This window comes from Malania oleifera, chromosome 13 (assembly GCF_029873635.1).
Source record: "Malania oleifera isolate guangnan ecotype guangnan chromosome 13, ASM2987363v1, whole genome shotgun sequence".
Lineage (NCBI taxonomy): Eukaryota > Viridiplantae > Streptophyta > Magnoliopsida > Santalales > Ximeniaceae > Malania > Malania oleifera.
Window position 1 is genome coordinate 74,994,712 of NC_080429.1, and position 72,089 is coordinate 75,066,800.

Genomic DNA, 72,089 nt, shown 5'->3' on the forward strand with positions numbered 1-72,089 from the left:
CATTTAATCAGATCAATAGTGATGTGGGGCGAGTTGATGTGAAGTTCAAGGAGGAGGACGAAGCATTGATGTTCCTGAATTCCCTACCTACGTCGCCTACATATGAGAATCTGGTTACAATGCTGACTTGGGGGAAAGAAACCCTAGAGTTGGAGGACATCACGTGTGCGTGTTGGGGTTCCATCAAAAGAAGAAGGCCAGCGATGAGGGTTCACATGGTGAAGGGCTCGTGGTGAAGGGTAATTAGGATTGTGGGAAAGGGAAGTCTTGGAGTGGATCGAGTGGAAATAAAACTCAGTACAAGAGGAGGAAGGATTTTTGCTATTTTAAGTGCGGAAAACTAGGGCACATAAAATCGAAATGTTCGGAGTGGGAGAAGGGGATGGCAAAAGCTCAATAGGGTTTGTCAAAATCTGAGAATATAGTGGAAGAAGGGGACTCAAGTAGCAGTGATTGTGAGATGCTTTCTATTTCATTAGGTTCAGAACGCATCGTAGGTTCTTGGATCCTAGACTTAGGATGTTCTTTTTACATGATGCCTAACAAAGTATGATTCACCACTTACAGATTAGTGAGTCTTGATTTCGTTCTAATGGAAAATGGTGTGGTCTGCAAAGTTGTCGGAATGAGGCATATCAGGATCGATATGTATGATGCTGTGGTAAGGACGTTGTGTGGGGTAAGACATATACTTTATCTACGGAAGAACGTGATATCATTGGGTGCTTTAGATTGTAATGGATATAGTTACAAGTTTGAAGGCGGAATGATTATGATGAGTGATGGCGTATTGACGATGATGAAGGGACAAAGGATAGCAGGGAATCTCTATACACTACAGGGTAACACAGTTGTAGGTGGAGCTGCAGCGAAGAGTTTTGAGTCAGGTAATGTCATTTTGTGTAATACAACCACACACAAAATGGAGGGTATTCTAAACTACATTATTGTGGATGTTTAGGGACTGGTGAGGGCAACATCACAGGTTGGACATGGGTACTTCATGAGGTTATCACGAAAGGTCTAGGGGTATCTCATGCAACATAAGTTGGAGATGTTTGCTTGGTATAATTTGTGGCTGATGTGGAGTACTAGACCGAGAGAGAGAGTTCCTTAGGTCAGAGATTGGTGCTGAGTATGCTGGTGTTCAAGGAGTTTTGTGAGCACAACATGGTGTATGCAAGGCTTGCAAGGGACTTCTTGGTGAAGTCAACGAGTATGGCGTATTTCTCGGTTAATCGATTGCCAAAGGTATCACTAGATGGGAGAGTTGCAAGAGAGGCTTGGACAGGCTATGCAATAGACTTCTGTGGTTTGAGAGAGTTTGGAGGTCCAACCATGCACATTTCTAGTGATGGCTTGGTGTGATGTTCGGACAGTGCATCTTTCTGGTATATAAGAAAAATGGGCTCAAGCTGGGTGATCCAATGGAAAATAGGGTGGCGATTGGTGGAGACATGGTTTTAGGTGTTAAAACCATGGGATAGCGTACTCAAACAAATGAAGAGAAACGTGTGCTAAAAAGCTGCAGTAGTGTGATGACCCTAATGTATTAATTTAATTAATTTCCTTAATAATGTTTAATTAATTTCCTTAATAATGTTTAATTAATTAATTAATAATTAATCTTTTTTTTTCTTTAACATACATTGGGGTCATCACAAGTAGCAAAAATGAGAATTTTGTGTAGGTGGAGTTAGAGACTCAGGGCAGGAGTGCAGGGAGTTCTAACTTAGGAGACTTGTAGTATCACAAGATAAATTAGAGCAGAAAGGAGATTGTGATGCAGGTGGAGTTACAGACTCAGGGCAGAGATGACATTGGTCATAATGCAGGGAGTTTGAGATCGGGATACCAGTAGGATCACAATGGGCTCAAAGGCACTATCAGGCCATAACCCAAGTATGATTTGATGTCTTATGCAACCATTACTATTAGGAAGGATTCTACTACCTTTTTAAGAGGCAGTGCGTGGTCAAGAGAAAGGTAGGTGGATAGGCGCTATGATGGAGGAGATGAAGTTACTGTATAAGAATAAGAATAGGGGGGTTGGTGGAGCTCCTAGAGGGGGAGAGGGAGATAGGATATAAGTGGGCAATTATTCTGTTATTTTATGTGATTGACATGCATATTGCTGGGAAGGTTTCGATTAAGGTAAATCAGTTAGGGACTCTATTGAGAAAGGAAGTTGACATGAAGGTTTTGAGTGCTGCCAAGAGTATTCTTGGGTTGGAGATTCACATGAGTAAAGTTACAAGGAGATTGATATTATCTCAGGGTGACTTTGTAGTCATAACTATGGGGAAATTGGTGTTATCTTAGGTTGGCTGTATGGACAAAACTACATGGAGATTGTGGTTATCTCGAGATGATTTTGGGGATCAAGTGTTGGAGAGTTTTAGCATGGTTAATGTTAAACCAATCACTGGTACACCGTTGACGAATCTAATTAGATAGTCTATCGCTCAATACTCGAGGACAGATGGTGATGTTTGGGTCGTGTCAAAGGCTTCCTACACTAGTGCAGTTGGGTGCTTTAGCGGGCAATAGAGGGATCTGTCAATTATGAGGTTTGTAGATGGAGACTATACAGGGGACTTGGATGACATGAGGCTTGCAACGGGGTATGTTGTGAGAAGGCCTTTGTAACGCTCCGAACCCGAAACTAGGGTTTGGAGTGTTATTTAAAATATATCTCTGATACTGCCTTGTGACGCCCCAAAATCGCCAAGTGGGGCCCGAGTGCCACGTGTTCCGTAACCTGTATTTGATATTCTCACATCAATTACGCAATGGAAATAATAACAATTCCTTAATAATATATCAGAGTTTCTACATATCTATAATCTTAAAAGGTATTCTCCAACATCTAGTATTCACAAACTTATATATACATCTCAGAAAACTTAAATATAATACAACCCCAAAGTTTATACCCCCTCTCTCTCTCTAAAAAACACAACACCAAGCCCTGAGCTCATTGAGCTCGATCACATGGTCCTCCTGAAAATGATAAAATTCCCTAAATTAACACTAGTGTGTGGCTATCATGAGGTTAAGTGTACAAAACATAATCATCATTTATAAATTTACCACAGTTATGAAACCATTCTCTGTCCCTACTCACACACATGTAGCATATTTTAATAATAAGAGTTTCCAAAGATTGGGGTGATTACCCGCTTATGCAAGTAGCACCCCTCTCCTCTAATACCTTATGCAACCTATGGCTACAACTGAAACATATCAGGGCACTTATCTTACTTAATAAGCCCTCAGGAGGATAGTTTATCTCGTACTCACACACACATTCAAACAAAAGTTTATTGGCAGAAGTTCTTGAGAATAGGGAAGATTACTTGCCTATACAAGTAGCTTCCCTTTACTCTAATATGTTATGTAGTTCAGTATGGCTACATATGATATTAATTAGGGTATTCGCCTTTCTCAGCAAGCCCCCGAATGGAGTGTATACTTCGCCCCAAATAAATATAATACTACAATATATAATGCATATTTACTTACTCTGTATCTGTTATCTTTGTATAACTCATCTTTTCATGTTCTTAGTATTTCATATCACATAATTCACTTTCACATTTTGCATTAATTTGATTTCATGCACATGAATCTCACTTCCACATTTTACATCATCCACATTTCACATTCACATTTCGCATTACTCTGGTTTCATGCTACTCTATATTCACATATGCATTCATATATTTTGTTCTCATATTATTCACTAGTTAAATTTAATAATTATGCATTTAGAACTCACTACCAAATGGATAACCACTGTCATGCTTCCCCCATGATGAGTTGTGCAGCCCGAAGGTTGGACTTAACCCTGGTTGGCCCACTAGAGCTAAATTAAAAAATAACCTCTTCAGTCTGTAAGTCAGATTAACTTTGCCACACTGGTCTAGACTCCAGGGGGAATCTCTAGCCTACACATGACAATTGACCATCCCATCTCCACACTCTCTCTAAGACGTGTGGGTGCACTAATCTCTGTCAAAAATCACACGCAACAGTATTGTGTCTCACTACGGTCCACTGGAGTTCTCAAATCATAAATTGCAATTTAACATTCACATCGAGCTCTGATTAACAATACACATGCAATAATCCCAATACATTTCAGTATTTCCAACATGTCTATATATATATATATATATCACAACTCAACTCAATATTTTTCATTTTACTCATGCCACACATTTCAAATAATACGCATAACTATATCTCATTAAAATAGTAAGCCAACCCATACTCATCATCCGTATTACTGAAGATACACATCAAATTATCCTCACAATTTCCAGAAAACTCATTACTTTACTCATTTCATTTTCACAAATAATAACTATAGCGCTAAGCTCAAAAAACCACAGTTCAAACAGTTGACTTTTCTTTTAAAACTCACATGATAATCATATTTATTTATGTACACATATAATTTCCATTTAAACCGATAAATTCATAAAAACTACTAGCTTAATCTATTCCTCTTACTTGATTTCCAAAAACTACACCAGCAGGAACCCCAAAACGATGCCTGCGGTGCTCATTCAAACCCTAATTCAATAACTCTAGTTTAATCAAATCAATCCTAAATAAAGTACTATTTTAACATTTCCTAAGCCCATACATTCCAAATAAATAATTAAACTCCAAAAAATAACTAATTTTCTTAATTCCCTAAATCTTACCCTCGCTTTGGAGTGGTGCCTAGGAACCCCAAATTGAAAATTTGCTTCGGCTAAAATGACAACGATCGAGATTAGAACCCCGTGGTGGTGCCCAATGGTCGATTTAGCTAAAGATTTAAGGAGAAATTGAGAAAAGAGAGGGAGTATACTCTACCCCAAGAATGTTGCCTACGTCGCTCCTACGACAAATCCACTCCGGTAAGAATGTTGGTGGTAGAGATGGAAACCTAGCGGTATTTTCCGTTTTTCGATCGGCCGAATATTTGCTGAGAAAATGAGGAGAAAGAGGAGGAGGGCAGAGGAGAGACGTGAGGAGAGAGAGGGGGTGCCTCTGTTGCTTCTTCCTGAAGGAAATGAAGGAACTTAAGTTATATATATATATATATATATATATATATATATATATATAATTTTATATTATTTAATGAATAATAAAAAATTATTTATTTTAATTTTAATTTAATTTTTTTTTGTTTTTTTTTAAGAATCACCATAGTCTTATTATTGGAAGTCCAGGGTACAATCTCAGGGTGTACTAGTTACAACTGGATCAGAGTTCTTGGTAGAAACTGAGGTTGCCAAGGTGGCTTTGTGGTTTAGAGGATATGATGAGGATCGACATGCGTTACCCCTTCCTTTTGCAAATGTTCTGACATGTGGACGACCTCCAGATGTCTACGTTCTTCACCGACATGGTGATTATGTTCCGTTGACTGACATGGTGACACGTGGACGACCCCCGGATGTCCACAATGCTTGATAACCATTTGAAAATCTTATGAAGATACTTGAAGATCTTATGGAGATACTTGAAGATCTTATGGAAATACTTGAAGATCTTATGGAGATACTTGAAGACCTTTCATAATCAAGAAGCCTCGAGTTATGATTTTACAATTTCGAGACTCAAGACCCTTGTGGGCCCCTCACGGATCTACTAGGTCCCACACGGCTACTCTAGGCCTCCCACAACTTGGGCCTCCCTGTTAACTTTATTTATATTTAATTAATTGCATTATGAGTTGTTAGGTATTTATTTTATGAGAGGATTGAGTGATTAAAAAGTTTTAATTGTGAACATTAAAGTGAGTCATCCCCCATGCCTGTATGGGACGTTTAGGTCTTTATTTTCCCTATATATATTACTATTGTAAACACTAAAAAACAGTTTTTGAGGTATTATTATTGAAAGAAAGGTTCTTCCTTTGAGAAAATTCTGAGCTTTGTTCTGATCCTTGAGATTGAGTGGCGAGAAGCTACGCTGTTCTCCTCGGAGATCAATTGGTGTGAGACCAACAATCTATCCAACACCTATCTACCACAATCCATCCATTACAACTATCCATCTCGTAGCCATCCATATCATCCGCGTTTGAACAACAACAAGCATCAACCTTTACACCGATTCATCGCGATCTTAACGGATTTCTTGGTTTGATTCACTTTCGTGATCATTGGTAAGTTATTTAGAGGATTCACACGGTAAAAATCATCCTAAATCATCCATAACTTTGTTTACCCTCTTTGTTTTAGATTACATAAGTCGTAGTTTCGCAGAAACCCCTAAAAATCCTATTTTTATTTCGAACCTTCGAAGCCCAATCGACTGAACCTCAGAGTCTAGTCACCTAACCACTGTGTTGCTCTTGGTATTTGCTAGAAAATTCAGTCAGTCGACCGATCCTCTTGGCCTAGTCGACTGATGTTTGTTCCTTCTTGGTTTCTCACCTAAAATCTTAGTGAATCGGCTGATCTTCCCACTTTAGTCACCCGAGGATCCCCAAAACTTGAATTTCTCATTAGTTATACACATGTTTGCTTGCTAATGATGGGGAATATGATTAAGGTAGTTAAGAATTATTGTCTTGAATAATTGAAGAGCATTTTCATGGCATGTAACTTGATTCTGTGTGAAAGAACCACGTGGGATTGAATTTGAATCTAATTATATACCTTTTTAAAACCCTTGGACTGCATGATAAAACATGATTTATTTGTTTATGTTTGGTTGATTAAATTCTCATTTCAAAGTGTTTCTCATGTGCGTGTTGATTACGGGTTGAAAACCCGTAGGGCTAGGTCATTCCACCCCGTCCTACATTAGGATCGCTCAAGGAGCTGGGTGTTCAATTAGGCGGAGTTCCTGTTACCACGGTCAAGTTTAAGTGTGACTTGGGCTTGGTTTATGTCTCTAGGTGTTAGACGGGAGGCGGGTCCCAACCAACTAGCTCAGGAAGGGCAGCGGGGATTATGCTTTCGGATTTATCCAGGGTGGTGAATATTCACCAATGTGGAGATTGTTGGGGATGTGACTCATATTCTTAGTGGAATGCATGTATCAGGGAAAGCACCATGAAGCGAGCAACTAAGAGAGAGATGCAGGGTGTAGCCAAGAAGGCAAACTGTCGATGGTTTGGGGTGTAATCGTCGACGGTTTCAGGCAGTGGCTGCAAGGTGTTCTTCTCGACTTCAAACCATTGAGGGTTTGCCTAAACCGTTGACTGTTTCACTTGCATATGTCATAGATTTTTGAATCCAAGATAATTAGATTGGGCTAATCGCAGGGATTTTCTCCGGGGGATTGTTACAAAAGTGTTTTAAATCAACTATAGGTCTTCTGTGTGCATTAGATTGATATATAATCATCTTTATGTAACCTTAGATGGGATTGAGCTTGTAAGTTTCATTGTTCATAGTGAAAACAACCGATATTCCCGTGGACGTAGGCAAATTGCCGAACCACTTAAATTCTTGTGTTTTGATTGTTACTTTCATTGATTCTCATTGTTAAGTGATTGTAAGGTTCGTATATTTCATCATCGAGTGTTTGCTTGCTTGTTCCATTGATTGTTCGTGAGAGTTTGTGTGAGGTCTTCCATTGTGCATATTTGGCGTCGACAATTGGTTTCGAAAGGCTGATTGTTAAAAACAACAATCGATATTAGATCCGAGTGATTGTTGGTGTGGTGAACAACACTACCTTAGTAAAATCAATAGCATGCTAATCAAAAAAGAACCATATATAAAACATTTCATGAAAAAATTATATATAAGAAACTTGGAGAAAAAAAAAAAAGTTTAGGGATGGAGCTCTATGGCTTAAAGGTTGAAATTCAAGGGCCAACTTACAAATGCAAAATGTTAATTGTACATATTATAAACTTAGTAGATGCAACCCACTCTTAGTAAAGTCAAATAATGTGCTAATAAGAAATAAGCAAATAAAAAGAGTTTCAATGAAAACAAAATATAAGAAATGTGAAAAAGAAAATGTTAGGATTGGAGCTCTGTTATGCAATAAAGATAGAAATTCAAGGAGTCAACTTACAAATGAAAGGGTCACTTGTATGTATTTCATAATCTTAACCCAACCTTAGTAAAACAAATGACACGCTCATAACAAAATAAGCATAAAAATTCCTATTAAAATAAAACTTAATAAACTTAAAGAAAAGAAATTCAAGGCTATAGTTTTGTGGCAACTTATAAAGCTAATAATTCTAGGAGGCAACTTATGAACAAACAGTTTTAAAAACAAATAGATCCAACCTCTAAAGATAATAAATGAGTAAATTCATAAGATTGCATTGAGTAAGGTTGTATTGATTGAAGTGGTAGGTCTAGAATTTCCCACTCCATCAAATTCTTATGTACTAAAAATTTAGCATTGAATTAATGCATTAAGAGAAATGTTAGAGTTTGAGATTTTATGTGTGGCTTATAAGAGATTAAGGTTAAGATTGTGTTTAAAAGATGGAAGGAGAGTATGAAAGAGTTGTGGAGTAAGAAGACGACATATAAAGGCAAAAACATAACTTCAATTGAGATAATATGATTGCAATTTTGTTCCTGAAAGTCTCTATGCAAAATAACATTATGTATTAAAACTAACTCGTCATAAAGACAAAAAAATAACTTTTATTGAGATAATAGGATTAGGGTTTTGTTCTTGAAAATCTCCATACAAAATAATATTATATACACACACACACACACACACACACACATATAAATCAATTAAAACTAATTCTTTATGTTGGATGATATATTATTATTTATTAATATCGCTCTGTATTAGGTGAACTTAATTTGGTTTAATGGCTAAAATTAAAAATCATAAAATTTTATCTTTTTTTTTTTAAAAAAAATTCTCATTATTTATAGTTATAAAATAAATATATGACAAATCCAAAACTTTGATTATGTAATTACCTCTTAATTTTACCAATAGTCTTGCCCTAAATGGTTTAATGAATTAAAATTTAAAATATACATATGGAGATATTAAAAAACAAATAAATAAAATAATTAGTTATGGCTAATAACTAAAATCAAGTCTAATCTTCATAAAATAAAATTAGCCATAGTGTATGCTTCATGACTTTTCAATTTTCATTTTTTTTAAATTATAAAAGAATAGCAAATAATTAAATAGTATAAGATCATTTTGAAATAGTTGTAAATAATTATAAGGATATTTTGAAATAATTATGAATAGTTATAGGGATAAAAATGATATAGTGATAAGAATTTTGGAATTGTTGTGAAAGTAAAAAAAGAATTTTGGAATAACTCCTAAAAGAGATAACGTCTATATTGAAGAGACAATTATCTCATTTGCAAACATATATAGGTGAAATTAAATATATGATGCTTGATATTGTAATCATCGTTGATAAGTAAGAAGAATATATGATCTTTCGAGAATGTATAGTTTAGGAAATTTCAATGATTTGTTTAATCGATACAAATAGTGACTCAGACCTCCTGACCATTTCAATTCCGACGAACGATGCTATAACTTCAATCCGATTAATTCTTAAATAGGCATTTTTGGATGATGTTTATATATATATATATATATATATATATATATATATATATTGAAAAAACATAAGAACAGCGGTCTTATCACTTACGTTTTAAAGAATTCCAAATAATTTTTGGGAGTGGCGGTCACAGAGTTGCCGAGTGGATCTTTCCCCGGTTATCGTCTGCCCCCGCACGGAAGCTCTATAGCGCTGCCTCTCTACAGCGGCAGCGGCGGCAGCAGCAGCAGCAGCAGCATGGAGAGCAATGGAGAGATCCTGATGCTGGAAGCTCCTCCTGAAGCTTCTAGGGCCTGGTCGGGTGCTTCAAGCGCTGAGATCATCGACGCCTTGCCCTACATCGACGACGACTATGGCAATGCCAAGGTCAAGGAAGATGTCGACCGCCTGGTCGAAGAGGAGATGCGTAGGAGCTCTAAGAAGCCCTCCGACTTCCTCAAAGACCTCCCTCCTCTGTCCAAGTTCAGCTTCGAGGTGCACTGCTCTTCCGGGATTTCTCATGATTTTTTTGGGGGTGAATTTTAGGGTTTTGCGTGTGGATATAGAGGATAGCGATGGGTTTAGTTTTGAGTGTTAGTGCCCGCTGGAATCAATTTCTTGTATTTTTTCCTGTGATTTTAAATGTCTTGTAGGTCTGACAATTGCAGTAAAAACCTTTAGTGAAACAATCACGAAATGCTGTGTGTTATCTGTAATTAATTAATGGCTTCCTGTAATTTTCTTTTATGGAAAAAATTTCTGCGTGTGATATAGAAAGCTTGAAAATGTAAAAAAAAATTGAAAAAAAGAAAAGAAAAGAAGAAAACTTAAAATCAAGATACAGTGTTTTCGTTGTAAGGTCACAAGTATCATTTTAAGTAATAAAAAGTTGCACAAGTCAAAGTTTGAGATACAATTGTTTTTGAGTTTTTCGAAAATTTTTTAGTAAAATTATAACCTTGTGTTTGGTAGGTGGGAGGAAGGAAAGTTGGAAGAATAAACAGTTTTTTAATCCCACGGCTGAACCAAACAATCCCCTTTCTTGTTTTGGACCATAACCATTGCCTGAAGCAACTTTCAATCCTTCTACTTTACCTTTTAATCAAACAAAACATTAAGTGGCTTTATGATGATTAGTTTTCTTAGATTCAGTTTTGATTATTAGGGCACGTCTTGACAATTTTTTTTGGCACTTTTATTGGAAAATGAGTGCAGATGTGATTATCCCTGAAACATGTCCAATTAGTAAACGTGATTGGTATTTGGGTTGAGATAAAGCATATCAAGCAATGCATGTATGGCGATGTGATGATGCTGCCATGTGTTCTATGAATTTGTGTTCTCTGTTTAGTTATATTTTATTTATCACTTATTTATGGAAAAAAGCATTGTGTCAATGGCATCCAGATGGTTTTTTAGTAAACAAAACAATATTTGATTATGTATTGTGCACCCAGAATCATCCAATGCTTGCCAGAGAGTACGAGCGTGTCAGAGCTGGGAGGCCTCCTGTGCCTCTGGATATGTCTCGATACGGACTTGAACCGCCACCTATGAATAAGCAGAATGATGAAACTGCTTGGAAGCAGGCTCTTCAAAAAGCTCAACGCTTGTTACAACATCAAGTAATTAGGTAATATAACTGGTGATTTTTGAAGTTTTTTTGTTGCTTTAATCATTCCAGCAGGTAACCCTTTTTTCTTTGCAGATGGAAAAAAATTTTGTGGGTTGTGGTTAAATTTCTCTATTGATTTATGCAATTAATTATAGTTTCAAATATCAACTGATTATTATTACCTAGTGTAATTTGTACAAAATGAGAAAATATATGAAACACATGATCAAAAGTTGTATGTAAAGTTTTTTTCTTTACAAGCAAATATAATTTTTTTTTTTTTTTTCATTATATATATTTTTATTTTTTGTTTTATTTTTCTCCTTCGTGCATGGTAGGACTTTTGTCTTGTCTAACCCTGTAATGGTTCTGTTTATCCATTTATAAAGTTTCTTTCTCGATCACTTAAAAGAAGGGAAAATGTGTTAGTAAAGTTTTAAATATCTCATAATGCTGCATGTTTGTATGCGAAAAATGCATATTCATAGTTTATTATTTGATATTGGTATGTGATTTATGCCATTTGCTTAAACCTATGTCTCTAATTCTTGTGCCAGCCAAATAGTTTGAAAATGGCCTAGTGAATTGAATATTATGCGGTGGCGGGGGTGGTGGTGTTATGATATAGGGCACACCTGACACATAGGGCACTCATATACCTTGAAATGTGTCGACATGTGCAGATTCAAGGATCTGACCCTCAACAGGTGGTGAGACAAGTATATGTGGGGGATTAGGGTTTACTCATCTTTTTATGTTTAACGGAGTCGTCACTAACCTTTTATCTAACCTGAGTATGATTAGGTCACCCACATCTAATTAACTATCATTTATGGAATCCTAAGTCAACATTAGGTTACATAACTAGTTGGTTTGGTCTGTAAAACTAGGTTTGGTCTAGGAGTTTGGTTAAATGTGGGAAGGCACTAGCACCCTTATTCATGGTATAATGAAGCATATTAATGCAATCAACAATCACCATTTTTCATTCTACCATTTCATTTATTATTGACTCCCCCCAAGGCCCTTTTAGTAGTCTGGCTAAGCATGGGGATGATCTCACCAAAGCAAACCCTAGCAGAGCACTAGTGCTCATTTAGGAATCTATCATCGGATTCATTTAGATCATTACTCATTAATATAGGAATCAATTCAACAAGGAAAGTATCTGGAAACAAGGCAATCGAAATCATGATAGGCAGTTCGTTCAACTATCTCGTCCTATTTTTCTTTTTGTTGAGATATAGTAGGCAAGCCAATCCAGCCCTTGCACCTTTTGTCTTTTTTACGCAGAGATAATAGGAAATTTTGCCAACCAGTGCATCTTCTTATTCTTTTTGTCCAAAGATAGTAGCAATTCAGTTCGTCCATTGCACAACCTTTCTTTTTTTTTTTTTTTCCCGCTTTTGTGCAGAGATGGTAGGCAATTCCATCTAACCATTGGGCCTTCTTGTTCTTCTTGTGCAAAGGTGGTAGGTAATACCATCTAGCCACTACACCTTTTTCCTTTTGTGCATAGATGATAAGCAACCTGATCCCACCACTATGTATTCTTTTGTTTCAATATGGAGGTGGTAGGTTGACACTACATCCTTACTATCTTTATTTTTCTATTTTTGAGTGTTCGGAGTAAACTTTGAGACAAATATGCTCATCTAGTTTTGTTGCATCTTCTAATTGAAGAGATGAACAAAGGAGGGCTCTTGTGAACATATGTTTTTCTTTAGACTAACTTCGGACTCCAATTACCCTATTTGGAGGGTCTTGCTTATGTACGTTTGTTTCTGAAGGCAAACTCAATCATTTTTTAAAATAGTTTATGAATTGCGACTGGGATTGTGGGTAGGTTTGTTCACTCATTGAGTTGTGTCGAAGTTCATCGTTTCGTGCAGAATCAATTGCTAATTAAGGCTAAAGGAGGAAATTGTGGGAGCAGTTGACAATTGGAGAAACAAATTGAGAAAATTAAGGAATGCGGGAAAGGAAATAGATCTTGGGAATACCACCTATTTAGGGTGGGGGGGGGGGGCTATGGGTAGACTTGGGGATATGTTTTGAGATGGGGTACTCACATTTTGGGAGATTGCATGCACATGCTTACATTTGGAGACTTACAAAGAAATTGGAGAGAAAGCTCATGTGGAGAGAGAGTGAACACTTTGAAAGAGAAAAAAAAAAAAAAAAAAAGGTAGAAGAATTTTATTTTATTTTTTTAAAAAGGAGCTCATTAGGTTGATAACCCATTAGGGCAGCTGAGGCAAAAGTTTGAGCAAATTAGAATAAAGGACCTGTTGAAGCCCCCTATCCCTTTGAGTAGTGGAGCAATCATTCAACATCAATTTTCAAGACAATCGTTCTTGGGCATATTTTGTCCTTTTGCTTCCCCTTTCCTTCTTTCATTCTTGCATTCTTATAAATATTTGTATAACACAACTAGGGCTACAAGGTAATGCAAAGATTTTAAGTAGCAAGAGGAAACAAGTCATAAGAAAAGTTTGAATGGCTAGTAATTGGTTACTTAGTGTGATATGTATATGTGGGAAATTGGTAGGCCAATTGATAGGCCACCTATGTCTTGACCCCAAGACATCATACAATCAAGGTTTGTTCAAAAAGAGAATCTTCAATTGTGTTGAATTGATCCCTTGTATGAATCTTCACCGCCCCTTCCGTTGTAATCTTTTTTTAGTGAAGCCTTGTTCATGAATGAAATGTTAAGACAGCCTACATCCTTACCCTTGAATGGGGATTATCCTTGTCAAGGGCTTGAAAATACCTATATGGAATTCAAGTTTACAGATAGTAGAATGATGGCTGATTTTCATTCCAAAGGTTAACTACTCATTTCGATAAGTCCTTGTCTCATTTGTGCCACAGTGACTTTAACATAAGGAGATATGACTAGGGAATAATGATGTGTAATGGAACATGTAATGATAATGTGGGAGGCTTGAAGTGTGTCCTTCATGCATGATGATTACCATTTTTAGAATCCACAATCAGCGTATCAATGGGCAAAATTTTCTCGAAAGGAAATCTTCATTGATTTGAGAATGAAAGTGAGACACATAAATAGTCATTATTGGCCAAACGTTGTTTTAAATAAAAACAGTGACAACCATTCCAAACTCTAGCTTTGGTTCTTGAGCTGACAACACTTCTAGAATGTTCAGTGCTGCCATATTAAGTTGGATGTTCGCATTTGGATTGAGGCACTTGCAGGGGGATCACTAATGGGCCGTAGTACCTCTGACCGTATGATTTTATTCTGTGAAGCTTAGTATATTGATCGGTGTAAGTCGTGAGGATGAACTCAAAAATAAATCTGTCTTCTTTAGTACTAGCTGATTTGTAACATTGGTTGATGTGCTAGAGGTTGATTTGCAGGAAATGGGGATGGAAAGTTCATAGAGCCATGTTGCACAGGAGTGCAGAAATGAGTGGGTGGTACACCTTGGAGGCTTGACAATAATTTCTGTGAATTGATTGGGCCTCTACTTCCTTTTATCTCCTTTTGAAAATTGTCTTCTTATTTGAGTCACTTGATAACTTTATGCTATTCAACTTATTACGAGATCCAAAAAACTTATTGTTATTGTCCCCACCATTTTATTAGAAAAAGGGGCCCTTCAGGGTGTTGATGAAGGCATGTGCCAATTCTCGATTGGTCCAAGGAGGTTGGATTTGAGATGCTAGTTCATTCCACCGCTATGCATAATCCTTGAAGGTCTCCTTTGTCTTTCTTCTCAGTAAGGACGGCTTCAGCAAGATCATGCCACCCCTAGCCTTGTCTATCTCTAGTTATAAAAACCAACACAAAGTGGTTCATGAAAGGCTGATTTGAGCAATGGATCATCAACTTCTCATTGTTTTTAATATAGGGCGATGCTTTGACAATACATGACTAGACACATCCTTGGATAGCTTTGACTTGCACTTTTCAAAATCAAGAACCTTGAACTTTGCTTTGTATGAACATATTGAGAACCCTACAGAGGTTCTCTTCATCAAGTCATCCAAATCCATGCCTTGGATAGCGCTAATCCTTTGTTCTAGGACTTCCATTTTGTCCATCATCTGATCATGCTTTGCATCATCAAGGTTATGCTCTTTTCCCTCTTCTGAGGATGTCTCTTTAGGTATATTGTTTATGGGGGCGCAACTGTCACAGAGTTTTGTAAATGACATGGGCATGTTGTGACATGCCTTTGGCATGATATTATGAGAAGATATGAGAAGAGGATGTTATATTAGGATCTTGAGCAGCGATTGGGATGGAGATTGGCTCTATCAATTTAGGTCCCTTAGCCTTGGCTATGTTCTTCAAAATATCCAAGATTGAACTGGCATTCTCCTCAAAAGCACCCATCCTTTTCTCAACGGTAGAATTGGCACTAGAGATATCTTGTTCAGCCATTTGAGCATAGTGTAGACTGTAGGGTGCATAAGCGTGTTTGAATCGAGCTCCTTAAGGTAGACTTGATAGTATACTTTTTGCTAAGGATTCTTTTTGTTGAAAAATGTATGAAATGACTAAGAGAAAAAGAATGAGAGGTTCTCAATATTTACAATGCATGCTATGGAAAATGAATGGATGATGCTCACTCTTAATGAAAAAGGAACTACATCCTCAACACCATGGGAAAGATTTTATGCTATTGGCTTTCCAATCTTGATTTTTCCAAAGTAGTTGATGAATGGACTGACTTGGAGCAAATTTAAGGAGGCAGCTTATAGAGCCCTATAGCATGGACTATGTATGATGCAGTAGGGAGTCCCTAGGGTTCTCTGTATGTATGATCATGCATGAATATTAATGCAAATGCTGGCTGTATGAATGCTAATGTAAGATGATGAAAGTTGTTTTTTTTGCTAGGCCGATGTGGGACTAGGTCTAAGGATCATATGTAATATTCCTAATGAAGAAAGTGCTGATGTAATGATGTTGGAATACATAGGGAATGCAATGTCACTGACACTTGCAATTCAACATTCATATAGAAATAGAAGAGGTATTTGTCAGATATTTGTCATTCACCCTTATTAGTAGGATTCTAGAGTTTTTTTTTTTTGAAAGCTCTATCCTAAGGTAGGTGTACAAGCAGTCCTAGTGCAATTTTATTCTAATCATAATTTCACAAGTTTTGAGATTGTCCCTGGTGTGGCCCATAATTGGGTAACAGGGTCCCAACCGTCACCCATTATAGGCTACAAGCAGAGAGAGTTACCTGAATGGGGTTGTTTTGTGAGCCCATGCGAAGACACATGGGTCCTACGAGGGCCAAGATTTATTTACCCCCGAAATATTAAGGAAAAACCTGAGTATGAAGGCTTGGGAGGGTGTGATATCTCAAACTATACATATACAAACACATTAGTGACTGTTAATCAATAATCATTTATGCTTCATTTGGCTTGACTCTCTAGAAGTCATTGGAAAGTCAACATGTGTGGGTCTGCATGACCCTCATCCAGTCTTGGTTCCTAAACTATTAAAAAAAGAAAAAAAGAAAAATCGATCTGGTTTGCTTTCCAAGGAAAAATGTAGGTGGGCCAGTGCCTCTGGATAGGGTAATTGGAATTCAAAGTTAGCTTGGACAAAGATATTTGTTTACAACATGCATCCTCTATATATTTGACCAACTTCTTTAGGGAAGGAGTTTAATTGGCTGTTGTTTTGGGAAAAGCTTTACTATTTTAACTTTGTTGTGGTGTGCTGGGTTTGTGTATCTTAATGGTGTGAGCTTTCTGGAAGTTCAGCGAGATTGGAATAATCTGTTGGTTTGATTTTGGGGATTGTGGTTTTGTTTATTATTTTTCTTTCTTTTGTTCTTAGATTTTCTTTTTCGTTTATTTAAGATCTTATTGGGAGATGTCTTATTCTGCTTTATGTAAGTTCTTAATTTATGAATGAGTTCTCTTCTTTTGCTATGAAAAAAAAAAAAAAATCCCCTGCAGTCGTAGGAAGAGAAGAGTTGCACATCTGGCCTTAGGTGTTTAAATTAGGCCTTTCATGGCCAATTGTTTAAAAAATTTGTCATGGTCAAATATGTGGAGGATGCATTGATTGAGATTTTCTTGAGGATAGTGACCCTATAGGTGAGGGATGTTATTGATCGTCTGACATTTATGCATGAAGTAAGTTGGTGACTGTTGATTAATTTATGATGTGGGAATTGTCCCCTTCCTCTGTGTTTGGGAGTACGGATTTCAGGCCATGGATTTGGGTTTGTGTGGATTTGGACAAAGTGCAATACACACAAATCCAAAATCCAAGGCTGGAAATCCATGCTCCCAAACACTTACCTTTTTCTTTGTTCCTTATTAATCGGAGATTTGCAAGGATGGATAATTGATATCCTTTTACAAAATTGTAGAATGAAGAGTACATGATTAATTTGGATTACTTCAAAAAATTAGATTCATTCTGGCTTGGTTATAAGCTGTGGTCTCATTCCACTTAAGTACACTTTCTGATTCTTTCATCCTTCCATTCTTTTTGGATGGGTCATGGAGCATTAGTGGAAATATATTTGCAAATTCTTGGTAACATTCATGGTTCATTTATTTATTTAGTGATTATTTGATCTTGTAATATGGTAATATTTTCTAAGTGGTCATGATGTTTCAAACTGCATGAGTTATGCTCCCCCTGCCCCCTGCCCCACTTCTTTTCTCTTACCCCTCATTTGTAGTTATTGACTGGTTTTTAGCGGAGACCTGTAAAATATTTGAAATGGTTGATAGTATAATATTATTTTAAAAGATAAATAAAGAATTTTGTCAAGAAGGAAGAAAGAGATGACATATTAAAAATAGGACAAGATCTGAAAAGAACAAAAATGTAAAATAAACAGAGCATATTAGTGGAGCAAAGCTTTTCAATCTCTTTGCATATCTACTAGAGATAGTCCTTGAAAATCACTAAAGCATGAAAAATAATTATAGTTCAAACCAAACAGCATTCTGCTCCGACTAAATATTGCCAAATAATCGCCAACAGAACATCCTCCAAGAAAAGCTTCCTCTCCTTAGGTTAGGCCAACCAAAATCCACAATTTTTTGAAGAAAACACCCCTCCAAAGAAGGGCGCACCCAACTCTCATCAAGAATGTCAAACAATCTATTCCAGATATATCCAAAGAAATAGCAGTGCAAGAAAATGTGAGCATTGTTCTTGCAATTTTGGAAACAAAGGACTGTGACATCTGGAGACGAGGCTTTGTTTGGCCTTCTTATCTGCAATAAATCATTATTATTAATTTGATAAAGAACCGTGTACCAATGCTTTGATTCTCAAAGGCGTCTTAGCTTTCCAAATAAAGGAGCACAAATGAGTAGCACTAGCACCATGGGATAAATGAAAGGAGAAGAGGTTTATGAAAATAATTTTTGGAAGTATCCAAGGCTAAAGCCCCTCTGTTCAGTTCTTGAGAGAGAGAAACTGAATCTAGAATATTCAACAAATGGACAAGATCATTTCATCTCTTACCTCATTCAAATTTCTCCTAAAGAAATTCCAAGAAATCTTGTTAGAGCTAAGAAAGGTTGAAACATGAGCACTATGGCAGGTAGAAAAGCGATCAAAGTGAGGAAAAAATTGGAAGGCGGAGTATCCTTAACCTGTTATCTTCCCAAAATTGAATTCTCTCCATGTTACCAATGTGTAATTTCACATGAGGAATGAAAAGATGATAAAAATGCAAAATGAATTTGAGTAGCATTAGTCTGAGTTAGAAGATCCCAAACATTTGGAAGGACTCCATATTTACTTTGGACCACCTGATGCTGAAGGGACTTAAGATTCCGAAAGAAAGTCATCATCAGTCTTTCCAGTGTACTTGCAACATGCATAGAGATTCTAAACGCAGTGGCCACAAGAAATTTATCATCAGTCTCTCCAGCGTACCTGCAACATGCATAGAGATTCTAAAAAGAGAAAAAAAGCACCACTAAAGAGATTCTAAGGAGCAAAGGACAATGTGGCACCATCAGAGGGGCTTTGTGTTAGATTGCTTAAAAATTTATGGAGGGAGAAATATTCAAAAAGATGAAATGTTGGACAAGTGACAAATTGATAACTTAAAAGCATTTTCTTTAATCAGCAAAGAAAATTTCATTAAAGTGCATCATGGGGATGCCACTCATGTACAAACAATGGCACTCATATGCATTGCAGGATATAAAAAAAAATTGAGAATTAATGTGAGTCAATTAAGGACAGACCACTAGCCATCTAGTGGCAGTAGTTATCCTGGTCTTTAAAAACATGTAAGGGTGTTGCTGTTCCTTCGAAAGTCTTCTTATTTCTTTCGTCCACACAAACCAAATGATGGCAGGGGGAATGAAGAAAAGGCTTTCTTCATCGTTTTATTTTATTTTTTTTATTTTATTATTTATTTTTTTAAAAAATTATAAGCAAAGATTTTATTAGAAAAGAGCAGAATGTACATCAGAAAAAAAGAAAGAGAAAAGAAAAAACAATAAATTACAAAATCCAACTCAATGAAGCAGAGCCAACCAGTGTTGCTGCTGGTCTTCCAAAGAAACATGACTAAAAAATCCATTAGCCGACACCCACAGTGATGCAATATATACCACTCTGCTCCAAAGCAGTTTTTGGCAGTAGTCACCATTTTGAAAATTCTAGCATTCCTCTCCAACCAGATGCATCAAATAATAGCCACAACAGTGCATCGCCACAAGGCTTTCCTATCCTTTACTAAAACCTCGAAAATGTGATCGAATAAAAAGCCTTTAAATTGGGAAAAGGGGCGGGTGGGGACCCAATCTTAACCAAGAATGCCAAAAATTTTATTCCAGACAACTCAAGTACAAGGGCAATGGAGAAACTAATGTGAACAAGTCTCACCACTCAAAAAAAGGACACAAATATCTGGAGACATAGGCCTACTCTTTTGAAGCAAATCATTAGTATTAATTCTTTCAAGAACCAGTGGTGCAAATTAAAGCTTTTATTTTTGAGGGAGCTTTAGTTTTCCAAATCAAAGAATACAAACCCAAAGGATCCACATTAATGTCACTAGTGAAGTAGGAGGAAAAAGATTTACAAAGAGAATTCCCTAAATGGATCTAAACTCCAAACCCTTTTATGACTCCCCAAATGAGTGTGAAAATAATCAAGCAAACTAGTTAAAAGAGCCAACTTATTTATCTCTTTGTCATTTAGATTTCTAATTCTTCCTCTCCTTACTAGCACGGATTCCTTTTTAAGCCCATAGTTAAAAACATTGTAAATGGTTAGAAACATTTCTGGGGGTTTGACACTCATGGTCAACCCCTTTAAGGTTTCTAATCCTTAGTTAGGGGCTTCACCACTGCATCAGTTCTTGGTTAGCATTGCACTGATTGATTTTGATTCTCAAACTTTGTTTTGTTTAGTACTATATTATTCTCCCAAGCGGTCTTTCCCACAATCTTGGGGTCATGCCATGACTATTTAAATCCTCTTTACACTCTCAAAGTGATCATGCAAGTATAGGTTGTGTTCATATTTAAATTATATGGACCTCTATGACACTCTTGAAGTGACTCGATACTAGAAAACCCTTCTGACTTCCAACAAAACACCCTAGCAGGTTTTCAAACACCCCTCCATCAAATCATCCTTGGCTTTCAAAGAGTGATCGACTTACCTTTTTATAACCTTTGGAGAACCCATGTTTGCGATTCTAAGTTTCCAGAGTGTTGGGCAAGTTTTTTTTTTTGGGGCTATATCTCAATTGTGGTTCATTGAGTTTGTTTCAAAGAATGGGGGAGGCCAGCTGCTTGTCAGGTAAGAAGTTTGGGTGCGGAGGTTCATTCCTCAATTCGGGTTGAATGTGAGACCTTTTGTGCCAATCGTCTCAAGCCTTCATTCTTTCAGATTTCAGAGTTTTTAGGAAAGTTTCTGCGCATTCTACTAAAAAAAGAGGAATTTCTTTGGATCGTGAAGTTATTGGGGGGGGGGGGGGGTGATATGCAAAGGAAAACAAGGGGTAGACGAGCTCAGTTGAGGAGGTAACCTAAAAGGCGAAGGAACGTTGGCCTTGATCAAATTGCAATCCAATGATAAGGGGAGATTCTTTCAATTAGAAAAGGGGATTTTAGGAGGAAAATGTAGCGTTCTTTGTGTTCTTGAGAGTAAGAACTTTGAAGGCTAAACGAATCTTTTTGAAGCTCTAATGCAACTTTATTTTGAACACATCAAGGATTTTGCCATTAGATGCTCAGACTGTGGTTTCTTGAACATATTAAGGCACGGGACGTTGATGATGAAGCAGAGTTGGGGCTCAGGATAGTCAGAGAAGCACACCTTCGTAGAAGTCGTTGGCAACATGTTGATGAGGGGGACGAATGATTCAGGAAGGAATGATGAGGAATCTTTTGATTTTAAGGAAGGTTCTCTAACTTCCTTTCCCACTTATATTTTAAAATTGCTTCCAAATATAATATTGGGCTTGAGAGGGGGCATTTTGGGCCTATTTCCGCTGGGCCTCTTATAGTCACTAAATGAGTAATTAAATGAAAAGGGGGTAGTGGTCCCAGCCTTATCCAAATGGGTGTTGGGCCTATATTAGAAGATAAGAAAATAAATGCTTATGCTTAGCCTCTTGCAAAAAACGGTAAAGGTGTTGCGATGTGACGTGGAGGTCACAGGTTTGAGGCGTGCAAATAGCCGCTTGCAAAATTGCAAGGTAAGGTTACATACTATAGAATCATTGTGGTTTGGCCTTCCTTGGATCCCGCATAGGTAGGAGCTTTGTGCACAGGGTTGCTCTTTTACCCAAACTCGAGAGAACATTGAAAAAAACTGTGAGGACGACGCTGAGGGCAAAACTGTGGCAGAAACTACAAAAGTCAGCCTAGAGTGCTCCAGTGAGCATACTTAGATGAATTTAACCTTAAATGATAAGATTGAGCTTCTAAAGACCCAATGACGAAATTAGTGGGGGAGAAGGGTGAACTGGCTGAAGGGGAGATAAATGGAGAGGGATGGTTTAGAGGATCAGGTACAACAATCAATTCAGTAGAAAGAAGGCAATTCTAACTAATCTAAGATGCAACAAAGGGCTGCATTTAGTTTAATATGAATATACTCAAATAGATGAGTTCAGTGAGGACAAGAGATTTTCAAATGTAGATGATGATCTAAGCAATTTTTGCGATTTTGATTCTAGCTTACTAGTCAATCAGTTGAGAAGTGAGATAGCGATGGTAGGAGAAGACAAATGGGAAGAACTTTCTAGAGATTTGTGCTTTAGTGAAAGAGGGGAAGAGATATTATGGAGTAAGAAACGACTTCATACACCTTTGCTTACACAAGAAGAGAGTCCTTTATTGCCCTCTAATATCGGGCAAGGGTTAGAAGGTTCTGTTAAGCACAAGTCTAATCAGAGTAAAACTTTGATTGAGAAGGGGTTTGGCCCCTTGATCTTGAGCCTATTCTTAATAGGGTGGACGTTGATGTTAGTCATTAAGCTGTCGGGAGGGGCAATGATGAGGAGACAGCAGTTCCATTGGGCAATTTGAATTCTTAGGAACTTGAGAAAGGTATTCTTCCTATTCTTGTTCAATCCTTTTTTCCTGCTGGTTCTTTATGCCACAATGAGGGATATAATGGGGGGAATGACTTTAGTGTTGGCCCAGGGGTTAGTCAGAGGGACAATAGAGACCCTTACGAGCTCTTAAATGATATGGAGTTAAAGTTAGCGAGTCTTGTAGGAGTTGAGGTTAAGTTGGGGATGAGTTAAAAAAATAAGGGGATGGAGGCAAAAGAATTACAAAATCTTGTTTCTTTCATTTATTATGGGGGGAAAGAAGGGGATAGGGAAAGGGGGTAAGCTTGTTAGATTATGAAGATTATTAGTTGGAATGTTAGGGGTTTAGGGGATGTTAGGAAGAGGAGTTTGATTAGGGAGGTTTTGTTAAGGAACTCCCCCGATATTGTCTAGGAGGCTAAGCTTGACTTAGTAGATTGGGGGGGGGGGGTTGTTAGAGGGATTTGGGAAGGGTGGTGTAAGGATCGGGCTTTTTTACCCTCTCGGGGTTCGGCAGGTGGCATTATGGTGTTGTGGGACACTTGATTTTTACTAGAGCTGGCGGTTTAGTGAATTTTTTTTTTCTTTTTTTTTGTCTTGCTTGAAATTAGAGATAGGGGTCAATGGTGGATTTCCTTTGTGTATGGTCCTTCTAGGCCTGCTTTTAGGGGATCTTTTTGTGATGAGCTTCAATTTGTTTCTAGATTTTGCTTGCCTAGGTGGATTGTGGGTAGTGGTTTTAATGTGGTTAGGTTCCCTTAGGAAAAGGAGGAGGTTGGCAGGGTTAATGCATCTATGCACAAGTTTGATTTGGTTATTAGGGAGTGTGGGTTGAGGGATCGTCCCTAGGGCAAATTTTACGTGGTTAGTGGATGGGGCTAGGGAGGTGGCTAGTTGAATCGATAGGTTCTCGCTTTCTAAAGATTGGGAGGAGTTTCCTAATCTTTCTCAAGTAGTATTACCTAGACCCACTTCTAATAATTTTCCTATTTGATTGGAATGTAGGAAAAGTTCCTTGGGGCTCACCCCTTTTAGGCTCGAGAATATGTGGTTATATCATGGCTCCTTTCAGATCTTGGTTAGAGTTTCTAAGAGTGAGGATGTGGAAAGGGGTTGGGAAGGTTTAAATTTATGAAGAAGTTGAAGAGGTTGAAAGAAAAACTGAAAGTGTGGAGTAGGGAGGTGTTTGTAGATATTAGGTTTTAAAAGTCTAGTTTAGGAGATTTGGAAGAGTTAGATAGAACGGAAGGTGTGACCCTTTCTAGGGAGGAAGAGGTTAAAAGGGTTTCTTTGAAAAATGAATTGGATCTTTAAGGAAATGAGAAGCTAGAGGCAAAAGACGGAGTTTAAATGGGTTAGAGATGTTGACTATAATTCTAAATTTTTTCACAGGATAGCCAATGGGAAAATGAGAAAGAATTTGATAAGGGAGATGGAGGTGGATAAAGGGGGTTATTATCACGAATTCTAGTAGAATTGCCTTGTGATCATTGATTTTTATTAAAATCTGTACCTTGAGGAGGATGAGAGTAGACCATCGACCGATGGTGGAAGGATTAGAATTGGGTCCTTTGCCTATTGATAAGATAGCCTGGTTAGAGATACCTTTTGAGGAAGAGGAATTAGGGCTAAAATTTTTGGGATGGAGAGGGATAAACCTCCTAGGCTAGATGGTTTTAATTTATCTTTTTGTCAAGATTGTTGGATGGTGGTGAAGAAAGACTTGATGAAGGTTTTTAATGAACTCTATTGGAATGGGGTTTTAAGTAATAGTATTAGTTCTACTTTTATTACTTTGGTGCCAAAGTAAAGTAGGTCTTAAGATTTTTGATTATAGACCAATTGGCCTAGTTTCTAGTGTTTATAAAATAATCACTAAAGTGCTAGCTAGTAGGTCAAGTGTGGTGCTTGATAAGGCTATTTCCAAGGCCTACAGTGCTTTTTTTTTTTTGGGGGGGGGGGGGGGGTTGTGGGGGGATGGATGCAACCCTAGTTGCGAATAAAACCATTGAGGATTTTAGGAGGACGAAGAAAGAGGGGGGGGGGTTATTTTTAAGTTGGATATTGAAAAAAGCTTACGATAAAGTGATCTGTAACTTTATGGGTAAGGTTTTTGTAAGGGGTTTGGAGAAAGATGGTGTAGATGGATGAAAGGTTGCATGTCTAATGTGAATTTTGCAGTGATAGTGAATGATTAGCCTAAATCTTGGTTTAGGGCTACGAGGGGGATTAGATAAGGGGGTCCTCTTTCTCTGTTTTTGTTTGTGTTAATGGCTGAAGTTTTGAGTAGGATGGTTGATAAGGGGGTGGATAAAGGTTTAGTGAAATGTCTAAAAGTGGGTAGAGAGGGATCATGGTGTCATGCCTTTAGTTTGCAGATGATTTCTTGGAGGATCAAAAGCTTTCCTTCCTAAATATATTGGGGCTTCTTCAAATTTTTGAAAGGGTCTTGGGCCTTAAGATTAATATGTGTAAGAGTGGCATTGCAACTATTAACGTGCTTGCAGAGAGTGTTAGGGAATTAGCCTCGGAAGTTAGGTGTGTTGAGTTGGGGTGGCGAGTGTCCTATCTAGGGGTTCCTTTAGGGGTAATCCTAGATAAACTAGTTTTTGGGATTCGATGGTCAAGAGAGTGTCCAAGCATTAAGATGGGGCTTTTTTCTTTCTTTAGGAGGGAGGGTAATCTAATTCAGGCTTTTCTTTCTTGTATTTTATTGTATTTTCTGTCTATTACTCCAATTGGAGCCCCTAGCAAGATTGAGAGAATTATGAGATTTTCTTTGGTTAGGGCTAAGGGTTTTAAGGATCATTTGGTGAGAGGGGAGGTGGTTTGTAGGACTGAGAGGGAGGGTAGTTTGGGTCTTGGAAATTTGGGGTCTAAGAACACGGCTCTTCTAGCTAAATGGCTTTGGCAGTTCCCACTAGAGGTTTCATCCTTGTGACATGAAGTAATCAAAGGTAAATTTGGACCTGATGGGAATTGATGGGAATGGGTGGGATACGAATTTGGGTTCTAGATGTTTTTAGGAAAGCCCGTGGAAAGCTATTTCCCAGATTTACCCTCTCTTTATTCCCCATGCCAAATTTTTTATGGGTAAGGGCTGTAATATCTGTTTTTTGAAAGACCCTTGGTACCAATTCCTCCTTTCCACTCTACAAAGTATTCTGGAAGGTCAAAATGGCCCCTAAAATCAAAGCATTTCTTTGGTTGTTTGAGCTTAATAGGATAAATACTAATGACTTGCTGCAGATGAGTAGACCTTCAAAGGCTCTCTCCCCTAATATATGTATGCTTTGTTTTGATTGTTCAAAATCTATTTCACATTTTTCTTGCATTTCAATTTTGCTTGGAAGGTTTGGAACAAGCTTTCAATTATTTTGGAGAAAGCTGGGTTTTTCCTAAAACAGCAGTGTTCTTGGCAATTTTTTTTTTGGTGGGGTCTGTGAGGAAGAATGAAGGAAATGCATTATGGAATTGAGCTTTGTTTGCAGCGTTTTGGGGCTTGTGAAAGGAATGTAACTTGTTTATTTTTTCAGGGAAGAAGTTACCATATTGGTTGGTGTGGGGAAAAGGTTCTTTTTATGGCTTCTTTATGGTGCATGGGCAACGGAAATTTCAAGGGAATGTGTATTTCAGATGTTCAGCATGATTGGCAGTCTTTTCTTAGGGCGTGCTGATTTTCTTTTTCTGTTTTTATTTTTTGTGTTTTTCTTTTCTTGTTTTTCTGGGGATTTCCAGATTTCATTAAGGAGATGTCTTCTCTCATGGTTGTACATTCTTTCTCTATCTAATGAATTTCTTTTTCTATAAAAAAAAATTGGGTTTATTATTTGACTGTATTACAATTTTTTGAGTTCGAAATTATTAATTTTTATTCGCTTGTTCTGTTTATTGCTTATAGATCAATCTTATTTTATTAATATTTTGATGGATCCTTAGGAGTCGCCATATGTTGGTAATTGCTTACTACATAGTTTGACCCCCCTGAAGTAAAATTAAGCTCCCTTTTCTACTATCTAACCTCCTAGATACATTGTCATCAGCAGGATCTCAAAAAGGGCAGTGCTGTAGGATTATGGTTCAATGGAACTTATAGATAGGTGAAGGGGCCACTGTCAAACCATGCAATTTGCAAACTCATCAAAATGAGATAAAACCTCTTAAATTAATGCTCACTAATCCACATTCTTTTGTAAAGTGATCTTCAGTCAACACCTTATCAAACACTTTCCGAAGTATTAGTACATTTGAAAAAGTGGAAAACTCTGTTTAGTCATTTTCTAAAAAAAGAATGGTATCATCAGCAATTGTAGATGAGAAATATCATCATTACTATAACCAACACCAATACCTATAACGTCCTCCCCCCATGTACATCACAAATAATCATCCTTCTCAAAACACCAACAATTAGAGTGAAAAGACAAGGAGACATGGCTCCTCAAAGCTCTAACCAATACTTCTGTTCATCATTCACAATGACAGCAAAACAAGCTGAAGACAAGAACCCACTAATCCACCTCCACCTACTAACAAGCTGAAGATACACACCCAGTGATCCATCCCCTCCTGCTACTATCAAAACCCTTTTTCTCCATAACTATCACTAAACCTCTAGCAAATTTGATCATATGCCTTCTAACCAAATCTAGCTTAAAAACTGGCCTCTTCTTACGATGACCCCTAATGTCATCCATCATCTCGTTAGTCAATAAAGCCATATCTAATTCTGATGATTCGAGATTAAAGCTCTAGAAGGAGGTGCAATCATATCATTCTAAAGTCAAAACCATAATCTATTGGAAAGCACCTTTGCTGGAGTCTTCTAAACATTAGCTATCAAACTAATTGGCAAAAAACTTCTTGCTTTAATATATTTATCTTTTTCAGGCAGCAGTGTGATAAAATTTGAATTTATACTCTTACCCACTACATTGACAGAAAACTCCCCAAAACCTTTGGAGGTATTTGTTTTCATGCTTTGATTTCTTAATTGTCTGTGTCATGATATAACAGACATTTAAAGGAGCTTTGATTTCTCAAAACAGGCTTGTGAGTGGTTTCAAAGTTTTTTTTGTGCGCGTGTGTGCGTGTGCCGTGTTATGTTATGTTGGGTGTATGGTTTTTGGAATGCAAGGGTTCATTTGTTTTGGCTATGATGATCCACAGTTGGCCCACCATCTATGAGAGATAGGATAAGGGCATGAGTGGATTTATTTATTTATTTTTAAAATTTTTTATACTAAAATAACATTGCTACATGTGTCTTAGCCTTTGCTAGCCAGTGGGTGGGGATTGGCTATCTCTATGCAATATGTATGGTTAAGGACCCCTTAACCTGTGCCATCCTTGACCTTCGCTGCACAAACAACACACCATGGGATTTTCGCCAAGCCTATCCTGCCCTAGACTGTGAAACAGGAAGACCATGATGCAAATATATGATTGACTAAAAGAATAAAATCCATGTATCCCTTTAGTGTTTGGGGAGAAAGAACTGTGATGTGAGCGCTCTGCAATTCTTTCATCAAAGGCAAATTACTTATGGTGTAATTCTCAATCCTTGGATCCTGATGTATTCATGCTTTTGAACAGGGGTAGCAGGTAGTGTAGGTTAATGGTAATGTGTGTGGCATAAAGTGAGAGTACTTGATGCAGCTGGAAAGGGTGCAACAGCTGTGAATTTTTTTACAAGCATGCAAATCCTTGTCTATACTGCTAGAGTTACATGTTTGAAGCCTCTAGCCCTTTTTAATAAGATTTTTAATGTATTTTTGATACTTTGTTTCAATTCACTAACATTGTTTAACATAAGTGAGAAGTTTAGTGTCAGTTTTAGAATGCTTCTCATAAAAAAATTATGTCTTTTTTCTTTTTTCATTACTTCATGGAAATAAATATGGAAAAATCATCAAAGTAATCATATCTGTGATAAATTCTATCTAATATAGCTTTTTAAAAAAAAAAAAAAATCATGTGTGATAAATAAATTACTGAAACAAAATAGATTACCTATAGTGATATATAAAATTAATCTATTGGACACTGAACATAGAATAATTAAACATAATTCTATTAGGTAAGTCTTTAAGATCTAATAAAAAATTTAGACCAACCATTAAAAAAAAAAAAAGTGCAGCCTGGTGCCCAATGCTGTCGCATATGTTGGGTCTAGAGAAGGGGTGGACCATGATGGGTCTATAGTACACAACCTTATCTTACATTTTTGCAAGAGACTATTTCCATACCTTGAACCTTTGACCTACAAGTCACATGGCGACAACTTTACCGTTGCGCCTAGGTTCCCTTTCATTTAGACCAACCATTATATCATATGAATCAATTATTAAAAACTCAAGTAAGGAAAATATTAGAAAAGAAATGTCAAATCACTAATATTTGCAAAATATAATATAATTTCATTTAAAAGAAAATTGTTATTTAATGCATCTCATATATTCTCATGTTAATATTACAAAAAATAAATAATTATGCATTGTCATCCTCATTAGAATCTTGTCCTCCCCTTCCTCTTCACATAGCTAATTGGGATTGATTTTTGAAAAAAACAATGGGAGAAAATGTGAAAAAAAGTAGAAAAACAAAAAAAATAATTTTGCTGCGATGGTCCTGCCGTGATTGAAGCATTCCTATAATGACTTGTAGCAGGCGTTACGTGATGGTAGTGGGACATAGCAGCTGCTATGGCTGCGATTTTTGTTTCCACTTCTATAGTTGTGTGTGATGTTATTAGACACTAAGATCTACTACAAAATGGTAGAAACTGCTATTTTAAGCCATTGTTGAATTATTGTAATAACTAGCCTCTGTACATGCACTTTGCACGTGATTTGGTGGTGCTTTGTCCTCACTTAGTGGAAATTATCTTATAAATGTGGAAGCAAAGGGTACTTTTGGAAAACTAAGATGCAGAAGAGGGACATTTTTAGGGCAAATAGAGGTGGAGGACAATTTTGAAAAGAAATTTGGAGAGTGGTGTTGCTTTTAGTAAAAACATTCCTTCGTTGCGCTTCTCATGATCTTTAAATACGTATTAAATGAGGTACTGATAATAGAGGCTAAGGACGTTTTGGAAATAGAAATTGGTGACCTAGCTGCTGGGTTTTTACTTAAAAAAATTGCATAGATTAGTATAACACAAGGACTACTATTATTAGCATCCTTGTTATGTTGGTTTTAGGACTTCTGAAGTAACAATCCACTGAAGATTCCTTATTCATTATAAGTTCTAATAGGTTAGATTTTCTTTTATTTTCTTCCATTTATACATTGTTCTTGTTGCTCAATGTTTTCTATTACAATTATATCACGCAGAGGTGTGTGGTTGTCAAAGGGGTTAATGCAGTCTTCTAGTGCTGATGTTCTTATATTTATTTTGATTATAATTTTGCAGGTTAGAAAATCTGGACCTCATGTCAAAACATGGTACTGATGTATGGAAACAGCACAACCAACGATTAGAAGCATTTTTATCGAGGTTTGTTTTCAATATCATCTGAAACTAACACATTTTCATGTGAGAGTGAAGAAAAACCATTGTCTTTTTAATGTGCTTTCTGAGAAATTTGGAACATTAGCTATCTGCGTACAAAGTTGAATAGGTTAAACAATTATGTGGTTGGTTTTGATTTTCAGAATATTTGTTCGTTTATTTTTCCATCTTAACTAGATTACAATGTTGGGGAAAAAGGCAAGCCAAGCAAAAAAAACATATTCCTACCGAACTGGAAAAAATTGGATTTCTATTAAAATTGAGCGGCTCTTTCTTTTCTTTTCTTCTCTTTTTCTTTTGGGAGTATAAGAAGCAGCTTTGTGTTGCGTCCAATACAATCAATTCCTAAAGATGAAAAGCGTGTAAGAGTTTGTGTGCGCTTTTAATTGTTGCCATGTATTCTTACATATTTTTCATTTTCACGACTCTTGAGTCATCAGAAGTGGTCTTGGTACTTATCATAGGTCTTTGGGAAAGAAGTTATGTGAGCTATCTTTGGACTTTAGCACTACGAGGCAAGGTGCCTTAAAACAATTACTAATGAATGCATGTGTTAGAAGATGTATGATTTGTGTGATGAAAGACAAAAGCTAGCAACCTCAATGTGCTAGGTTCTTAGCCACATTTCAACTATTAATATTTTCCATTACACTAAAAAAGGTACTCCTTTTTCTTTACCAGTCAGTTGATTGTGTGGTATCCAAAATATGTGGTATATGGGGCCTTAGCATCTGGAGGGAGCCTTTCACCTTTGGGCTTCATGTTCTTTGGTGGGAAAATGGAAATGTTGCAACAGCTCTTGAACTTATAACAAAGAGGCTAAAAAACACAGGGCTGCACTATAGCAAGTGAAAAGAATATATATATATATAAGTACTGCATTTCTTTCTAACCAAACAATAGAAAAATAACTTCGTGTGAAAGAATCTTACAATTCTTCTCTTTTTCAAAGCCCCAAACTTCATGAGAAGCATCTCCTTTATGAAAGTTGTGCAATCAAAACATTCTTAACAACTAGAAAAATTGCAAGATGCCCCCCTTTGCAAAGCTGTGGGCTTTCTTGTTACAACTATGGGGGAAAAGATGTCAAGAGGCGCTAAATTTTTTGGCATAGGAATTTGAGTAAATTATTTTGGGAAAAGAAAGAGTTCTTGTTAAAGGATGAAATATGAAAAGAATCCTAATCTATAAAATTTCAAATGGGTTATTTTAAATTATAAGCAAAATTTTCAAAGAACATATCGGTATCCATTGGAGATAGAATTAAAAAAAATATTTATATGTTTTTGGGAAACTGAACAAATGAGGCCCTCTTGAAAACAATTATATTTTCCATTTTCAGTTTTTCATATTATAAAAAGGTCACCTTGTTTTTCTAGTTTTTCTGAATTTGTATACAAATGTTGGAAACCATATTTTCTAGATTCCCTATAGAAGTCTTGGAAAACTGGAAAAGATGATGGGCATATTTTTGTAATTTGGAAATCTGGAAATGGAAAATAAAAAATGCTTTCCACAAATAAACAGGCCATAAAGTTTTGTGGAAAAAAAGGTCCATTTAAGCCTATGTTATGTATAGTTAAGACAATCTCAAGAACCCAAGCCCTACAAGATTGAAATAAACCCTGCAAGGTTTGATTGGAGAACTTTGGCTATTTTAAATGCCTGCTTTCTGCTTGCACGGGTAAAAATATAGTTGTATTGTTTATATCTTGTTGTGCTGGGAATGAGTGACTCTTTTAACTCTTTGCTTTGCTTCCCATGGATTTTGAAAGTGACTGACAAATACTTTTATTTGTTCGCATATATTAGTTACAGTTATCCTGTATTAGAACCATGGCTATATTTTCTGAATATTTTAATGCCTCCCATACCAGTGTCAATGGATTGCATTCTTGATATTGTGAAGCAGACATTGACATTTGGCCCATCGAGGCATCTATTTATGCCTCTATTATGAAGTGCCTCATCTCACGACCCCAAAGCGGGCACATACTACTAGGGTGATCTTTTCAATACTGTGAGGTCAGATGGGTCAAAGCGGGCAATACCTCACCCAATTTAGGCCGGGGCTGTTACAGTTTGCTCCCCTCCTAATGAAATTCAAAATATTGATTTGAACAAGTGAGATTTGAGCATTCACTTGTAGAAGAAACCATGCAACACAAGGTGTTTAGCGTCCTGACCATGATAGCTTGTTTTGAAAGCAGAAAACATTAGTAATTGTCAAATTTGAATAGCTATGTTGGGATGCACAACTTTGAAAGCCCAAAATGAACGAGTACTTTTGCGGTCAATGTGTGACAGCAAAATTCATGTGAAAAAAAATGTTCCTTCATATATGAAATTGTTTGGTCCATGTGGCTTGCATCCTTCAATATACTGTATACTTTAGGCAACTAGCGTTACTTCTGGTGCAATGGTTATGATAATTCCTTTTTCTATGACATTCACAGTTTATGTTGGCAAATCTGGCATGTTTCGTAATGCAAGCAATCCTATGAAAATCTTGTGGGCAATGTGGCCAAAATAAACTAGTATTTTTGTGGTCAATGTGTGACGGTGGAATCTTGTGAAAAGAAAATGTCACTGTACACAAGAACTTGTGTGAGCCATGTGGCTTGCATTCTTCAAGAAATACAGTATAGTTTAGGCGACTAGCATCACTGCTTGTGCAATGGTTATGATGGTGCCTTTTTCTCTTTCATTCACTGTTTATGTTGGCAAATTCGGCATGTCCTGTAATAATTGATTTGTATCTTTTCCCCAGAATGCAAGCAATAGCCATGGAACAAAATGAACAGATTGAAACAGTGAATCGTGAGAGGAAATATCATCAGGTGAAGCAAAGATGTAGAAAAATGCTTTTGTGAGTTTATTTTTCCCCTTGTGCTTGCAATTAATCCGACAAATATGCTTCCGTTTTTGAATGGCCAGCAAAAAACTGCGTATGAGCTTAATGCTTTATCTGCTCAATGGAAGGAACTGTGCCAGAAAAACATAGAAATCCAAGCTGCTTGTGCTAAAATTGAAAATCAGATTGAAGAATTAAGAAGAGAATCTACACAGAAGTAATTTGTCTTTCTATCTGGTCTCATTTTCTTCTACTTGTATCTTGCTGGCCGAGGGGCTAATTATTTGTTACCTAATTCAGAGACTGGAACTTGGATGCAAATACAGAGAATAACCATTTATTGCCATCTTAACAGTAAGTCATGCTTTTTTGTTATATCATTGATTTTAGTTTGATGCTCGGATGCATAGTACATCACTAAGATGTGAAAAGTGCATATAACACTGAATTTCTTGATATTTTCTCAATTAATTAAGTTAAATTAGGCGGGTTAAAGGCATTTGATGTCTTGTATGAATGGAGGTTTCTAATTTTTCTTGTAATCATTAAACAAGCTAGTACAACCTTAAGAACAGAGCAATTAAAGAAGAGAGTAACATGGTAGCAACAAGAAGGAACAACAGCAGCAATGATACTTATGATCTATCTGGGCATTAACAGAAAATGATAATAAAAAATTTGAACTATGTTATTTGTTGTTGTTATGTTACTGACTTTTAAATAATGAACTTATTTTAAGTGCTATGATGCTAAACAAAATGCTCTCATTTTTTTCATTTTGTGTAAAGCAGAACAACATCATTTCATTTTCAAAACCATCTACTTGTATGAGCCAACTATAAGCTGGCATCTAATGACATCCCATACTAATTTATTGATTTCACGAAAGTCATGGCTGTATGAACTCCATATTGGCCAATACGCTGCCATGGTTGTCTGGAGCATGTGACTAATGGTGCTTCTTGGTTGTTTTTAACATGAATGTTTATTCCATCTTGCCAATAACTCATTCTTGAGGCCCAGGAAAATATTTCTGGCCTACATTAACAAGTTTGTCTGTTTGGATATGAAATTATTAGGCTACATCTTGGATCTAGTCTTGACTGGCTGAAAATTGTTGAAACTATTGTTTAATTAAGCTAGCTGCTATCTGGGGGACTTTCGGAGGCTTTGGGTGATACACTGATGATGGCAAGGAGTGGTTTATTAAGGATAGATTTATTCTTAAAGTGGTGTTGGTTGCTAATGAGGTGGCAGATGATGCTAAGAGGGGAAATAGGGTGGTTGTTTTTATTAGATTGGATTTTGAGGAAAGTTTACAATAGGGTATGTTGGGTTTTCTTGGACATGATGTTGGAGAAGAAGGGCTTTGGCTTTGTTTGGAGGAAATGGATAAAAGACCGTCTTCTGCAAATGTGTCGATCATTGTCAATGGGCAGCCCAGGGGAGTGTTTGCTGCCTCCCATGGGTTGAGGCAGGGAAACCCACTTCTCCTTTTTTGTTTACACTTGTTGTGTAGAATGGTTTTAGAGGCTCAGGATAATACCGTTGTTTAAGGATTTGAGATAGGTTGGATGAAGTAGAAGGGTTACATCTTCAGTTTGTTTATGACACTAATTTTTTTCCTTAAGATGAATTTTCTGAAGTGCTTGCTTTGTTAAAATTTTATGAAAATCTCAGAATTAAAGATCAACATGGCTAGGAGTGGTGTTGGAAGGATTGATACGAGTCAATGCCATATGGTAAACTTTACTTCTTTAGTAGGTTGTGATTCTTGTTTTGCCTGTTGACTTATGTCTTCCTTTAGCTGCCATCTCTTTCTACAATGCTGCATCTCTCAGTGTACTTAAAATAACGCATTTGATACTTAAAAGGTAAGGTTGTTCCTTTGTGACCGGTTGGTCATGGGATCGAGTCCAAGGAAACAGTCTTTCTGCATAAAAGTAGAGGTGAGACTGCATACACTGTGACGACCCTCCCCTATCCTCACAAAGCATGGAGCCTTTGTGGCCCAGGGACGCCCTCCTGTTGTCTTGACGCACCCACATGAAGATCGAGTATGTTGAGTGTGAAAATTTTCAGAGTTGACATTAGCTTTTATCCTAAAATTTTCTGGAGACCTATAATTATTTTTTAGTTTGATGTGTTGACTCCTATTGTTAATGCAAATGCTGTTTTGTTGCTAGGATGATTGATACATGTGCTTGGTGGATGCATGTGGGTGTTGTTCCCTCCATCAGATGACATGATTGTACAATTCCTTTACTTCTGCTTGTTCATGCTGTCATATAATGAGTTAATTTCTGGGATTATCGAAAATGGCACTCTTGCTGCTGTAAATTTGAGTTTTCATTTTGCTTTTTGGAATTTGCCATTGCAATTATACAAATTGAATTGCTAGAAGTTGGTTTGTCCCTCTTGCTGCTCTTTTTTGATTTGAGAGCTAAATGTAGGACGGCACAATTGAATTTTGAGGCTGGATGTGCATGTTTTATGTATTTATGCACTCATATTCTGCTTGTTCTTGATATCAAGTACTTATTTTGGGTTGTGGTTTTTGCAGTTATTTGTGTTAAGCATGATGATTGCTGCCGTGAATGATCTGTTTTGACAATGCCTTGTCTAAGCCTAGAGAAAAGGTGCAGTATATTTACTCTACCCCAAACAAGCTGGAATCTAGTGGATTTGATGTGAAGGTCCCGGCTTCACTGAAAGATGGGAGTAATACAGAAATGGAAAGGAAAAGGAGACCTCTTATCTGGTTCGATTTGGGAATGATTTCGTAGGTCAATATTGTGACAAAAGATGATCGTTGTAACTTCTTTGTGAACTCTTTATTAGATTTGAATTTCTTGGTCTAGTATTCTAAAACCATTTTAATGAATGCATGTACAATATTTACCTTTTTGCTATGTTCTGATGCATGCATGCATGCACAACTCTCTCTCTCTCTCTCTCTCTCTCTCTCTCTCTCTCGCTCACGTCTCTTTCTGCTTTCTCTGTATCTGCCCTAGTTTAATGGTCTTCCAAAATCTCAGTTAAAACAATGCTTAAACTGAATGCTTAACTAATAGTTAAACCATCTCCATCATGACAATATTGGCAAGTCTGACTTGGCGGATCACCTCGAGATTTATGTTAGGGAGTATGTTTAGCTCGAAGCCAAAAGATGTCCAACTTGAGCAATTCAATGTCAAAATTTTCGATTCTAAATTAATTACGGGTGGACCGGACATACGTTTAAACAGGATACACAACTTGCAATTTTATCCAGCCAAAATGAACTCAACATTTTTTCTTTAGGAAAGTTGAATTTGTGTAATTTCAGACGCTTGGTTAACCTTGAGACTCCAAACAAGAGTATGCAGCATTCTTTAACGTTTAAACATATGACATAAAATAAGCAAAACTCAAGTAGTTTCTCGGTGGATGCCCGTTTGTATGTTGGAATTTGCATGTTACTGTTAGATTGGTTCTCTATCATTCAAAACTTGACTTTGTGTAAATCTGTAGCTAGGCAAATGGAAGTGCACCTTCTGCTGCCATGGATACAAGTAGGTATATCTGCTATAAAGATAGGAAAAGGAAAATTATAGCAGGTCAAATTGTGCTGGCAGAAATTTTTGCAATTGTTTGACCTGTAAATATATCTGTTTTTTTTTTTTCATTCTTTTCTAAATGATAGTTGTATCCATTACACAATCTGCAGTGTAATTCCGTCAAATTTCATGTTAAATTAGGGAAATGTGGGAGGTTTAATGGCGTCATTATTAGCTTCAAATTGTTGCCCATCATCAATTGACTTAAATTTGTACATTGTAGATCTTGCAAAAGTTACAAATTGAGGTTCATTGACTTCATTGTTGTCTGTCATATATAAAAGTTTGGATGTTAATACGCAACACTATATATATAAAAGTGTAGGATACTATTATATTTTTCCATATAATGCAGATGTTGCCTCCTTCACAGGTATCTATCTAAAAAGGAAAAAAATTATTTGAGTGATTGTGATTAAAATTGGGATTAATTCTTCTAAGGTACGTATATGGGTAAAAAAAATCATAATAGTAAACTTAATTGATACTTAGCATTGACTTTTTTTTTTAATAGTTTAGAAGCTATAATATACATATTTGTAGAGCAATTTATTTGAGACTTAATTATTATGTTTGATTTACCTAAACGAAGATAGTCATTTTTCATCTTACTATTAATTTTAAAGTTTTAGGTCTCATAAAATTTAAACTTGATACTTTTGACATAAATGTGTTAAGTTCTGTTGTGCAAATTAACGCGCAGTGGAAACAAATCGTTTGGATCGTGTAATGCAACAACCAACGATGAACAATACAGAAACACAATCACACACAGATAATAAGGAAAACAAATAAACAATGACACAAGAAATTAACGTGGTTCGGCAATATTTCTATGTCCACGGGAGCAAGTAGCGACTGACTTTCACTATCATCACAAAACCAGGGTTACAACATATGCTAACCCTACACGTACAATGGGATTAGGAAGTTCCCCAAATACGCTATATCAATCCTCGGAGGTTTTGCCTTCTAATCTACAATCTACTGATCTTCCCAATTTAAAATTCAAAAATAGCGTTGAACAAAATCATCGACAATTTTAGCAAACCATCGACAGTTTCTTATTGAGACTGAAACCATCGACGGTTTCAGACAAAACGTCGACGGTTTCTTCTTGAGGCTAAACCGTCAATGTAATCGCTGACCAAACAGTAAAATGTTTCTTCCTGCAGCTCAACTTCCTAGTTTTTCCTTACACCATGCTTTTCCTGTGCATGTTTTCCACTCAATATGAGCCACATACTCCAACAATCTCCACATTGACGAATATTCATCCCTTAGGAGAAATACGAAAGTATAACCCGCAGCTCCACCTAGGATAGTAGGTTGGGACGCCCCCCCATCTAACAACTAGAGACATTGATTAAGTCTAAGCAATGGTTGAACTTGTCCGTGGTATCAGACTTTGTCAACATATTTGTTGCATTCTTAGAAGTGTGAACTTTCTCAAGCAGTAGTTCACCAAAAGCAACCAATTCCCTAATCATGTAGAACCTCACATCTATATGCTTGGTTCTCGCATGATACACCTAGTTCTTTACCAAATAAACGGCACTTTGACTATCACAATGTAGCTGAGCTCCACCTTGCTAAATAGCCAACTCCTTGACTAATTTTGTAAGCCCGAATGCTTCCGTGGCAGCTTCAACCACTACCATATACTCCGATTCAGCAGTAGATAGTGCAACAAGTGACTGAACTATGGACCTCCAACAAATAGGCCCTCCCACAAGGGTGAATACATACCCAATGGTAGAACTCCTGTCATCCAAGTCCCCTACATAGTTTGCATTCACATAACCTACCACTGAAGGATAACCCTATTGTCTGCTGAATATGATGCTATAGTCTGTAGTCCCCCTCAAGTATTTGAAAATCCATTTGACTGTATCCCAATGCTGTTGACCCGAATTCGAAAGAAACTTGCTCACCACATTAATAGCTTGTTCCAAGTCTAATCTTGTACAAACCATAGCATACATTAAGCACCCCACTGCACTGGCATATGATACCTTTCACATGTCATGAACGTCATCGTCTGTCTTTGGGCATTGGTGGTAGACAACCTAAAATGATTCGCGAACAGTGTACTCACTGGTTTTGCATTATCTATGCTAAACCTCTCCAATAGCTTCTCAACATAGCTCCACTAAGATAACCATAATCTCTTGGCACCTCTGTCCTTGCGAATCTCCATCCCAAGAATCTTCTTGGCCGCACCCAAGTATTTCATATCAAATTCTCTACTCAACAAGGTTTTCAAATTGTTGACTTCAGTCATACCCCTCATTGCAATTAACATGTCATCAACATAAAACAACAGAAAAATGAATGAACCATTGTCAACGCTCTTTACATAAGCACAACAATCATACTCACATATCCTATAGCCAATTCGGATCATGTGAGAGTCAAACCACTTGTACCACTGCCTCGGAGACTGCTTCAACTCGTAAAGTGATTTCCTCAGTTTACAGACCAAATGTTCAAGTCCAGGTTGACTAAACTCTTCTAACTATACCATGTAATCCAAATCACAATGGAGAAACGCTGTATTTACGTCCATTTGCTCCAAATGCATGTCGAAATATGCCACCAATCCCAAGACTACCCTGATGGAAGTGTGTCTGACCACAAGGGAGAAGATCTCATCATAATCAACCATTTTCCTTTATGAGTAACCCTTTGCTACTAACCAAACTTTGAACTTTTCTCCTTATTTTTATGATACTGTTTCTTTCTTCCTATACTCCCATTTGCAACTTATCACTCTCTTCCCCTCCAAAAGCCCCACCAACTCCTATGTCAGGTTCTTATGTAAAGACTCAATCTCTTCCACCATAGCACCCATCCATTTACTTTTCTCTTGTATGTGCACCACCTTTTGAAAAGTAGTAGGATCCCCGCTACTAGTGATGAGTGCATAAGAAATCACATCATCAAACCTATACCTGGGGGGGGGGGGGGGTGGCCTGATAGTGCGTCTGAACCTCTCTATAGCTATACTGTGGTGCTGGTGGTCTCCTGAGCTAGAACTCCTTGCATTCTGAACATTGTCATCTCCACCTTGAGTCTCTAACTCCACCTGCACCATATGCTTATTGTTGCTACAGTTTTCAGGCACCTATTTCTCTTTATTTCTATTTTTCTTTCTGAGAACGCCCGAGCGCACAAGTGCATGTTCATCGCCTTTTTGACATAAAGGTCGGTGTGAATGTAAATATCAAACTTATCCTGCATATGAAATACATATAGAATGTTAGACAGTAAACATTGTAGTATATTAAAAGTAAAAGAACTTGTTGGAAAACTTACTAATATGCGCTCATACAGAACCAAGCTGATGGGGATAAGCATGCCCTACCTATGTCATTTTCAGATGTTGTGACACGTGGACGGCTCCCGATATCCACATTTCCTTTGCTGACATGATGACACGTGAACGACCTCCCGATATCCACATCGATTCATAATTGTTTGTAAATTTTGAATGGATTATTTGATGACTTGTTTTGAAGACTTTTTAGTGTGAGAAAGACTTGCGTAGAAATGCCGAAGTAAGTATGAGTTCAAGACCCATGTGGACCCCACACGGCTCCATTGGGTCCGCATGAATGGGTCTCCTTTTGACTTTTGTTTTGTATTTAATTTGTAAACATGTAAGACAACTTGCTTTCATGTGCTTGTCCTTAGTAAGTTGTGTGTTAGTAAGTTGTGCTTAGTATTTAATATGTCTTGTAAGTTGGAGTGTTGTAAGTTGTGTGAGTATTAATTATGTCTAGTAAGTTGGTGTCTTTATTATTTGTGTCTCTTATGCTTGTATGGGAATTGTTAGTTGTTTAATGTCTTTGTTACCCCATGCTAGCTAAGCTTATTAATGTTTTGTCCCCCCATGCTAGCTATATATACCCCTTTATTGTAAGAACTATGTAGAGAGAAAAGTATTGTTATTGAATTTAAAAGGTTTTTCCTTTGTGAAGCTTGTTAAGCTTTGTCCAATCCTTATGATTGTGTAGTTAGAGGCTATGTCGTTCTCCTCAGAGATCAGGTGATAAGAGACCACTATTCTATCCAGTGACTCCATCCCTATCCCACTTTTATGACTTCCCTCCATCACCCACATGGCCACCACCAAGTTACACCCAAGGCCAATAATCCACCATTCCATTGTAGCCTACATATTACATTTCAAAGTTTGCATGAAGGACTTCAGGAGAATCCTATCTTGTGTAGAATATTGTCAAGTCAACCATCATTTTGATTGGTAAATTCAGCATTCATTTGGATCATTAAATACTTACAGTAGTTTCACTTCCCCTCCATTATATTGTTGCGTTTGTCTCAGTGTTTTAAAGCTTATTCCAAGGACTTTTCTGGCTTGGTCTAAAACTTGTGTTGAACAACGTCAAGTCATCCAAACAATTCTCTTGGTAATTTTAGTACTTGTGTTTGAATCCTTGCTATATATTGTAAACCCTTGCTTATATTGAAGCCTTTGCTGGAAATCTGAAATTCCATATTTGATAACCCCTTTGAATCCATAGATTGCAATATTGATACTTTCTAGTTTAAAATCAATCGTGGGAATATTGCTTGCTAACAATAGAACTTAAATTCTTTAAATTTTGAATAACATATTTGTTGCATATAACTTGATTCCTTTGTGAAAGAACTCTTGAGACTTATTTCTAAACAACATCATACACCATTTAAAAATTCAACAACATGTGAAATGAAGCTTGATTTATTGTGTTTATGTTTAGCTAATTGAGTTCTTAAATCAAAGTATCTTGAGTGTATGTGCTTGTGTGAGGGTTGAAATCGTAGGATTAGGCCACCCTTACCCTTCCTACATCATCTTGGTATCAAAGCCTAGGCTAGAATAGGCTAAACCCTCAAAGTTCCATTTCCTTAGCCCGTAGGATTTTAGTTTCAAACTGAAACAACCGTAGGATTTTTCCTAGAACAGCCCACCTATATTCTGAACTTTGGATATTTGGAACTTAGTTTGGTTAGTTTTACACTTGACCCTACTTTGTGTGACCAAACACCATTCTAAGGGCTTCCCTAGTGTGTCTGAATCCTTCCCCAACCCCTAGGATGTCTACTCATGTCAGGAATCCTTACCAAGGTCATAGGATTAATGATGAAAGAGAACCACCTATGATTTCTAGAGAAAGACCTCCCCTCCTTCCACAAAGGCGAGTGAATCGTCAAATGACTTTGCTAGGAGACCCCTACGTCATAAGCCCTATGACCAACATTGGAATGATGAGGACTATGACGTTGATGACTTTCACGTTAAGAGATCTTACCAAAAAAACCATCGTGATCCTAACAAGGATGTAATGAGGATAGAAGCCCCCACCTACGATGGAAAGATGGATCCTAAAGTCTTCCAAGATTGGTTGACTGAGATGGATTCCTATTTTGATTAATGCAAGATGACTGACCCTCATCGGGTTAAGTTTGCAAAAATGAAGTTAACGGGCCAAGTCAAGCTCCATTGGATGAATGTCGAGAGGCAGGAAGTAAGGTTAGATCATAGACCCATTGAGCATTGGGATCTAATGAAGGATAGGTTAAGGAATAAGTATGTACCCCTTAGTTATAGAGAGCACCTTATAGATGAACTTTACAACTTGCATCAAGGTAGCATGACTGTTACAGAATACATGAGTTAATTCGATGAGTTGTCTATAAGATGTGGTGTCTATGAGATTGTTAGTCAGCAGATCTCCTGATTTCGCCTAGGATTAAAGCATGAAATGAGGAGAAAACTATTTCACCATCACATTGAGTCCCTTGAACAAACCTATAATTTAGCTCATGACTTTGAGAAAATGACTAAAGGGCCCATGGGAAAACGGTTTGATACCTCTTCAAATGAGTCATACTCTCGAGAGATGCAGAGTTATGACATGTTCCAACCAGCGCAATCAAGTCAAGATATCTCCTGAGGGAGCAATTCAGCAGTCCAACAACCTATGAACAAAGGAAAAGCACCCATGACTAGATCCTCTGACCAGAGTTCTGGCAGTGCAGTGTATTTCAAGTGCCATAAACAAGGACACTTTTCCAAACAATGTCCCACTAAGAACTTGGCGCTTGATAGGGAAAATAGTGAGAAAAATAAGAAGGACAAGAAAGAAACTAGTGGAGGATCCTTGACTATCATAAGTGAAAACCAATTTGAATAGGAGAGTCAAGATACTCAGGTAATGAATGAGGTTGTTACTAAGGAGATTGAAACATCCCTTCTTGAGCATGACACAACACTGGAAGTATCACCTATACTTTCCAAGTTTGAGAATGTCATTTTTAAACCACCTAGTAAGTCTCCCGTGAAAAAGATTCTATATGTCACGGATCTTGTTCCTAGTTCATCTTTGCCTCATTTATCACATCATAGAGTGAACCCGGTAGAACATTAGATGTTAATGAAACAAGTGAATGAAACGAGGGAACATGACTCTATTCACGATACTATAAGTCTATGTGCCTGCCCTACTCTCCTAACTTCCAAGAAAATGACACTTGGGGGATGTGCATCAATGATAGAGCAACCAACAAGATTGTCATCGAGAATAGGTTTCTCAAAACCTTTGTTTCCAATGAAGATGTACAACTCATAGATTACTTCTTGAAAGACTTGAGGACCATATTAGGCACCAAATTTAAATATCCTAATGCTTATCACCCGCAAACCAATTGGCAAGTTGAAGTAATGAATAGGACCACATGCCTTAGCCCATTTCAGGTTACCACAAGATATAGTCCTAGGAAGCCTGTAGATCTTATTTCACTACCACTCAAGTCTAGAGTGAGTGAGTCGACTGATGTTTTTGTAAAGCATATACACAATCTACACTCTGAAATAAGAATGAAGGTCAATTTGAATTTTGAATATCATAAATCTTGTGCTAATATACAGTGCATGTTGAAAGAATTTTCAAAGGGTGATATGGTTATAGCCTGTATTCATTCTGAGCAGATTCTTGTAGGAAAGGTGAGGAAGTTACATGCTAAGAAGATGGATCATTTCAAAATTTAAAGAAAACTGGTTCTAATGCTTACATGCTTAATATTCCTGTTGATTTTAGCATAAGCAATGTTTTTAATGTTGAAAATCTAACCCCATTTCTTGTAGCATATTCTTTTGTGGAACCTTCAAATTCTAACTCTGCAGGTGACCCCACTCCTTTTGAACCTGAAAACATGAAATTGCCTTTGCCTCTACCCTTACCCATGCCCAAGAACCTTGATGTAATCTTGGATGACAAGACAGTTCACACAGGCAGGATCATACCAGAAGTACTTGGTCAAGTGGAGAGGTGAGCCACTTCTTTAAAGGAGTTGGAATTTTAAGGAATACCTCCTTCATCTTAACTCGAAATGTTATTCACAGTACTTCACCTCTGATTCTTCGGAGAAGAATTTTTTTGGGCCCAGGAAAGATGATGGGGATCAGCATGCCCAACCTATGTCATTTTTAGATGTCGTGACACATGGACGACCTCCCGATGTCCACATTTTGTTTGCCGATATGATCACACGTGGATGAACTCCCGATGTCCACATCAGTTTATAAATGTTTGTAGATTTTGAATGGATTATTTGAAGACTTGTTTTGAGGACCTTTTAGTATGAGAAAGACCCGAGTAGAGATGCCAAAGCAAGTACGAGTTCAAGACCTATATCGGCCCCACACGGTCTTATGGGCCCCACACTACTCCATTGGGCCCACACAAATTGGGCCTCCCTTTGACTTTTATTTGTATTTAATTTGTAAATATGCAAGACAACTTGTTGGCATGTGCTTGTCCTTAGTAAGTCGTGTGTTAGTAAGTTGTGTTTGATAACGCGCTTAAACTGCGTAATTAGGTGCTTTAATTCATGCATTGAAGCTTATATTTTTAATTAAATATCTAATTATTCTCAATATTTTAGCACGACATCCTATTTATAATACTTGGGTTTTATTGAGTAAATTATGAATTTTTGATTTTTTTTTTATCACAAGGCGATTATTGGAAGCTAAAACCGATGTTACTTCGTAATATGTGCATAATTTTCATGTTCGAGCTCTGATCAAGACAATTCAAAATTTTGTGAAAAGCCAAGAAAATTATCTACAACTTCCGTGTTTTAAGTTTCAAGAAATACGGGTCTTAAGATGGTTAAAATTGTCGTCGTTCACTGGGAAACAAAATAAAGAAGAAAAGGAGAAGAAAAAGAAAAAAAAAGAAAAAAAAATATAATACTTACCTCGATGTAACCCGGCCATGCAGCCGGGTCCGGGTCCGGGTCCGGGTCCTTCGCTGGGCGTAGGGCATCCTCCCCCTTCCCCTTTTAAAATTTCTCTTCTCCTTTCCTCTCCAGCGGCACCCTCTCCCTTCCTCTCTTTCTTCCCTCCCTCTCCTTCCTTGTCTCCCTCAGCTTCCTTTCTCTTATTCTTGTCTCCCTCAGCTTGCCTCTTCTCTTCTCCCTCTTCTTCTCTCTCCCTCTCTGCCTCATTCTCTCGAACTCCCTCTCCCGTGAGCACCCAGCTGCCACTGCCGCCTTGCTGCTCTCTAAACACAGCCACACAACCCCAGCAACCCAAGCCCAGCTCTCTTTCTCTTCTCTACTCCCTCTATCGGCTCTCTTTTCCTCCCAGCTCCCCCTCTCCTTTCTCTTCCTTCTCCTTCTCCCTTCCTCTCTTTCTCCCTTAGTTTCCTTATCTCTCCCTCTTGGCTCTGCTCTTCCTGTACTTGTTGCTGCCATAGCCGCTGCTGTAGGCCCCAACCCGAGGAGCACCTTCCCCTGCTGTCCATGGACAACCACCACCAGCAGCTTCCACAAATTCAATCCGCCCCTAGCTGTAACCTGAGACCTCCGTAGCTGCTGCAACGAAGCCCTCCTTGCTGTGCTGCAACTGGTGCTGCCAACCCGAGCCTGTTCTACCTGCGGCTACTCCTCTTCTTCCATAGCTGCTGCTGTGTTGCAATCTGAAAGACTCGAGAAGGCTGCTCCTAGCTGCCACCATTGCTGCTTCTGAACCCGAGGACCCAAGCTCCCATTGCTGCTGCAATAAGCAACTCCATACAGCCAACCTCCCTTGCTCTCCATCCCTTCTCTCCCTCTTCCTTCTCCCCCTCTCTCTCTTTTTCTTTTTCTTTTAATTAGTTAATTAGATATTGTTAAATTTAAGAATTTATTTAAAGTTTTAAACTTTTTATCGTTTGAAGATTATTAATTATGTCAATTTATTTTGTTGCTTTTCTTATTTGTTATTAGCATTAGATTTAAGTTTTACTTGAGCCGTTTTGTTCTATCAATTAAGGTTCGGTTTGGTTCTTGAAAAAAAGAAAAAGAAAAGGAATAAAATACAAAAAGGAAAAAAATATTTTTTTTATGATTTAAAATTGTTGTCTTTCTTTAGAAATTAAATTTTCTAGGTTCTATTTAAATTAAGTTTGTTTAATTAAAGTCTTAATTTTTATCGTGTTTACGTTTATCATTAATTGTTAAAAGAGTTAAATTTTTGTTCTTATTTGCATTAAAATTTATTTCTTTTTGTGTCGATTGAGGTTGTTAGAATTGCATGTTTAATTACGAGTGCGTGTTTGATTGAGTTTTTATCGTACCTTAAGCTACGTAGGAAAGTTATCATTTTAGGTTTACCTTGTTTGAAGTTCAACGTAGGTTTTGATTTTTGCTTAGCTATTAAACTTAGTATTTTCATTTCTCGTTGTTAAATTCAGTGCGTGTTAGGACTCATAGTTTAAATTGCATGTTCATTTAATTTATCAAAAGAAATCTCAAACAATTTAGAAAATTCAAATCTGAACTGTGTTCAGTGCCATTTTGTTTCTTACTTTCTGATTGGAATTACGTAAAATTTGAGATTAAACTGCATTTCCTGAGGAGATGATTTGACCCTTGGATTAAGTATTACACAACAGAACTCCTATACTTGGGATATCTTTCGAGCTGTTCATTTTTCGAGTGAGTCAAGTTTTTTACGCCGTTATTGGGGAGGGAGGGCCAATTTTAATTTCAAATTTTGTGTGTTTCTAATTATTTTTTATTTTTCATTAAATAAAAAGAAAAATTAAAAAAATTAAAATTTGAAAAATTTGAAAAATCTTTTGATCATGCTTGTTTGTTGCTGTGTTGGTGAATTTCTACAGTTTGCAATGATATTTGATGCCCTAGGTCCGAGATAATTTGAATAGATTGTCCAAAATTTCACTTAACACTAGTAGTGATACACAAAACACATAATCTAACTGTTCTCCTGTTACTTTTATAAGTGATTCTCAAATTGATTTGAGTAATCTATTTGAAAAATTCTTTGAGGAAGTTATGGCTGCACCTACACCACGTACACTTAGGATTTTCTACACCTTCCTATATTGTGTTACCAAAAGATGCACTGAACTTCACAATTATGCATGATATGTTATCTGTGATACCCCAATTTCACGAGATGGATTCTCAGAGTCCATACCAGCATTTGACAGATTTTGGGATGGTTTGCACCACTTTCATTAATAGGGTTAGAATCGATGAGTATATCAAATTTCATTTGTTTCCCTTTTCTTTGAAAGATAAGGCAAAAATATGGTTTAATTCTCTACGACCTAACTCTATTACTAGCTGGGCTGAAATACAGCGTGAGTTCTTACATAAGTTCTTTCCATTTCAAAGAACTCAGTACCTGCAAAAGCAGATTAGTCAGTTCATGCAGAGAGGTGATGAGACGTTCCAAGCCTATTGGGAGAGATTCAAGGACCTGATGAATATATGTGCACACCACGGATTCGAATCTTGGAGGTTAGTGAATTATTTTTATACTACACTTACCCTTGAATGTATACAATTTGTCTAGACTATGTGGAACGGGGAGATCTTCAGTAAGGAACCGGATAAGGCTCTATCATTCTTCGATTATTTACCTGAGAGTGCCCAACAATGAAACACACATCATGAACGGGCACCAATAGCAGCACAACCTCTCAGAGCTATTAATGGTGGAGGTAGATACGAGGTCAAAGAGGAAACTAGTCTATAGGCTCTTGTTGCTACGTTGTCTAAAAAACTAAAGGTTATGGAATGAGAAAAAGTGAAAGCTGAGGATTGCTCTATCTGTGAGACCTCAGACCACAGAATTCAAGATTTTCATTTACTACCAGTTCGGCAGGAGAGTAGATATAATCGGGTACAATCAGCGAATTGGGTCAACAAATCTTAGAATCAGCCATTCTCGAACACTTATAATCCTGGATGGAGGAATTACTCAAACCTCTCATGGAGGAATGATCAGTCGGGTCCATCATCCTCACAGTATCAGCAAGTTCCTCAATCTTATGTACCACCTCCGCAACTGCTATATCACCCAGTTGCAGCTCCTCAACAGCAGTATCAACTGCAACAGATTTCTCAAAGCTATGCACCTCCGGGATTTCAACCAAATTTAGCTCCTATTCTAGAAAATAAATTTCCTGATGATAGCATGATACATATGGCGAACATGTTTCAGTAATTCATGTAGATTCATGTCACGACCAACAATCAGAGTAATCAAGCCTTCAGTGAACTGAGAGATACCATGAATAAGATAAGTACACGACTGAATACCTTGGAAAAAGGGAAATTTCCAGTATAGCCTCAGCCTAATCCCCAGGTATATCAACAGCAATAGCAATCGGTGCACAATGTTTTAGAGGATGCTTTTGAGTCAGATAAGGTAGTTATTACCTTTAGAAACAGAAAGGAAGTTTCTTGTCCAGAAATGCCTACTGATCGACAAATAGTTACTCCAACACTTGAAGTTACAGCTGAGACAGATAAGTGAAAATAAAAATTAGATGAAGCAAGCTCAAGTTCAAAGAAGTCAAATAATAAGGAGAATGAGACGGTTAAGGAGTATCAACCTATGGTACCCTAGCCTTAGCGGTTGACATTTGGTCAGAAAAATAAGTATCACACTGAGATCTAAGAAATGTTCAAACAGGTGAAGATCAACATTCCACTTTTGGATGCCATACAACAAGTCCCTATATATACAAAATTTTTGAAAGACCTATGCACAGTAAAAAGGAAACTGAATGTGAAGAAAAAAGCTTTCTTAAATGAGCAAGTTAGTGCGTTGATATTGATTCAGACTCCGCAGAAACTCAGAGATCCTGGTTCTCCCACTATTTCTATCATGATTGGTGAATCTCGTATCGGGAGAGCTTTACTTGGTTTGGGGAGTAGTGTGAACTTGCTCCCATTTTCAATTTACGAGCAGTTGGGTTTAGGTGAGCTGAAGAAAACACCTATAATGCTACAGTTGGTAGATAGATCACTAAAAGTTCCATGAGGTGTTATTGAAGACGTATTAGTATAGGTTGAAAAATTTTATTATCTAGTAGACTTTGTGGTTTTGGATATGCAACAGCCTGTCTTCACTATATATCAGGCCCCTATTATTCTTGGGCGACCATTCCTTGCTACTTCTAATGCCTTGATTAATTGTTGAAGCAGAGTACTTAAGCTCACATTCAGAAATATGACACTGGAGATGAATGTGTTTAATAAAATGCCAATTGGGTGTGATGATTCAGAGGTACACGCAATAGATGTGGAAGATGACTTGGATATGTCAGAACTGTTGTCAGCATTTGGTTTTGATGTTACATTTGAGAATGAAGATCCCAAGCAACCTGAGGTATTAGATGAAAAAGTTCCCTTGATTAGAGAATTACTTGAAGGGGTAGTCCATAGAGATAGATGTAATACCAATTTGTGATGCGCGATGGAGACCGAACCCCACCATAACGGAGGTGATAAAGAAAGAAGTGCTGAAGATTTTAGACATCATCTCTCCTACTACTGACATGTCATGCGGCCCTTGGTTTGATGATATAGTGAACTACCTTTCCATTGATCGAACGCCAGAACATGGGATAACATAGGATAAGCGTCAGTTCTTCGTAGAGATCAAAATCATACTTGAGAAGACGGGTTGTCCTAATCAAAAAGCCTGGTTCGAGAAATTGGTTAATGCACAAAATTCAGGGATGACTCCCTACAGGTTGATTTACAGTAAGGCATGTTATGTACCTGTTAAGATTTAGCATTATGCATTATGGGTTATAAAACTGATTAACTTTTCACTTGATAATGTCATAGGTTTGAGAAAGTTGCAGGTGTGTGAGCTTAACGAACCCAAGAGGAAAGTTTATGACAAGACTCGCTTAGTGAAGAAGCGGATGAAGCTACTACATACAATCAAGGATAAACAACTTTTCTTGAATCAACAAGATCTTCTCTGCAACTCTAGATTACATCTGTTCCCCTGGAAACTGCGGTCCTGATGGGGTGGCCTATACATCATTGAACACATTAATCCCGATGGTGCAGTAGAACTTGTGGATCCAACGAATGATAATAGTTTCATGGTCAATGAACAGCAGCTCAAGCCTCTTATGATCTCCTTCGATCCAAATAAAGAGGTCTCGTTTCTACAAGACCCTAGGGGAGTCATCTGACCTTTCTATTTTACTGTTTTTTCATTTTTTTTTCTTTTCATTTTATTTGTTCTTGTTTGCATCTTTTTTTTTCTTTTTTTTGTTGCATTAGTTGGCAGTGATTTTCTGTATTTTTTATTCTATTAGTTATTCACCCGTGCACATTTTTTCTATTTCCCCTATGCTTTCACATTGAGGACAATATTCCACTTTAGTTTGGGGGGGGGGGGGTGAGAATTTGCATATGACATTGTGCACGTATACTTTCTCGATTTTGTATTCTTAATAATAAAAAAAAGAAGAAAGAAAGAAAGAAAGAGTATCGAGGAATTACATGATTATGTCATAATTAACACTGACTTATACCCTACACATACTTGCATATAACCTAAGAATTACACGCTTGAGTCATTTATGTGTAGTTTCCCTTTATATGACTTTGTAACTCCTTGAAGAATTGATTGGTAGTACACTTGCGTTAATTTGGCTATATAAACTCTTGTATTTACATGGTATCTCATGAGGCTTAAAATACACGCTCACGTGACTTGTAGCAATTAAGGTTCCTTGTGAGCATTGAGAGAGCGTCTGTGACGACTATGACACCTTGTGAGGTATTGTTGAGACATTTATCGTTTTTTTGAGTTTTTGACGTTAGCTCAGAGTTCATGAAACTCAACTTTTTTTTTTTTTTTGGATAATCTTTGTACACTAGTCTATATTTTTTATTTGCTAGCCTAGAGGTGACGTCTAGTGAGGAGATAGAAACCTAGGTCTTGTAGCTTACTCAAGATGTGAAGACTGAGCCACACCTAGAGATAGACTTAGTTCATGGACTACTGTTCAAGCTTAATTCCCTTTGGTGGTATGAAGACAACAAAAGAAGTGTAATGATTGTTTTAATTGACAATGAAAATATAGAAATTGAAGAATGAACAGAAGAAAGAATAAGAAAATAGAAATGCACATGAAATGAAAGATTAATTCTTGTTCCATAGAAATGTATAAAAAGTCATGGACACGACACATGTTTTCCACATATGAAGACTTTTCAACCGCTTAATGCTTCAGATGTATTCATGCCCGGTTTGTGAATGAGTTGATCTAGGGTGGTCTTGGTTGGATATGGTGAGTAGGTGAGAAGATGCTAGGATGAAGGACCCGACACCTCACAAATAGGCTAGATCCTTTTCAAACTAGTCCACTCCATACATTTAGCGTTTGTTCCTTGCAATATGTGGGATGTTTGATCGTGACACTCCTCCTCACATACAATGAGTGAACTCATTCTTTTTGAGTGTTTTTGAGGGTATACCAGTTAGGTTGAGTCAAAACGATTGTTCTGTAGGTGTCCACTGGTATCCTAGGTGTAATGAGTCATACACATTACACATACCTCAAGATTTCACCTGTTTATACTCGGATTTATATGACCACATTAACTCTAAATTGTACTATTGGTTAACTTAATATGAGTATACTATTCTTAATTGCTATATAATGATGAAACTTGTATGAGTGATGTGCTTCGGAGTTGTGTACATTGAAAATGAACGAGCTGGTGTGAGATTTGGTTATATTCCTGTATGTGAAATAGTATGGTTGTGTCACATGTGCATTCATTTCATGTTTGTTGGAGTTAGTATTTGTGGATACCGTTTTGGATTTCATTCACGTTATTTGCTAGAGACTAACAAAACGTTAGTTGGGGGGTGTGATTACGTGCTTAAACTGCGTAATTAGGTGCTTTAAACACTCAATATTTTAGTACAGTATCCTATTTATAATATTTGGGTTTCATTGAGTAAATTATGAATTTTTGGTATTTTTTTTATCGCAGGGTGATTATTGGAAGCTAAAATCGACGCTACTTCGTAATCTGTACGTAATTTTCTTGTTCGAGCTCCGATCGAGACAGTTCAAAATTTTATGGAAAATCGAGAAAATTATCTATAACTTCCGTGTTTTAAGCTTTGAGAGGTATGGGCTCTCAGACGGTCAAAATCACCCTCGTTCATTGGAAAACAAAATAAAGAAAAAAAGGATAAGCAAAAGAAAAAAAAAAAAACCAAAATATAATACTTACCTTGATGTGATCCGACCATGCAGCCGGATCTGAGTCCTTCACTGGGCGTAGGGCAACCTCCCCCTTCCCCTTTTTAAATTTCTCTTCTCCTTTCCTCTCTAGCGGCCCCCTCTCCCTTCCTCTCTTTCTTCTCTCCCTCTCCTTCCTTGTCTCCCCCAGCTTCCTTTCTCTTCTTCTTGTCTCCCTCAGCTTGCCACTTCTCTGCTCCCTCTTCTTCTCTCTCCCTCTCTGCCTCATTCTCTCAAACTCCCTCTCCCGTGAGCACCTAGCTGCCACTACCCCTTGCTGCTCTCTAAACACAGCCACATAGCCCTAACAACCTGAGCCCAGCTCTTTTTTTTTTTTTCTCTACTCCCTCTCTCGGCTCTCTCTTCCTCCCAGCTTCCCCCTCTCCTTTCTCTTCCTTCTCCTTCTCTCTTCCTCTCTTTGTCCCTTATTTTCCTTATATCTCCCTCTTGACTTTGCTCTGCCTGTACCTGCTGCTGACATAGCCGCTGCTGCAGGCCCCAACCCGAGGAGCTCCTTCCCCTGCTACCCACGGCCAACCACCACCAGCAGCTTCCACAGATTTAATTTGCCCGTAGCTACAACCCGAGACCTCCATAGCTGCTGCAACTGCCACAACGAAGCCCTCCTTGCTGTGCTGCAACTGGTGTTGCCAACCCGAGCTTGTTCTACCTGTAGCTGCTCCTCTTCTTCCATAGCTGCTGCTGTGTTGCAATTTGAAAGACTCGAGAAGGTTGCTCCTGGCTGCCATCATTGATGCTGCTGAACCCAAGGACCCAAGCTCCCATTGTTGCTGCAACAAGCAACTCCATAAGACCAGCCTCCCCTGCTCTCCTTCCCTTTTCTCCCTCTTCCTTCTCTCCCTCTCTCTCTTTTTCTTTTCCTTTTAATTAGTTAATTAGATATTGGTAAATTTAAGAATTTATTTAAAGTTTTAAACTTTTAATCATTTGAAGATTATTAATTATGTCAAGTTATTTTCTTGCTTTTCTTATTTGTTATTAGCATTAGATTTAAGTTTTACATGAGTTGTTTTGTTCTAACAATTACGGTTCGGTTTGGTTCTTGAAAAAAAAAAAAAAAGAGAAAAGGAATAAAATAAAAAAAGAGAAAAAAAAATATTTTTTATGATTTAAAATTGTTGTCTTTTTTTAGAAATTAATTTTGTTGGGTTCTATTTAAATTAAGTTCATTTAATTAAAGTATGAATTTTTATTGTGTTTCCGTTTATCGTTAATTGTCAAAAGAGTTAAATTTTTGTTCTTACTTGCATTAAAATTTATTTCTTTTTGTGTCGATTGAGGTTGTTAGAATTGCATGTTTAATTATGAGTTCGTGTTTAATTGAGTTTTTATCGTACCTTAAGCTACGTAGGAAAGTTATCATTTTTAGGTTTACCTTGTCCGAAGTTCAACGTAGGTTTTGATTTTTGCTTAGCTATTAAATGTAGGATTTCCGTTTCTCGTTGTTAAATTCAGTGCGTGTTAGGACTCATAGTTTAAATTGCATGTTCGTTTAATTTATCAAAAAAAATCTCAAATAATCCGAAAAATCTGAATATGAACTGTGTTTAGTGCCATTTTGTTTTTTACTTTTTGATTGGAACTACGTAAAATTTGAGATTAAATTGCATTCCTTGAGGAGGCGATTTGGCCCTTGGACTAAGTATTATATGACATAACTCCTATACTTAAGATAGCTTCCGAGCTGCTCATTTTTCAAGTGAGTCAGTGCTTAGTATTTAATATGTCTTGTAAGTTGGAGTGTTGTAAGTTGTGTGAGTATTTATTATGTCTAGTAAGTTGGTGTCTTTATTATTTGTGTTTCCCATGCTTGTGTGGGAATTGTTAGTTGTTTAAATTCACTCCTCAAGCCAAATGTTGTCTTTTCCTTGGCTATGCAGTTGGTAAGAAAGCCTACAAGCTCTATGACCTTGCCACCCATCAAATGTTCACTAGTCGTGATGTTGTTTTTCATGAAACAATTTTTCCTTATTAGTCCATTTCATCTGCTTCCTCAAATTTAGCCCCTATGATTTCTCTTTTTGTATCCGATCCCTCACCACAAGAACTAGTTTCTCTCGTACAACAATCCTCACTATTGAATCCAGCTTCTCTAGCCATCACCAGCTAGTCCTCCTCACGAACCAATTTTACACCATTCTCAACGACCTCATCACCCTCCCACGGCTTTACGTGATTATGTCTGCAACCAAGTGGTGTCTCCTAACCATTTGTCACCTTTATCATCAAGTCCATAAAAAAGTATGCGATATCCCTTTAGAAATTTTGTCTCATATCATCGTTACTCACCACAACATTGCCCTTTTACTACTGTTGTCAATCAAGACATTGAGCCTACATCTTATACCAAAGCAGCTTCTCATTGTCATTGGCAAGAAGCAATGCAATCCGAATTGGCTACTATAGAAGCGAACCACACTTGGTCCCTCACTTCTCTTATTCCTGGTAAGAAGCCTATTGGTTGTCATTGAGTTTATAAAATCAAATGACACTTAGATGACATTATTGATCGTTTCAAAGCTTGTTTGGTTGCGAAAGGTTACACACAACTAGAAGGTATAGATTACCATGACACTTTTTCTCCCACTTCTAAAATGATTATTGTTCGTTATTTATTGGCTTTAGCGACTACCCATTATTAGTCTCTTCACCAACTTGATGTCAACAATGCTTTTCTTCATGGTGATCTCCATGAAGAAATTTATATGTCTCCACCTCCCGGTCTTTGGCGCCAAGGGGAGATTCTAGTTTGTCGCCTTCACAAGTCGTTTTATGACATAAAGCAAGCTTCCCAACAATGGTTTGCCAAGTTCTCTATAGCTATCCAAGCTGCTGAATTTGTTCAATCCAAAGCAGATTACTCGTTATTCACATGACAGAAAGGCAAATCTTTTATAGCTTTGTTTATATACGTTGATGACATTCTTATTACGGGTAATGATGTCAATGTCATATTAGCTCTCAAGCAATTTTTGCACAGTCATTTTCGAATTAAAGAATTGGGTGATTTGAAATATTTTCTGGCCATAGAAGTTTCTCGATCAAAGAAAGGAATTTCCATCTCGCAACAAAAATATACTTTGGAGATTTTAAAAGATGGTGGATTTTTGGGTGCTAAACCTGTGAACTTTCCCATAGAGCAAAAGATAAAGCTCTCAAATTCAGGTGAATTGCTTAAAGATCCATCTCAGTATAGGCAACTTGTTGGACGCCTAATTTATTTGACTATTACTTAGCCGGATATCACATATTTGGTCCATGTGTTAAGTAGATTCAAGCATGCATCATGCAAACAACACATGGAAGCTGCCTTGCGTGTGTTGTGTTATTTGAAAAGCAATTCAGGACAAGGTTTGTTTTTCTCTTCTCAGAATGATTTATCTTTGTAAGCTTTTTCTGATTCGGATTGGACTAGTTGTCCAACATCTCATAGATTCACTACTGATTATTGTGTATTTCTGGGATCTTCTCTTATTTCTTGGTGAACAAAGAGGCAGAAAATTGTATCTCTCTCCTTAGCAGAAGCCAAATATGGAGCCATGACAAATGCATGTTGTGAATTATCCAGGCTACGCTTATTATTGACAAATTTGAGAATATTAAATTCTAAGCCAGCATTGTTATATTGTGATAACATAGCCACCTTACATAGCAGTCAATCCTGTTTTCCATGAAAGAACCAGACATATAGAGATGGTTTGTCATTTTATTCATGAAAAAAATACAAGATGGTTCAATTGTAACCAAACATGCTACTTCAACGAACCAGCTTGCAGATGTGTTCTCTAAGTCATTGAGAAAGGAAGCTTTTTCAACTATGATGTGCAAGTTGAGAGCTCTTGACATTCACTCTCCAACTTGTGGGGGAGTGTTAAGAAAGTCAACAATATCCAGCTATTCATTGATAAATATGTTGTATTAATTTTATATTTGTTTAGTTGTTTTTTATACTTTGACTATCTAGAATCCATTAGCATAATTGTAGGAGTGATTGTAGGAAAGTTTTTTATACTTTGACTACCTATAGAACAGACTAGCATGATTGTGGGAGTGATTGTAGGAAAGCCTTTTATATTTGACTACCTAGAATAGACTAGCATGATTGTAGGAGTGATTGAAGAAATTTTCTTGTATAAAAACTACATCTTCCCAAAAAAAAGGGAGGGGGGGGGGGGGGGAGGGAAGGAGCCCGGTGCACAACTTTTGCTTCTTCTTCTTTGAAGCATAAGATTTTTTCTTCTTTTTATAGAACAAAATGAGTGAGCTAAGCAATCGCTCGAAGTGTAAAACAAAAGGAAAGCATTTTAAAAAATATGCATAAAAGCAGTGCAGAAGACTAGACTTAATCATCGTTGAATATAAACAAATGAAAAAAAAAATGGTTGGTTTCTCTAAACAATTTGATTGGTTTTGTTGTACATTTCTAAGGCTTCTATTTATTATTCTAAGCAGAGGTCCAAGGAGCATCACCCAAGAAATTTCTTATGCCAGCTCTCTGTATCGAGCTTGTTAGCTTTGGAGTATCCCTAAGAGAAAGGGGGGGGGGGAGGTGAATTGGGCATTTAAAAATTCCTCCTAGTTTTTGTCTAAAATTACACAATTTATATTTCACAAACCTAGGGTTTTTCTATATATTCATTAACCCAATCAATCTCAATAGTAAAACATAAACATTCAAGTGTTGAAATTTAAAATGCAAAAATTAAGAGTAGGCACAAGAAATGTTATAGGGTTCGACCAACTGTGCCTACGTCCCCGCCTCTAGCTCGCAAGCCCGAGGATTCCAATAATGCTCACTTAACGGGTGGAGCGGCACCTAATACAATCAGGTCAATTAGCATAGGGTTGACCTCAACTTTTACGAATTCTCCTTGCGGGGTAGAGAAGGCCCTAACAATCCTTACGGGCTGGATTACCACCCCCTCAGGCCACGCCTAGAATACAACAATATTTTTAAAAAAATAACCGGTATAGTGATTATGCTTCTCAAGTAAAGCAGATATGTACCCAATGTAATCTATCACATGCACATCAACAATATAGGAAATGTAAACTCAGTGATGTGAATATGTGCAAGCAACACTCAACAAGGTATTATCACTAATATGCTCAAGAGTATTCAATACAAGCAATATCTTTGAAACTAAGTAAAGCAAATTTCAATAGCTAATCAAGAGTCCAAAGATATCAATCAGATATTCAAATTAGCTCAACAAAATTTTCTTCAATGAGATAAGCACACTACTAGTTTGAAAAATATTTTGGCTTTTTGAAAATATTTTTGCACAACAAAAATCAAAGCTATAGGAGTCTTGCAACAACTATGCAAAAACCCCTAAGCTTGCTAGTCTATCCCAACAAAGATTTATAATATGAAATCAGCAGGATAAAACCAAGCCAAACTCTCCAAAAATAATATCAATAATCACTCAAGCAAATAGGAGTTTTTAGCATTATCTAGCAATTACAAGCACACTCACTAAACTTTTACAATACCAAGATTTATCAAAGGAGTGAGTATTTGAGGGTATTTGAGTAAAGTAGGATTTTTGGAGAGAGAATTCTTGGTAATAATTTTTCTAATTAATTGTTAATCCTCACAAATGAGCCTATATTTATAGGCAAGGTAAAAAATATAACTGTTTGGGACTTTCAGGGTATTATTAGAAAAGTTCCAAAATGCTTAAGCACTATTAACGCACATTAACTCAATTTTACCTCGATTAAAATAATTTTAACTCGATAAGGTTTGGGTGGCTGAACCAAGGTTCAGTCGCTCGAACAAACACAATTTTAAAAAGTCTTTAAAATAGTTCGGTAGCTCGAGTGTAGGTTTGGTAGCCAGAACAAAAGTTAGAAACATTTGTTCGTAGGTTTGGGTGCCCGGCCCTAGGTTCGGTAGCCCGAATGCACATGTTCAGTCACCTGGGGCCTATTTTGAACTAAATTCCTTGGTAGCCCGATGGTGAGGGGTCCCTTTCAGAGGGTTCGGGCGCCTATGGAAGATATGTACAAAAAAGGTTCGGTCAGCCGAGGAATTTTGAACTCTTGGGGTTCGGTCGCCCGAGCTCTCTCAAATTTCTCTATATTATTCAATTTTATTCATTTTTAACACTTTTCAATTTTGTATGATATGTGTGCATGAGTGTTGTGACCTAGAGTCATACTAGGGTCTTACTGAGTTTACCATATATCCTATATGCATAACATGCAGGTAATTATTACAGATCATATACCTAGTTACTATTACAGACCCATATAGATTATTATAGACCAAATTTAAAACATAAATGCATTTACAATAGGAATCTTCTTCTTCTTTCTTCTGCTCTTTGGATTCTCCATGGAGTATGTCAGGAGTATGATCTTTAAGTCTTTCAAGCTTCCAACAATCCTTTCTCATGTGTGTGTAATCAAATAATGACATGTTCAAGTACTAGGCACACATATTAGTAATATGCAGTTTTTCATAATCAAAACCAGGGATTGGACTCAAAAGGTCAACAATCTTCCCTTTTTTGATAATGACAAATGCATCAGAGCAAAATGGGATTTAGCCTAAAAAGGCTCCCCCTAAGAATATGCACAATTGAAAGATAAACAGTACAACACAAGCATATTCAATAAAGAAGACATTACAAATGATTATGCATTCAGTTTCAGCATAGAAGCACACTTAAACTCAAACCATTCAAAATACAAGTATAAAAGATATGCAACATTTTGCTCAAACAATTCTCCCTCTTTTGGCATCAGCAAAAGGGCATGTAAAAATTTAAAACTTTTTTAAAAATATTTCATTTAAGAACATAAGCAAGAAATAAAATATATGTCACAAAAAAAATATTTCTTGCAAAAAAATAAAAATAAAAATGTATAGATAATTATATATGTGTATAAAAATATATATCCCCTTTGATGTTTTCAAGAAATACTGGGGATGCTTGCTAAAAAAGAGACTATAATTTTGAAACAAGCAAGCAACATTTTTCTGATTTGTCAATTAAGCACATACAAGAATAAAATAAGAAATAAAACAATCATATAAATCCTAAAAATTTAATCAATCAAATACACGATCATATGGTAGCAACAGATGACTGTGGCAAAAATAAACATCATGCTTCAAATTAAGATATTCAATAATATCATTTCATTTAAGTACATGCCACACAAACTTTAAAACACATCTAAGCAAAACATATTGGAGAACATAATAGAATGAGATTTAACTTTGGATGCTCCCCCTATCGATTTGAATTCATGCTTAGATACAATAAGCTACTTATACTAGATAGAGAATTATTTCATTATGCCTAGTAGTATAAGCCATCAATCCAATTTTTTTAAAATCAACTATATTGAGTATTTATCAATTACATTTGTCACTTGATTAGTATAGTTGTCCCTATAGACCATAGATGCATGAGAGAGTATATATTAAGACATGCAATAATGTTCATGACCCAAGAACATTCCATATCGAAACATAAGGCCTTAAGCGCAGGATATAATGTTCAGGGATTTCAGAAGAGCCTCAATATTTTAGTAGACGAAGTGATGCATATAAGTCATTTATGATCTTCCTATAGGGATGGATCTGAGCCTTTTTAAACGTTTGATGATCATGCTAGGATGAAGTTTAATTATCTAATTGATTTTCACTTATCCTTTTAAAAATATTTTAACTTTAATTTCATTATAATCATCTTTGGACAAGGTTTTATGTTGGGAAAAGTCTATCGAAATTTCGGCAGCACGCCGCCTGTAAATTAGACATTTTCCTATAAAACATGCACTTGATAGGTTCAAACAAGCAATTTATAATTTAGTTCAAGGCACACGAGAACCTACATCCACTACCAGCATACAATTACACATCAACTGCATCTGCCATGTAAGAGACTTTCAACACAAGCATGTTATCCAGTAGTATAATCAACTCAAGATATTCAATATAACTCAATAGTAGTTCGTGCTAAAAAAAAACATAAACTATCCATTAAAGATATTATAACATTCATTGAATCATGGATAGTGCTGCATTGCTTATACACATATAGGCATAAAGACATAAATGATATAAGAATATGAGAGCATTTTAATTTATATAGATATGAAGGATAAAAGCTCCCCCTGAGTCATGCACTTATTCATTTTATGCCTTTTCTTTTATCTTCAAGTTCAATAACCAAGAGTTATAATATTGTAACGACTCGAAGAATAATGGTATTTAAATAATAAAAAGAAAGGGAGTTGGAAACAGGAACAGAAGGAGGCAGTCGGCTTCGCCGACGAACGCAAAGCGTTCGTCAACGCCATTACATTTTGGATGGGATAATCCCAAGAAACTTTTCAAGCCTCGTCAACGAACATAAAGGTTTCGTCGACAAGGGTTCTTCAGGATCTCATCGACGAAGTTCCGTCTCATCGACGAGAAGATACCGAGAGAGGATTTTTGGAAGCCTGAAATTCATTGATGAGGGTTGAAGTTCGTTGACGAACTTTCTACAGGACTCATCGACGAGGTGACGAGGCTTGTCGATGAATTCCGCTGTATAAATAGGGTTAAACGTGATTTTTCAGTTCATTTTCTACGCAGAATCTCTCTCTTTCTCTTTCTCTCTCTCATCCTTCCGTTTCTCCTCCTTCTCTCTAAGTTTTTGGGCCGAATTTCTGCCGGTTCGATAATCTGAAGCCACCACAATGCTCCTGGGAAAGTTCTCTACAAGTCTGCCAAAGTGGATCATCGGTGGGGCTGAGTTGGAAACCATCCCAAATCCAAGGTAAGACTTTCTACTCAGTATTTGGTTATTTGACAGTTGTAGAAAGTATAGTTGGTGTAGAAGTATTGAACTTTAGTTATGGGAAATGTTGTTTTCAGGGTGTTGAAAGGGGAACCCTGCAGGTGCAGGAGTATTTGATTTAGGGGCTTTTCAGGACACAAGTAAGGGGATAAACTAAGTTAGTATTTTATGAAAAGTATGTATAATATTATAGCATTTGATTTCAAGGGAATAAATGTATTTATATATGATTTATATTTGAGAAAACACTGTTGAAAATGATGGTATGTTGAATATACGAAAAACCTGTTTAGTGTGGCATGAGTAGAAATTGTTATGAAGTACTGTTTTTTGGGAATGTGTTAATGATACGGATTTTTATAATGGAAAACCGGCGTACGAGCCAAAATTTTTATATTTGTTTTTCGACGTACGGGCCGAGCTATGTGTATGATTTGCCGGCGTACATTCCGAGCTATGGAAATGATTTGCCATCGTACAAGTTGTGCTGTGGATACGATTTGCTATATACGTGCCTAACTATGGTAAAATGTGAAATACCGGCGTACGGGCTGATGATTTTCATGATATATGTATATATGCAAAATGATATGATTGATTTGATAATTAATGATATGAAATATCCTTGTATCACAGTTTCTGTATATATTATATGATATCAGAACCTGGTTAGCTTGGTTTAGGCTAGTACTTGCATGGTACCATTGCTATGTGTCGATGGTCATCATGATCATGATATTTGTGTTAACGCCACTGTACGATGTGGTTTTTAAGAAGTGTGTGAGCGCCCCTGGTGTACGGACTAGGTCTGGCAAACCCATCAAACTTACAGACTATACTTTTGACTTGGCAGTGGTCGACCAACCATTGTCAGGTCCTGCCTTCGGGCCATGCAACCCAATCATGTGAGGGTAATACATGACAACAGCCAACTAACCTACCAGGATTATTTTTCGTATTATTATTTATATGAGATAAATTATGCTATGGAACCATTATGTTATGTCGTGTTGATTATACATGGTTTCCCAGAAATGATGTATATACAGAAATACTCATGTTGTCACACACTAGTGTTAGTTTATTTCTCTTACTGAGAGGTGTCTCCCGCCGAATTTCATAAACATTTCAGGAGCCCCTAATAGGAGAGTGGGTAAAGCCCCGTTGATCTAGTACTGTTGATCTGCCCTTCTAGAAGGGTAAGTGTATTGATAGGGTAGGATGTATTTTGTGGGTTGGCCCTAAGATACCTTTTGGGTTGTGTACAATGTGTATATAAATACAGTGGTTGTAGTAACTCTGGTTTTGTGATATATGGTATAATGAGATGTGTATGATTGTATGTTTCCTGCTTTTTTGGCTTTCGTGTTGTGTTTCTGATGTATCCCTGGTACCCACGGGTCCAGGTGGATTATGATCTACTGAGTTTTGTGATATTCATTTTATTATAAATATATATATATATATATATGGAAATTAAGCAGGTCGTCACAGCTTGGTATCAGAGCCTAGGTTGCTAGGTTCTGTAGACTTTAAAATGTAGCGAAAACAATACCAGAGTATAGAAAATGATTTAAGGTTTTGTTCTATAGACTAGAGGTAGGACTTCCGTGGTAGTTTATGTGTTTTTCCTGGAGTGACGATTTCAGGATAACCATAATAAGCTATTGTTGGGTTATGTTTCTAAAAGGTAGAATTGAGAATTAGAAATAATTTGGGAATGTTAAGATAAGTGGTGAGGTTAGGTGGGTAAATTATGAGGATAGGATTACTGAGTTGCAATTGATATTTTTCAGGATGGATCTAGGAGGAAGTAGTGCCCATGCGAGTGGTAATGATGGAGCAAGGCCATCAGGTGCAGCTAGGACTGACTCTGACGCTGTATTACGTAGCGTGGCTTAGCAGGTTATGACTGAGATTTCTAGGAGTTCGAGGGGGTAGGGTGGTCCGTCAGTTGGCCATGGGTGCACTATCAAGAAGTTTATGAAGATGAATCCTCTGGCCTTTTCAGGAGGAGTCGATCCTGCAGCCGTTGAGAATTGGATGCAGGAGACTGAGAAAGTTTTGGCGATGCTACAGTGTACAGAAGAATAGAGGGTCCTCTTTGCCACCTATAGACTGACGGGAGAGGCCGAGAGGTGGTGGACCGCGGTGAGACTGCTGGAGCAGCAGAGGGTGACTCCGATAGCCATGACATGGGACCAGTTTAAAGAATTATTCTTCGATAGATATTTTCCAGCTACTGTTAGGGAGGTTAAAGTAGAAGAGTTTCTGAGTTTGAAGCAGTGACAATTATCCATCCAGCAGTATGCGGCACGTTTTATCAAGCTCTCTCATTTCGCCCTGTATATTGTTCTTGATGAAGTGAAGAAGGCAAGGAAGTTTGAGAGAGGCTTGAGGCGGAGTATATTCAAGTAGGTGGTGGTGTTGCGGATCCAAGATTTTGTTGAGCTAGTCGATAGGGCAGCCTTGGCAGAGATTGGTGAGCGTTTTGATGCAGAGGAGCAGGGACAGAGGAAGAGATTTGTATCTACATATTATCAACAGGGTTATAGACTGGGTTAGTGGAGGAGAGGTAATCATCGCAGAGGGTGAAGACAGGAGACTGGAGGATGTGAGGTTTAGGCAATGTAAGGTCCTCCAGTCTGTCAGACTTGTGGTAGGCACTGGAGAGAGTGTCAACCTGGTGGTGGGGTCTGCTATCGCTGCAGTAGACCGGGGCACATGGTGCACTATTGCCCTACCCCACCAGATGCAGTTCCAACTCCTAGACCATACTGAGGAGGTTATCAGGTGCCACGTGGGGGCCAATAGAGGAATACGGCTCCAACCATGGTATTTACTCTGACACCGAGTGAGGTTGAGACAGCAGGTGACATGGTGACAGGTATGGTCATTATGCTTTCTTTTAAAGTTATTGCATTGTTTGATTCAGGAGCTACGCACTCGTTCGTGGATTCGGGGTGTGTTAAACTATGTGGGGCAGAAACATAGTTGTTAAATATTGAATTGTTAGTGTCTACACCGACTGGATCTGTAGTAAGATGTAGTAAAGTACTTCGAGGTTGTTCAGTTGATATTCAAGGGGGAACTATGTCTGCTGATCTGATAGTGCTAGACATGCACGGCTTTGATGTTATATTTGGCATGGATTGGCTTGCAGCTAATTTTGCCAACATAGATTGCTGAGCACGAGAAGTGATATTCAGACCTCCGAGGAAAGCGAAATTCTGGTTTGTAGGATCACAGGTGCAATCTTCACCTCAGCTAATTTCAGCTATCCAGGCCAAAAGATTACTGCTGAGTGGTTGTCAGGGGTTTGTGGCAGTTGTGAAGGAGATGTTAGAGAATGAATTGAAACTTGCTAGAACGCCTATAGTAAAGGAATTTATAGATGTTTTTCCAGATGAGTTACCAAGCTTGCTACCTGATCGTGAGGTAGATTTCCCTATTGATCTACAGTCAATTTCTAAAGTACCTTACCGAATGGCATCAGCGGAGTTGGCAGAATTGAAGGATCAGTTGGAAGATCTTCTTGATAAGGGCTTCATAGATCCGGTGTATCTCCGTGGGGAGCTCCAGTTCTATTTGTGAAGAAGAAGGATGGGTCTATGAGAATGTGTATAGATTACAGGGAGATTAATAAAGTGACAATCAAGAACAAATGTCCTCTACCTCGTATAGATGATTTGTTTGACTAGCTCCAGGGTACACGGGTGTATTCAAATATTGACCTTAGATCTGGCTATCATCAAGTGAAAGTGAAAGCAGAAGATGTCTCGAAGACGGCTTTCAAGACTAGGTACGGGCATTACGAGTTTCTTGTTATGCCATTTGGTTTGACGAATGCTCGTGCTATATTTATGGATTTGATGAATAAAATTTTTCATCCATATATAGACCAGTTTGTTGTTGTTTTTATTGATGATGTACTGGTCTATTCGAGGAGCTATGAGGAGCATAAGACGCACTTGAGGTAGGTTCTGCAGACGCTTCGGGAAAAGAAGTTGTACGCCAAGTTCAATACTGGCTTGAGAAGGTCATGTTCTTGGGGCATGTTGTATCTGGAGACAGTATTCCTGTGGATCCTAGTAAGGTTGAGGCCATAGTGAATTGGGTTAGACCGAGGAATGTCCAGGAGATCAGGAGTTTCTTGGGGCTAGCTATGTATTACTGCCATTTCATTGAGGGATTCTCAACTTTATCAGGGACAAGGAAGAATGTCAGATTTGAGTGGGACGACATCTGTGAGTAGAGTTTTCAAGAACTAAAGCAAAGATTCATCATAGCACCAGTATTGGTTATCCCGTCAAGGGGTGAGAGGTATGTCATTTACAGTGATGCGTCCTTGAAGGACTTGGTTGTGTATTGATGCAGCGTGGCAGGGTAGTGGCGTCTGCTTTCAGACAGTTGAAAGAATATGAAAAGAACTACCCTACCCATGATCTTGAGTTGGCTGCAGTTGTACACACATTGAAGATCTGGAGGCATTACCTGTATGATAAGCGGTGTGAGATCTTCTCCAACGATAAGAGTTTAAAGTACTTTTTCACGCAGAAGGAATTGAGTATGAGGTAGAGAAGATGGTTGGAACTTATTAAAGACTTTGATTGTACCATCAGTTATCACCCAGGGAAAGCAAACGTGGTAACTGATGCGTTGAGCAGGAAGTCCAGGGAATCAACGTTGGCGACTATGGAGATCGAGTATCCGATCATGATGGATTTGGAAAGACTCGGCATCGAATTAGTTGAAATTGGTTCTTAGGCTCACATTGCCAATTTAGTGGTGCAGCCTATTCTGCATGAGAGGATTAAAGCCCCTCAGAGTGGAAGTGGGACTATATATCCATGGATTTCGTGTCAGGACTGCCAATGGCGTTACATGGCCAGAATGTCATCTGGGTGATTGTTGACCATTTGACTAAGATCGCCCACTTTTTACCTATCAGGATTAGCTACTGCAGAGATTTACATTCAGGAGATAGTTCATTCTCATGGGGTGCCAGTATCGATTGTATCAGATCGAGACCTACATTTTACGTTACATTTTTGGAGGAGCTTGCAGGAAGCACTAGGGTCTCAATTATCATTTAGCACGACATTCCATCCTCAGTCAGATGGGCAGACTAAAAGGACGATACAGACATTAGAGGATATGCTCCAAGTGTGTGTATTGGATTTTGGGGGTAGTTGGACTCAGTTCATGCCATTGGTAGAATTTGCGTATAATAACAGTTACCAGACTAGTACTGGCATAGTACCGTTTGAGGCTTTATACGGTAAGAGATGTCGTTCTACTTTATTTTAGGATGAAATGGGGGAGCGGCGAGTAGTGGGGCTAAAGCTTGTTCAGCAAGCGCGTGATAAGGTTCGGCTTATCATAGACAAAATCAGTGCAGCTCAAAGTCGAAAAAAAAGTTGAAATTAGGAATAGCTTCCCAAGAGGGGGGGTGAATTGGATTCTAAAAGTTTCTTTTAATTCCTTTTAAAATACCTTAAACTTCTTTTATTTATTTTAACCAATTCTTGACTTATTTTTTAATTCCTTAATCAATCAAGAACTTAGTTCTTTTATCCAATCAATTAAACACAATCTTCAAAGCAAATAATCAATTTATTTGCCAAGTACAAGTTAAACAACAAACAACCAAACCAAGATATAAAGTATTCAGCAATTTGGTAATATAAGATCTTGAGATTGTTTATTTGTTTATATAAGCCCTGTGATTATGAATTATAATTTATGCTTACTGAAGTAAATCCCTGTATAAATAAATCCAATCACTCTTTCCAAATATTTAGAATTCAAATAAACTCTTGGTAAATTTATCTTTGGGGTGTTAACCAAGTAACGTACTCCCGTATGGTTTCCGCAAGATATGGTGTAACCAACGTACTCCCTTTCGGTTTCCGCAACCCAAATCAAAATTGGATTTTAAGTTTACTTGATTTCCAAATATGCATAGTATGTATAATTTAGATATTTAAATCATCCACGCAGTTGTATATGAACTGAAATTAAAGAATAGGAAAAGAGAGAGTGAGACAGAGATTTTTACGAGGTTCGGCTTATACCCAGCCTACGTCCTCGCCTTTGGCAAACCACCAAAGGATTCACTAAACCTGTTCCGTTGACGGGTGGAACAAAACCAATCACAACACTCCTTGGTTAAGGCTAGAGCCTGCCTTCTCCAAACGATATTCCCTCGTTCGGTCACTCCTTACATAGGCTAAAGTCTGCCTCTCTAAGCAATATCCCCTTGCTTAGCCAACGATCCAAACACCTTGGAACGTCAATGAACTACAAGAAACATAAGATAAAATCTACGTACAAGTATACTCTCTCAAAGAGCAAGTTAGTACAATTTCAGCACTATATACTTAAATGTAAAATATCAATAGGAAATAGAATGAAGCTCAAGTGTAGAATTTACCAATATCCTTCTTGGAAGAGGATTAGCAGTAGGAATTCAAAGGAAGAAGGATCAACACTTCAAAGTTCTCAGCAAAAGAATTTTCCAATGAGTGAGCAAGAGAACTTAGCAAGAACAAGAATACTTTCAACTTCTCAAAACAGATTTTTCAATTCTTCGTTTTTTATTTGTTTTGCAAAACCATGTATTTATAGGCTTTCAAACTTGCAAAAGTTTCCTTAAAGAATTTCCCTATTTATTAGAATATTTAAGGTTCAAACGGCTATAATTTAAAACATTCGAATTTTAAAAATTTGCCCGTTGAACAATTTTTAAATGTCTGACAGCAGTGACCTTGTTTCAGTGTTTTAGCTATAACTTTTTCTGTATAACTCCAAATTAGGTGATCTTGGTTTCAAACGAAAGCTAAGAGAAAATTATACAACTTTCGTGTTTATCACTATTTAAAATAATGAGTTCTTGATAGAGAAAAATTCACCTCAATGCGGCTGTATAAAAACTGACAGCATTTGGGAAAAAACTCTTTTTGGTGCTCTTTATTCCAAAAATGATTTTAACCTTTTTAAAATAATTTTTGACCTTATAAAAATATTATTCAGGTATTTTAAAAAGTATCTAGGTCTAAGAAGTTAACCTAAGAGCTTCAAAATATTTCAAATGATATTTTAAACATTAAAGCACTTACATGAGACTTCTAAAATATTAACATTCTAAGTTCTTGAGTCTTCATGCTTTGTCCTTTGATTGAATCCATCTTTTCTTCAAACTTCCATATTCTTTAAGCTTTCTTACTTTGCCTTTCTTTGGATCTTTTGACTTTGATATACCTTGGCTTTCAACAACTTATTCATGTCCTCATGTTCTTCAACAAGTAATTCATGTCTTGGCTCATTTAAGCTTCATTTGATCCTTGTGAGCACTTTAACCTTGCTTCCATCATATTTGATCCTTGTGGGTACTTTGACCTTACTTTCACATATATGAATCCTGAAATATCATTACTCACACAATTACATTAAATTTCACTTGTTTGTTAGCATCAAAACAAGATAACAAGATTTTAAGCCTTGTAAGGCCAACAAAAGTTATGCTTTGATGTGGGTAATCATGTGTTTTTGAAGATAGCTCCGTTGAAAGGAGTTATGCGATTTGGGAAGAAGAGTAAACTTAGTCCTAGGTTTATCGGTCCATTTGAGATTCTAGATAAAATGGGACCGATAGCCTACAGGCTAGCTTTGCCACCTGTGTTGTCCAGGATCCACGACGTATTCAATGTTGCTATGTTGAGGAAATACATCCCAAATCCTTCTCATATCATCAGTTATGGTGAATTAGAACTCAATGATTCACTGGTGTATGAGGAGGTACCGATACAGATTCTGGATCAGAAAGTACAGGAGCTACGTAATAAGAAGATTCCTCAGGTAAAAGTTTTGTGGAGGAATCATGTGGTAGAAGAGGCTTCTTGGGAGTCAAAGTAGCAGATGAAACAGAAGTATCCACAACTATTTCAAGAAATTTAAGTAGTTAGGTAATATTTCTTTTGCAAGTACATATAATGGTTTAATTAGTGTAGCATTTTAGTTTTAGGAGAATTTTTCTTTTGTATATGTAATCTCCCAGGACTCGGAATGTAAGCACGGTATTCCTCCTCCATAAGTGAGGGTAAATAATAAAATAAGTAGACCTTTTTTCCTGTAAGGGATGATGAGTTACGTGAGCAGTAAATTTCGAGGATGAAATTTTATAAGGAGGGGAGAATGTAACGACTTGAAGAATAATGGTATTTAAATAATAAAAGGAAAGGGAATTGGAAATAGGAACAAAAGGAGGCAGTCAGCTTCATCGACGAACGCTTCGCGTTCATCGCAAACATTGCATTTTGGATGGGATGATCCCAAGAAACTTTCCAGGCCTCTTCGACGAACACAGGTGTTTTATCCATGAGGGTTCTTCAGGATCTCATCGACGAAGTTCCGTCTTGTCGACGAGAAGATACCGAGAAAGGATTTTTGGAAGCCTAAAATTCATCGACGAGGGTTGAAGTTCGTCGACGAACTTTCTACAGGACTCGTCGACGAGGTGACGTGGCTCATCAACGAATTCCGCAGTATAAATAGGGTTAAACGTGATTTTCAGTTTATTTTCTGTGCAGAATCTCTCTCTCTCTCTCTCTCATCCTTCGATTTCTCCTCCTTCTCTCTAAGTTTTTGGGCCGAATTTTCTTCGATTTGACGATCTGAAGCCACCATAACGTTCCTGAGAAAGTTTTCTGCAAGTCTGCCAGAGCGAATCATCGGTGGGGCTGAGTTGGAAACCATCCCAAATCCAAGGTAAGGCTTTCTACTCAGTATTTTGTTATTTGACAGTTGTAGAAAGTGTAGTAGGCGTAGAAATACTGAACTTTAGTTCTGGGAAATGTTGTTTTCAGGGTGTTGAACGGGGAACCCTGCGGGTGCAGGAGTATTTGATTTAGGGGCTTTTCAGGACACAGGTAAATGGATAAATTAAGCTAGTATTTTATGAAAAGTATGTATAATATTATTGCATTTGATTTCAAGGGAATAAATATATTTATATATGATTTATATTTGAGAAAACACTGTTGAAAATGATGGTATGTTGAATATACGAAAAACCTGTTTAGTGTGGCATGAGTAGAAATTGTTATGAAATACTGTTTTCTGGGAATGTGTTAATGATACAGATTTTTATAATGAAAAATTGGCAAACGAGCCGAGATTTTTATATTTGTTTGCCGGCATATGGGTAGAGTTATGTGTATGATTTGCCGGCGTACAGGCTGAGCTATGGAAATTATTTTCCAGTGTACGGGTTGTACTATGTGTATGATTTACCGACATACTGGTCGAACTATGGAAATGATTTTCTAGCATACGAGCTGTGCTATGGATACGATTTGCCGGCATACGGGCCGAGCTATAGTAAAATGTGAAATACCGGCGTACGGGCTGATGATTTTCATCATATATGCATATATGCAAAATGATATGATTGCTTTGATAATTAATGATATTAAATATCCTTGTCTCACAGTTTCAGTATATGTTATATGACATCAGAACCTGATTGGCTTGGTTTAGGCTAGCACTTGCACGGTACCATTACTATGTGTCCATGGTCATCATGATCATGATATTTGTGTTAATGCCGCTGTACGATGTGGTTTTTAAGAAGTGTGTGAGCGCTCCTAGTGTACAGACCAGGTATGGAAGACCCATTAGACTTACAGATTGTACTTTTGACTTGGCAGTGGTCGACCAACCATTGTTAGGTCCTGCCTTCGGGCCACACAAACCAGTCATGTGGGGGTTATACATGACAACAGCCAGCTAACCTACCAGGATTGTTTTCGTATTATTATTTATATGAGATGAATTATGCTATGGAAACCATTATGTTCTGCCATGTTGATTATACATGTTTTCCCAGAAATGATGTATATATAGTTTTATTGGTTATGTTTATGAATATATGTATATCACAGAAATACTCATGTTGCCACACACTAGTGTTAGTTTATTGCCCTTACCGAGAGGTGTCTCACCCCGAATTTCATAAACATTTCAGGAGCCCCTGATAGGAGAGCGGGTAAAGCCCCGCTGATCTAGTATTATTGATCTACCCTTCCAGAAGGGTAAGTGTTTTGATAGGGTCGGAGGTATTTTGTGGGATGGCCGTAAGATACCTTTTGGGTTGTGTACTGTGTGTATATAAATACAGTGGTTGTAGTAACTCTGGTTTTCTGATATATGGTATAATGATATGTGTATGATTGTATGTTTCCTGCTGCTTAGGCTTCCGTATTGTGTTTCTGATGTATCCTTAGTACGCACGGGTCCAGGTGGATTATGATCTACTGAGTTTTGTGATATTGATTTTATTATAAAAAAAATATATGAAAATTAAGCAGGTCGTCACAAATATTTTCAATGATTTAGTCTTGGTGTGAATTCTTTAGGCTTGTTGGACCAAAAAGTCACAATGAATATTTTTTCAATGTACAAAGCCTATATAGCCTCTTTTGTTATGAATTTCAATATATGTGAAAGGCACGAGTTCGAATGGTTTCCAATATAAAAATGCATGTGCATAGGTCTACTTGAAAGATTAAGACCTAGTGCAACCAACTCAACCATTCAACTCATTTCTAAGGATACAAAGCTCTAAAGGTTTTGAGAGCTTATAAGACGACGTAAAGAATAAATACTCTAAACAGTTAAATTTCTATTATGTTCAGAAGAGTATTTAGGAGAGGTAGGACATTATTAAAATAGTTTTATGATAGTGAATATGTCCAAACCATTTAAACAAAGAGAAACTAGAAGTATATGAATTTTTGAACACTGCACTTTGGTGATTGGAAAGTATGCTTCAGATATGATCACATAGAGGAGCAAGGATACGAACCAAGGAATGCGTGAAACCTTACCGAATATGTTCGTGGTTTGGTAAGGATTTCCTATGAAAGGGATAGGTTAATCAAGATTAGAAGATTTATATTTTTAAACTCAAGGGAATAATTTGATTTGATCAATAAAATATGAATCCCCTAGTGGAT

General features: G+C 37.3%; 1 protein-coding gene across 2 annotated transcripts; it reads left to right on the top strand.

The window, feature by feature from the left end:
• The first annotated feature begins 9,589 nt into the window (after window positions 1-9,589).
• Window positions 9,590-35,952, top strand: LOC131145508 (pre-mRNA-splicing factor SPF27 homolog). 2 transcript variants are annotated; one of them, XM_058094638.1, is made up of 8 exons: window positions 9,616-10,018; window positions 10,981-11,156; window positions 30,093-30,176; window positions 32,962-33,031; window positions 33,129-33,262; window positions 33,346-33,399; window positions 35,232-35,296; window positions 35,609-35,952. In XM_058094638.1, the coding sequence occupies exons 1-6, from the start codon at window positions 9,782-9,784 to the stop codon at window positions 33,395-33,397; spliced, it is 753 nt and encodes a 250-aa protein (XP_057950621.1). In that variant the 5' UTR covers window positions 9,616-9,781; the 3' UTR covers window positions 33,398-33,399; window positions 35,232-35,296; window positions 35,609-35,952. The 2 variants fall into 2 exon arrangements, with proteins under 2 accessions (XP_057950620.1, XP_057950621.1); XM_058094637.1 differs by lacking the exon at window positions 35,232-35,296 and having other exon boundaries at window positions 9,590-10,018.
• Window positions 35,953-72,089: the final 36,137 nt, after the last annotated feature.

Excerpts from the sequence above, each read along its gene's own strand:
- LOC131145508 (XM_058094637.1), top strand. The coding sequence starts at position 9,782 with ATGGAGAGCAATGGAGAGATCCTGATGCTGGAAGCTCCTCCTGAAGCT. Across the intron at positions 33,032-33,128 it reads GTGAGAGGAAATATCATCAG|CAAAAAACTGCGTATGAGCT; the intron begins GTGAAGCAAAGA and ends TTGAATGGCCAG. Across the intron at positions 33,263-33,345 it reads AGAAGAGAATCTACACAGAA|AGACTGGAACTTGGATGCAA; the intron begins GTAATTTGTCTT and ends TACCTAATTCAG.